Source organism: Dipteris shenzhenensis, chromosome 19 (genome assembly GCF_047967505.1).
Source record: "Dipteris shenzhenensis isolate YYH24624 ecotype China chromosome 19, Dip_SZ_1.0, whole genome shotgun sequence".
Classification (NCBI taxonomy): domain Eukaryota; kingdom Viridiplantae; phylum Streptophyta; class Polypodiopsida; order Gleicheniales; family Dipteridaceae; genus Dipteris; species Dipteris shenzhenensis.
The window spans coordinates 38,615,606-38,687,694 of record NC_141614.1 but is presented as its reverse complement, the minus strand read 5'-3'; the positions used below and the strand labels follow the sequence as shown (position 1 = coordinate 38,687,694).

The 72,089-nt window shown below is 41.0% G+C and overlaps 1 protein-coding gene across 1 annotated transcript; it reads left to right on the top strand.

The window, feature by feature from the left end:
- Positions 1-21,801: 21,801 nt before the first annotated feature.
- LOC147890447 (uncharacterized) lies at positions 21,802-56,623 on the top strand. The gene is made up of 4 exons (XM_087390291.1): positions 21,802-21,899; positions 21,981-22,041; positions 22,135-22,277; positions 56,569-56,623. The coding sequence occupies exons 1-4, from the start codon at positions 21,802-21,804 to the stop codon at positions 56,621-56,623; spliced, it is 357 nt and encodes a 118-aa protein (XP_087246417.1).
- Positions 56,624-72,089: the final 15,466 nt, after the last annotated feature.

Sequence of the window (72,089 nt, the reverse complement as noted above, 5' to 3'; positions counted from 1 at the left end):
TTATGCCAGATATCAATATCTGCAACTACACCGGTCCCATGTGCAAACATTGCACTCAATTCAGGCATGTCCCATCCAACGTAAACATTCTACCCTTCTTCTTCCCTTTTGCTATGAAGTGACCTTTATTTTTCATATCCCCAACAAAGCATCCATGAGGATTAAATCTGACGTGCAAACCCTGCTCAACCATTTGACCAACAGAAACCAAGTTCTTGGTGATATTCGGGACATGAAATACATTAGACAGGTATTTCTTTTTTCCATCTTGCATAGACAAAGGAATTTTACCAATCTACACAATAGGATGTGCAATATCATCACCAGTCTTCACAAATCCTGGTCTTTCCATTTTCCTTGCATCCTGCATCCATTCTGCATGACCTGTCATGTGGTTTGATGCACCTGAGTCAAGATACCACACATCATTTCTTTCTTCTACACTTGTCACATTTTTAGTCATGTGCTGCACCATAAATAAATGCTCATTTTTGTCATCACCCTGTCTTCTAGAGGATGCATAATTGCCTTGCTGCAATTTTCAAGTCATGATGTCATTTTGCTTTTTATAGCATTCTTTAACCATATGACCCATTTTACCACAGTAGTAGCATTCAACATTGTTGTTTGTATTTTTGCCTCTCTGCCATCCACCACAACCTCTTTGGCTCCCCTTGCCTCTAAAGTTACCATGTCCTCCTCAATAGGACTGGTTTTCTTGAGTTTGCTGCATATTCTGATTTCTACCACGGCCTCCAAATTAGCCTGCTCTACCTCTGCCTCTACCTCTTCCAGCATTTGAGTAGAAGACAGCTTCTTTTGAAGTTCCTCCTAAAGAAGATGCACCACCATTTCTCTGCTCTCTAGAAATTAGAACAGCAATCAACTCCGCAAAATCAAGAAAATTCTCACGGACGGCAATGGATGTCCGGAATTGTGCATAATCCTTTCCTAGACCATTCAAGGTCATAGAAACTAAATCATCATCTTCCACTGGCGACCCACTAAAAGCAAGTGCATCTGCAATCTTCTTCACCTTCATGTGGTAGTCATTGATGCTCATATTTTCTCTCTGCACATTATGCAACTCTTGCTTGAGCTGCATTTTCCTGGCTTGCGTATTTGTGCTATACATTTTTGTCAAAGTATCCCATGCCTCCTTCGACGTGCTTGCATCCTGAATATGCACAATCATAGAATATGAAATACTAATAGACAGCTAGTACATAACTTTTCTAGCTCTCTCATGCCAGCCTTTAAATGCCTACAACTCCTGTTGATTGGGAACATTAGGAATAATTGGTTCTTGTTTAGCTCCAGTAATGAACTCCCAATGGCCTTTTTCCTTAAGGAAATTCGTCATTCTAAACTTTCATGCTTGGAAGTTGTTCTTGTCAAGCTTGTCAATGACAATCTATGAAAGACCATCAGAGGCCATTATAGAACACTGCAAAATATTATCACTGCAAAAAAACACAACTTCTGTCTCACAAGGGCAAATCTGCAAAACTGACGAGAGTGGTATTTGACACCACAATCACTTCCTAGTGACGATTATGCATCAATAGGCAATAAGAATGATTCTATCACTCCCAATATGTCTATGCACAAGCATACGATGTAATTTCTACGATAACTTTTCATCGACCTGCAGAACAGTGGTCGCACAACAAAAACATGGCACTTTTTTGAGTGCCTGTGAAAAACTTTTGCCACCAAAACGGGCCCCAAAATGGCCTCGAATCAAAAAAATGTAGCATATACTGCCCTCTTGCCACACCGCGAAGGGCATCCCAATCTGAGACAGTGCACTCTTGCACTTTCCCGCCATGCTACCTGCAGAGATTTCCTCCGAAACTCCAAAAAAAAAGGAAAGCAACACTAATCCTCTTACTAGGACACTGCAAACTTGGTTTGCTTTCTTGAGCTCCTTATCATGAATCGAGCTCTGATACCATGTGAAGAGAGTGGGAGAGAAGGAAGGAGTCTCACTTGTAGCTTTCTCACATAGACAATGGGGGAATATACACAAAGGTGGAGGCTGAAAATAGTTTTCCTCTTCTTAGTTGTGAAAGCCAAAAGAACTCTAAGTACAAAATAAACTCAGCTAACTAAGGTGGAATACTAACTGAGCCACTAACTAGAGTACATAAAGATAGTTGTCATCCAACTATTATTCATGGGCAGTGTACCAACTGCATCTGCAGCTAACAAGTAAGTGACATAAATGCACAACGGTCACCCTATCATATCACGAGTGGAGCTCGATATCTCAACACTTTCAATGTGAGATGGAAAAAGAAGGGAGATTTTCTCTAAGATACATTTTCCCTACCCAATGCAATTTGCAACTCATGATCCCTTTGGAAAGCTTGATGCACAAACATATGCATGTCTACATCCAAATGAAGCACTTTCAAAAATACAAAGTATATATGCTTGCAAGCCAAGTATGCCTTCTTCTTGTCCACCCCATCTTGAAAGTCTGTGCATGTGCATGTAGGTGTTTCGTTGATGGCAACCACATAAGTTGGAGTTTCAACAAAAGGGGAGGCCGACGAACTCTGCACCACAAATATCTCATGGTCCATGGACTTGACAACACATTGCTCAACAACACTTGCATGTAGCGCATATGCTCGCTCAATTCTTTGCCTTGTAGCCCTTGAAATATTTGCACTGGTAATATGGACAACTTCCTTCTGGGGTCATCATTGGGTTATGCTTGTGTTGTTCTTACATTTCTTTGTCAACATCATGTTGGTTACTTTGTTGTTCTTCTTCACCACATCTGTTGCGCCCATCTGTCCCTTGTCCTAATGTACTTGATGTCATCTTTAGCTTGAACCACACATTCATTAGCATGTCCACCTCCATCTATGTTAATGGAGTCCCCAACTATACTGGCCATGTTTGAGGCACAGTTTTGGGAACTAGAGTGATTTTGCTATTCACATTCCAAGTGTGTGTGTGTAGGTAGTATTGGAAAACCACATTATTTGTGATGTTGGCCTACCATATGGATGTTTTCGAATACATGCTACATCCTCTTTGTTTTAATGATGCTCTTTTGGAGTGCAAAAAGTACAGTGCATTATGGTCATATGGTCGACATTTTTATGTGGAACGCATCAATTCAAAGAGAGTCACGTATGATTGTGGAGTCATGGCTAACTTCACACAAGATAGCCGAGCAAGTGCTTCTCTCCTCGCAATTGGATTATTGTGGGACCATACGCGAGATCTATGAAATTGATTTTAGACAATTCAGTATTTTCATTGTTGATGTAAAATGGTTTAGAACTATTTACAATGGTCCCCATGCGACAGTCAGGAAAGACAGTAGTGGTTTCTTTGCAATAGACTCCACCCTCGGGGGGGTCACTATGTATAAACCCTCTATATCACGTGCGTTCAAGGCCTATATTTAAAGTCCCTTATCTGTAAAAAATTTTATTAATAAAATGTACCCCTTTTCTATACAAATCTGTGAATTTTTTCCAAAACTATTTTAAATAGTCCCTTATGTATATTTATTTCTGTAAATTTTAGAAATAAAAAAAATCCTTCTGTTGAACTCACGTGATAGGGTTACATATGATGACTGACCCCCCCGAGACTCCACCAAACTTTGGACCGATGAAAGTGATACTTTTGTTCTTCCTGACCATTGTGAGCAGGTGCATACTAATGATTTAATTAATCAAAGCTTTTGTTTTTAAAGATCCATTGGTACATGAACTTAAGCATATTTTCATATAACTAATGGCATTTGGCACCGATCTTCAATATATGTAGTTTTTCATCTAGATTGATGGTGGTACGTGATCCAAGTTGCACGACGAAGTAAGAAAATTTTTGAAGATAGAGATGTGGATATGGAGATGCCACTACCAATGCCAGATCCAATTGATCCATATGGGATCTACCGAAGAAGATGAATATCACAATATGAGCCATGAGGAAGGTGCGCATATTGACATCGTATGGGAGGAAGATGGAGATCATGACATAGATGAAGAACATGATGATCATCAACAATCACTTGACTTTATTGAAGAGGATGATCAAGTCTTAGGTGAACGTAGGATGCTAGAGTATGATGATGAATACGAGATCAACTCAGTTTAGAGTTGGAGATAGGACTTGTTTCGCATGCTAGACTTGGCTCACAGGATGAAGCCGTTGATGTAAATGTTCTTCATTGATTTTTTTCATCTCAAACTTGTACATGAATACATGAGCTTCAAACTTGATGTACATGCTCTTGTACTTTTATTCTTTCAAAGGATCAAACATGTATGGAAAGTAAAAAATTTATCATTGGGAAAGACTATCTTTAAAGGTTGGTATGGGGAAAAACACTCTCTATAAAATGTCGCTATAGAAAAAGTGTCTCAATGTGACTATATAACGACCTTCTACAAGTTTGGCAAGTGTCACTATATAGTGACTCTATGTAAACATTGCTATATAGCGATGTTTATATAGAGTTACTATATAACAACACTTTTTTAAACCGCTTTGCTTACCAACAATTAGCACCCCACACACGCTAAATATCTCCGTTTAATCATTGAAATAAGGCCCATGTGTAGTAGTGTGGAGTCATGGATAACTTCACACAAGATAGCCAAGCAAGTGCTTCAGATACCAATCTTCTTTCCTCGCAATTGGATTATTGTGGGACCATACTCGAAATCTATGAAACTTATTTCAGACGATTTTAAATTTTTGTTCTTGATATAAAATGGTTTAGAATATTTACAATGGTCCCCATGCGACAATGAGGAAAGACAGTAGTGGTTTCTTTACAATAGACTCCACCAAACTTTGGACCGCCGATGAAAGTGATACTTTTGTTCTTCCCAAGCATTGTGAGTAGGTGCATACTAATGATTTAATTAATCAAAACTTTCATTTTTAGAGATCAATTAGTACATATACTTAAGCGTAATTTCATATAATTGATGGCATTTGGCACCCATCTTCAATATAGGTGGTTTCTCATCCAAATTGTTCTAATCAAAGATGGTGGTACGTGATCCAAGTTGCACGATGAAGTAAGAAAATTTTTGAAGATAGAGATGTGGATATGGAGATGCCACTACTAATGCTGGATCCAATTCATCCAGATGAATCTAGCGAACAAGATGAATATCACAATATGAGCCAAGAGGAAGATGCACATAATGACATCATATGGGAGGAAGATGGAGATCATGATATTGAGGAAGAAGATGATGTCGATCATCAAGAATCACCTGACGTTATAAGATGATCAAGTCTTAGGTGAATGTACGATGCCAAAGTACAATGATGATATAGGAGATCAACTCAATATAGAGTTGAAGATAGACTTGTTTGGCATGCTAGACTTGGCTCAAGATGAAGCCATTGATGTAAATGCTCTTCATTGAATTTTTTCATCTCAAACTTGCACATGAATATATAATGAGCTTCAAACTTGATGTACATGCTCTTGTGCTTTTATTCTTTTAAAGGATCAAACATGTATGAAAAGAATTTTTTTTTCATTGGGAAAAAATATCTTTAAAGATCGGTATGGGGAAAAACAGTTTCTGTAAAGTGTCGCTATAGTAAAGTATCTCAAAGTCGCTATAAAATGGCCTTTTATAAGTTTGGCAAACGGCGCTATATAGTGACACTTTTTAAAACCCGCTTTGCTTATCGATGATTAGCACCCTGCATGCACTAAACATCAGTGCTTAACCATCACAATAAGGCCTGTGTGTAGTAGTGCTTGAAGCCCGATCCAAGGTGGATCAAGCATTGGGGTAGTGCCTATTCGTCGGCAATGAGATCCTGTTCTACAACTCCTTGCTCAACCCTAGGAACATTATCAAGCATATACATGCATGGGCATGACTTGATGCATCCATAGGTTACCTAGTCACAACTCATCTTTAAGCTTGTGGATGAGCATTTCTAGTTTCTGGCATTTCTGATTGTGCATTCGTAATCACAACACAGGCCCTATTTCTACTCAAACCATTGCCATCTCGTCTCCCCCTTCTCTCCATGCCTTATCTTAAGACTCCTCACTAACAATCGCATTCATTGGCACTCATGATTGTGGTCCACAAGTTTCCTAAAATGGAAGGAGTAGGAGTATAGACCACCCTCACGAACACACAACAAACACTCACATCCACTAGCCCTCATGTTTGTGGTCTACAATTTCCCTAAGACACAGGGAATCGGAGGAGCAAACATCACCCACAAGTATAATGAATGCTGACTCACCCTCCCCCACTTAGCCTTAGTACTATTCAGATCCAAATCATGGTTCATTTTCTTTCCCACCTTACCAAAGGATATGAACCACACTCGAATCGAATGAGGAGCCTCTATTACCATTTCCACTAATATATAGCACAGGGTTGCATGGGAAACTGTGAATCTACAACCCAAAATACTGTCAGTGCTTAAGATAGTACTAGTGGTAATATAGCTAATATCATCGATAATATAGTATTACCACCAATTTTATATCGATGGTAATAAAAACTACTGGTAGAATTAATATTATCACTAGTAATGTGCTTATTACCACTGGTTATATGAGTACTATCAGTAGTAGTTTTATCTAGTTTCTTGATGATTTTTTTTGGTAAACAATGTGATCATGTTTCTCTCATGTTGTTTTCATGCTATTTTAAAGATAATTAACAAACGCTAATAACCCATTAATTCAAACGTGAATGTAATCCTAGGTCTGCTTTCTACCAAGTCTTTAAAGTCTTTGAAAGTGTTGAATGCATCAGACTTTTGTTTTAGAAAGTAGATCCAAGTCTTCCATGAGTAATTATTGATGAAGGTAATGAAATACAAAGCCTTGCCAAGAGATGGTATAGAAGTCGGACCCCATAGATATGAATGGATGATCTGATGGTGAGGGTTGTGAGACCTATTTGTCTAGCCTACATTGGCTAAATCCCTTTGTTTCTTTTCACATTCTAGCTCCCAATGGCCTAGGATGCCAAACTAGTTCTAGTTTCCCTCTCATTTATGAGTACTTCCCTGATATCCTCTTCTAGAGTTGCCTCTACCTCTGGGATTCCATGTCCCCCTCACAGAAGGAGGACCATGATTTTGTCTTGAAAGGATGAAGATAGAGAATGTCCACCATTGTATTGCTAATCTTTGCCTTGATTGCTAGAGTGTCCAAAATTTTTGCCTCTTCCTCTGTATCACCCTCTTATGCTTCCTCTTGCTGTGAAAGCGAGATGTCATGATCCTTCAGCTCTATCTTGAGACCACCTCTCAATTGCTTTTGCATGAGCATATCTAACATGAGTTGAAATGATGAAGGTGCATCTCAAGTGACTAAAGCAGTCACAAATTTCCCATAATTTGGTCCAAGTCCATTGATTGCAAGCTAGACTAGTCTCTCTTCTTTGACCTCTTATCCAAGTGATTTGAGCTGATCACCAACTCCCTTTAATCTGAGTAAGAAATCAGGACATGATTCATTTGGAAGCATTGGGTTGTTGTTTAGCTAATTCTCAATAAGAGAATACGTGACATGTTTTTGGCATAATACCTTCTTTCTAAACTCTTCCAAGCACGTACAACTCTGCCCACACAAAGAACATGGATCATCATATCCTTCACATTGAATTTGATGATATTCAAGGAGAGTTCAAGGAAAGTTTAGCCTTGATATCCCACTCTTTTTGCTGCTTGGTGAGCTCTAGCTATTGATCTATAGTAATAAGAGTAGTTGTCAAGGTAGGACTTTTCATCTTTCGTGACAATGTCCCACAAGCCCTTCAATTGAGAAATATTCAACATTTTGAATTTCCAATTGTCATAGTTGTTATCATCGAGCTTGCTACTCTAATTAAGAAATATAACACCACCATTTGATTTCACCATGGTGCACCAAGAATCAAAACTTGTATAAAAATAGCAACCAAGTGCGAGTGATAGCCAGAGGCTGTACAAGGCTTAAAAAAGTATGATAGGTTCCATTGGAATTGACGCACGTTGGAAACTAATTGGGAATTTTTGGGTATGGCTTCAGTTGCCTCATTTTGGAGTTCTCTCGTCTAAGAGTAGTTAGTCCTATAACTAGTCTACATGTTGATCGAGATGAAAAGCAACAAAATATATTGTATCTTGATTTGTTTTAAATGTTGGGTTTGGAGAGGATACGATCAGATCAAAAGGGATGCCGTTGAAGAGGTTTCGACAAATTCTACAAAGTGGACCAAATGTGAAATCTGAGGTGATAAGTCTGTAGAACATGGGCTGCAAGAAATTTTGCTTTGGGGAGCCCCTTCAAATTCCACCCAAATGAAAAGATACGGTTTCCGGAAGAATGCCTAAATTTCGACCACAAGACAGCCCCAAAATGATGATGTGGTAGTGGGTGCTCACATAAATGCAATGTGCTTGTGTGCTTGAGTAGAGGTGAATGTGCCTATTTGGCACTTTGCTATGTGGCATGCTGACATGGACTACTACGGTGTCACTACCACATAGGTAGATAGTGAGCTAGCAATGATGACATGGCACTGCTAGTTGGCCGACAAGTGTGAGGTGGCAATGATGATGTGGGCAAATGATATGGTAGTTATTGTGAGGTGTCAGACAAGTGACATGGTTGTGCCATGTGTCAAGTGATGTGGCACTATGGATAAGACAATCTGTCACATGGCACCCTAGTCTCACAAACCAAAACACTCTTGCTGAACCCAACCTTATCTACAAGTAACTACATGGCATGTGTCATCTTGTTAGAGCACCTAGGGTTCGTTTCACTTAACTTGGGTGTGGTTAGTTTCACTTAACCCGAGGTGGGCTTATCCTCCATGTAGCAAAGAGAGATGGTGAGTTTAGGTCTTAGACGTAGAGTAGGCATGAGTCTTAAGTGGCTCATAGTGCCACATCATCATCAATATCATCAGGCTTTGATCACGTATTGTGCATGGATGTTGAACCTCAATGGATATGGTAGTTTAATAACGAATTTGAGGACTAACATGTACATCATATTTACAAGCTCCCTCACCCATCATGGGCCATGAGCAACAAGTCAAGGCCTACTTGTCCCTAGTCTACCAGATTGATATGTCCACTCCACCAAAGGGGGCCTCTTATTTAAGATCTAGCTTGACATTGTGTATCATCATGTTCTAGGACATCCTATGGAGCATTGTATTAAACCATTCTAAAAGTGCTTCCTAAGAACTAGAGGACTATAGAGGGGTAACTAGGGCCCCCAATTGATTAAAGAAGGTTGCAAGTCTCAAGAGACCAAGGTGTTGCGAATTCTACTCTAGAGAGAAACTTTGGGGGAGGCTACCTAGAACTTCATAATTTGCCCTATTAAAGTTCCTTCAGCCTTGTGCCACATGAGAATATTTTTGGTTTTCTAAACTAACCATGCCGACTTATATTAAAGAGGGAGAAGAAAGATTTACAAAAATGGGCCAAAAAAAGAGGGCCGCGAGCCCCAGGCCTATGCTTAAGAGCAGAGCCCAACCTCCCAGAACCTGGGATTAACCCAGCCTAACAACAATCTCAACTTGGCGCTGTGTAGGACTACCATAATGGACCTCGCCACGATTTACAGGTCCATTGACTGGTTGGTTTTTGAGCATATACAAGTTGTAAGTTCTTTATCTAAAATGCCTATATTCTAGTATGAATCCTCAAAGAAAAGGGCGCGAGGCTGCAGCGCAGCCACCTCGTTGTTATTGTGCGTTCCCATAATAATGTAAATGGTCTCAAGTCGTTCAACCATCATTGCTTAAAGCTTTTTTCCAAAGATTGCTCCAAGACCCCACTATCCATCCAGCAAGCAAGTCTGTCGATCATTAGTCGCTCTCCTTCTAAACCAAACCACTTCTCTCCTCGTGTAATCACACCAAATATCACGTCATGTAGTGGGAATTTCTTCCCCGTCGACAACAATCTTTTACCCCAGAATTCTCTCTTTTGTCTACCTCAGTCCATCATCTTTTGCTAGTTGCAAGCACGTGCTTGGTTGTCAGCGGCCGGTTCTCAGAATGTACCCTAGACATAGATCGTTCTTCGTATTTTAATGCAACCAATGACTCTAGGCCCTTGGCATGCCGCGAGACGTACTTCCACTGACAAACGTTAGTGGCGTTGAGATTCATGAGAAAGCAATCCGTTCTTTAACCCGAAACTCTCACGCACCCACGCGGGTCGTTCACCTCGGGACTCATACAAAAACTGACCTTTCAAGAATTTCGTGGTGCTCTAGACAGGGCATATGGAGAATTTGGTGGCGCTACCAGCAGAATATACGCATGATAGTTCGAGTCCACTTGACAAAAAATATGATGTCCGCTTTGCCTCGGAAGAAAGACCTCACGTCAAATCTCTCAGTTGTTCTTTCTGTAGGAATGAATCCGCTGATTCAGAGGATTCTTCAAAATGTAAAAGGTCTTCATGGCGTGCAACCTTTGGAATTCTTTATGGCCATCAATCTGTTGTAATAAAACAAAAAAAGGGCCGATGGTATTCCTATGAGCTTTTATTAATAGAAAAGGGTAAATTGTCTTCTATGATAGTTTTAAATACCAAAACCAATTTAATCCTTGCTAGAGTGGAGTATGAATGCATTACCAAAGAGGAAGAAGAGGAGAGGTTTGAACAAAGTGACATGAAGGGGAGGAAATGACGTTTGAGAGAGAAGGGAAAGAGAGACCCATCCAATAGGGAAGGGGAGGGAAGGTGGAGTAAATGGGGTATTTGAATTTCAAACCCATGTCATATATTTAATTAAACTTTAAAACCCCTAAACATACCCTAAATCACTAATTAATCACTACCTATCCTAGGATCACTACCACCCCACTATCCAAAGTTGACTACACCTCATGTTGATATTAAACGCTCCTTTAACATAGTCAATTAATCGATTTATCATCATGATTACCCGATCGTAAATTAACCTAAGGTAATTCAAAGGCAATAACATCGTTAACACGTTACTTTATCAATTAGACTTGAACCAGTCAGTGCTCAATGAATTAACATGCAACACTCAAAAAATAAAATCAATACGGAGAATTTTGTGCTACACATTTCCCTCCATTAACACAGAAATCGATTAGCAATCGAGATAGTAAATTCAAAATGGCTGCGCATACTTTATTTGCATTGTGTAGTAATATTTACAACCATTGTAGATCCAAACGAAAAACTTAGGTGATAAGGATTTCGATCGAGCTGCTTATTACATCCAAACAAAAATATCAATGATATGGATTCCCATCCTTGATTTCTTAATCAATGTCAAAAAGTCTAGAATACGAGGATGAGTATTGCTAGAACCTTCACTTCCAACTAGAGTGGGGGCTCACTCCTTGCTAGGTCTTTGTTTTTTAATAGATCCGAGAGGTAACAAGTTAAGGGTATCCCCACAAGGGAGTGTGACACCCCCCACGTGAAAATACAAAGGTTTTGCTTCGGTGTTTAATACCTCGATCAAGGTATTGTGTCCAATGAAATTGGCACACGTGGACAACCAAAGCGAGCCTATACCTTGATCGAGGTCTTGCCAACACAGCTCCACGTACCATGATCATGGTGTCGTGGCACCACCACAATACCTCGATCGAGGTATCATGACAAGTCCACATACCTCAATCATGGTATGCATGATTGATGACATGGAGGCGTGGCAAATACCACGATCGAGGTATGTGGCATCCAACATGGTATTTAGCATAGTGTGCTGGCAGTTGACGTATCACGATCGTGGTATCATGGCATGTCCAAATACCTCGATCGAGGTATGTGGAAGTACTGACATGGTGGCATGGCAAATACCACGATCGTGGCTTTTGGTGTCCTACATGGCCAGTGGCCTGACTTGACATGTGGAGAAACATTAAGGATTATATGTGGCACAAATACCACGATCGTGGTATTGCAGGTGGATAGCCACATATGCATGGCAATGTATGTTCATGTAAAATATAACGATTGTGGTATTGTGAAACCCTAAAATTTTCCATATAAGGAGAAGGACCTCGATCGAGTCTCTAATTGTTGAAACCTTGATTGAGCTCCTCCTCGATCAAAATCGATGAAATTGCTGGAGCGACGGAGATCGACGGGCGGAGATGGATGGAGTGGGAGATTCCAGGTAAGTTTTTTTTTTTTAAAGTCTAGCATTTTTTTTTGGAAAATTAATTCAAATTTTAGTTTAGAGGGAAATGTAATTTAATCATAAAATATTTAAAAATTTAAGTTGCATTTCAAATATTTTTAATATTATTTTTTTAATTACTGAAGTTTTTATTTAAATGTCAAAACGTATATATTTTGTTTTTTAAAATCATCTATTGAAAAAAAACAGATTAAAGTAGTTTTTGTTATTTTTCAAATTAGTGAAGTTTTTATTTAAATATAAAAAAGTTTAAATTTTGTTCTTAAAAAACTGAATGTCAAAACATATATATTTTGTTTTTTAAAATCATCTATTTTTTTTTAAAAAAACAAGAGATTAAAGTAGTTTTTATATTATTTTTCAAATTAGGGAAGTTTTTATGTAAATGTCAAAACATATATTTTTTGTTTTTAAAAATCATCTATTAAAAAAAAAAGAGAAAACAAGAGTTTAATGTAGTTTTTATATTATTTTTCAAATTAGTGAAGTTTTAGACTCTAATACTTAAAAAATGTAGTCTACAACCTGCATCATGCATCACCTACATACTTAAAAGACATAGTCTACACCTTGCATCACACATCACCTACATTGTATCTATGTCAATGAAATCAAAATTGTGGATACAATGTCTATGTTTGCAAAAAATAGCTCAAGTTTTGTTGGGGTTTTCTCTAAGCACACTTTGTGTAGGGTTGTAAGAGAACCAAGCAATAGGTGACTGAAATTCATATAAAAGCTAGTACCTTAAAGGGCTATTACCAAGCCATGGAACTTTAAATATATTGATGGGAAATTCACTGTGTAATAATTATTGAGTTGCCAACAAATGCATCACTTGTGTTCTTTTTGTGTCAACAAAATAAAAATTGTAGATGAAGTGTTCAACTTCAGAGAACATAGCTCTACTAAACTTGTCCTTCTAGTGTATTTGCCAAAATGGTTGTTCTCTTAGCATATATTATCACCATGTACATGACCACTAACTATACAATAGAAAGTGTAGCATCTTTAACACAAAGTTTGAAATTTCTTTGAAAATGAAATAAGACCAATGATGTACATCTAAATCCCTTTGTCAATAACACCGTTCAATAACTATCATGTGTGCATCTTCCATTGAACTTGGGGGGGTCACTATGCATAACGGATTGCTGACGGACCAACGAGTGATCTAGGGATTTGTTTTGCGACTGTGATACAATACAAGACCCGTTTTGAACCTATACTTAGACTTTGTTTTATGAAGCTATTTGTTGTGAGCATTCATTGGTTTGTTTGGGGTAGAGTCATTTGGACAGTATGTTGCTATTATCCCTATCTTTGGTTTGAAGGGGGTGTTAGGAGGCAAAACCTTGATAAGGTTCAAATACTTTGGAGAGAATGTCGAATGTTGTAGATGGAGTACTTGGTAATTTATGCTCCCCACGTTATTCAAATACTTCTCGATCATTCTCGGCTATGGTTTCGCCAGCGAAAGTATGATCTTGTCTTCTTCACACAGTGCTAGTTATAGTTGAAGGGAGCCTCACTCATAACACGAAATGTTTATTCTTAACTTGCATTTTGTTATCAGAATAATGTATTGAGGAACTCCATTTTTTTCAATCATTTAAAAGAAGTTTCCTTTGGCAAAACTATGAATGGCATTTTTATTTAATCATTTGAAAGATGGTTACACTCTGTCATTTTTCATTTAATCATTTCAAAGATGGTTTCACTATGTCATTTATTTGTTTTTCTTCTTGTGTAGGTGAGCTTATTGAAAGTTGTGCAACAAATGCCTCCAGTAAGTTTGGTTTCTTTTTCTTTTTCTAGTTGCATTTCACCTTTGCATTTTTGCAAATCTTGTAATTGAGTTCTTCGAACGTGTAGAGAAAGAAACGTGATGTGTCTAGTCCTATCACAAGAAAAGGTGGTAAAAGGAAGAAGCAAGAGTCAGAGGTCAAGAATGAACTGAAGGAGCTTGAGCAAGTTGACATTGAAAATGATATTGAGGATCCTGGGGACAACAAGGATGAAACTATAGATGATCCATCCAACAAAGTAGGAGTTAAAGATGATGTGGAGGATATCATTCCAGAGTGTGTTGAGAGACCTTCAGGTGCAGATATTTTGGAGCTTCTTACTGTTAGCCCTCTCTACTCTAAAGACTAACTCGAAACGCACTACTGCGACAGATTTACATGCGTAATCGAACTTCAGAACTGCGTATGAAAATTCATAGAGTAGAACAGTGATCGACAGAATCATTCATGATAAAACAATAAGATAGATGCAATAGAATATCTGTATTACACTTCTCCGAGCAGTACAACACCGTACTCTCTGATACATAACAATGTTCCTCTTCTGATCACACTGATCCTTGCTCCGATCCTCATCAATGAGCCCCCTGAATGATCGCTCTCTTCTCTTTTATCTAACCGGCACACATAACTCCTTCACGGTTGCCGTGACGGTTGCCGTGCCTCGTCAGTTCTCCGCCTGGTCCTAGAACTTCCGTCTTTTCATATCTCACTATAAACTAGATACAACGTATTAATGATAATAATCTAAGGACTCCCCCCCTAGTTCCTCTTTGCTGTTGCTGCTTTTGCCCTTAACACTTGGCACTCCCGGTGAATCGGATTCCGGATCCGCATCCGAACCCACCGGTTCTCCGCTACGGTTCATCCTCGATGTCGCCACCGTCATCGTCCGCCACCGCCGCTGCTGCCGCTGGAACTGCTGGAGCCGCTGGCGCCGGTACTTGTACTGCCGGAGCCGCTTTAGCCCAAATGCCATCACCAGGAAAACAAATGCTCCCCACTCCGTGATGAAGGCTGTTTTCTCTCGATCTTCTGGTGCCATCTGCACCTGGTTATACCCACTGAAGCCATCCAGAAAAGAATACATCTCGTGACCTGCCACTGTATCCAGCATAGTATCATTAAACGGCAAGGGAAACGGATCCGTGATTGTCGCCGCGTTAAGCTTTCTGTAGTCAACACAGACCCGCAACTTCAAATTCTTTTTCGGAACAATCACTATTGGCGAAAGCCACGTTGCACGGTCAACCGGATAGATAAACCCGACCTTTAGCAACCTGTCCAGCTCCTCCTTCACCCTCTGGGCATAGTTCGGGTTCATTCTATACCGTTGTTGCCGAACCGGTATCGCATCCTTCTGCAGATTGATCCTGTGCTGATAGAATTTGGGATCGATGCCGAGCAAATCTCTGTAGTCCTAGGCGAACACGTCTTTGAAGGATTTCAGCAATGTCTCCAATTTTCCCCGAAATCCTTTATCGAGCTTCGCACTGACACGGACGTTCTTTGGCTCCTCCTCCGTCCCGAGGTTAAGATCCAGCAGCTCGTCTTCTTTGACCCTCCGCGAGCGACGGAGTTCCTGCTCGAAAACTCTTTCCGCCTCCGCCACTCCCGCTTCATCCGGCATGTCTCCTGTGCCTTCCGGTAGACTCCCTTCGACTGGTTCTTTCGTGGAACTGGATGACTCCTGCGTAGCCGAGGGAATCTGATGCTGATATTGCTTTAAAACGGCAACCACATCGACCTCGAACAAGCTTACCAGCTCCGTATTCCTACTGAAGTAGTCATCCTCCTCTTCGACCCCCATTCCGTCCATCATATGGATACCTTCCGCCATCGTCGGTCGGAATGGTGTCCTCAGCCCTTGTTTGGTATGTACCGAGAGCTTCAGCTTCTTTTTTCCTTTCCGAATGGTGATGCGGTCTGATTGCCAGTCTTGTTTCACACGGGCCTGCCGCAACCACGGTCTTCCGAGCAATAACGGGTATGACCCGCTAATATCCTCCATCCGGAGAATCACCGCAGCGATTTCGAACTTCACGCCGCAAACCTCCATTTTCAATCCACGGAGCAATCCTAACGGCTGCACTCTCCGTTGGTCTGCCATCCGAACGGCGAAGGGTGCTGATTCCCATTTTGTGATACCCAATGGCACCAGCATTTGTTCGGACAGGATGTTGACCCCAGACCCTCCGTCCAACAACACCCCTCCCACACGGCTGTTCTCCAGTGTTACGGAAATTACCGGGACCGCTTCGTCAAAAACAGGAGGCTGTACTTCTGCTTCAGGCTTTGCAGATCCGTCTGACGACACTTCCATTGTTACCGCTTCCATCTCCGACTCCATCGCCCTGACTGGTTCCGTCAATTGTTTGATGAGAGAACTCCGGAAATTGGGTACCAATGCTAACAATTGCTCCATTGTCATGTGTATTTGCTGTTTCCGCAAATCCTGCCATAAATCATATGGTTCAACACCCTCCTCGCCGGTCATCAGGCTGTCCTTCTGACTGGTAGGTAGACAAGTCGCTTCTGGCTGCTCTCCTTGCAGGCGCCTTGCCACCTTCGCACCATTCTCCGTCACCGAGACTGCCTTGTCCGCGCTCGGCCTAGGTAACACCGTTGGGGTTTTCTGGACCCATTCACCGACCGTCGACCGCACCTTTTGTTGTGCCTGCCAGTCGAACGCCGTAGGTCTCCCCTTCTCTTGCGGGGCCTTGTATTCCCGCACCTTTTCCTGGGATCGTGTGACCACGAGCACATCTCCGCTCGCACTTCCTCCCACTTTGCCTTCAACAGGGACACCCGCCGGTACTTCCGGTACTTCTTCGGACGTCGGACTAGGCTCCTTGCTATCCTGTTGCTGACTGGCATCATCGCATTCGATAATCAGAACCGCATTCACTGCTGGTGTGGACTTGCCTTCTCCGGATCCCCGGATTGCTTCCTTTTCCGCCTTGTGGCGCTTGAATAATTCGCAATCTACCTTTCGATGTCCGGGTTGATTGCAATAAAAACATAGGAACGTCCGTTCCCCTGTTGGTTCATCTGCACCTGTTCCAGCCGTTCTCGGCCGCCAAGGTCTTCTCGCCGGTGCGGCTGGTACCGCGGCTGGTGCTGCGGCTGGTGCCGCAACTACCGCCGCCACCGCTGGTGTCGGGGCTATTCGTGCGTTATAGCGGCAGATCTCCGTGGTATGCGTCGCTGTTTGGCAAATCGCACACCACCGCTCATTCAAACCGCATTCCTCTGCTAAGTGTCCTGCATTCCGGCACCGATTACACCAAGTATCCTTGCGAACTTTTGAAGAGGACCCTATTCCACTATCCCGGCTTTTGGCTCCGGCAGCAGATCCTTCCGGAAATGACTTCCCTGCCGTTTTTCCAGCCTTCCGCCTCATGGAACGTTTGTCCTCCTCCTCATCCGACTGATCCGACTCCTCCTCATTATCGGTATCGGAGTCTCCCTCAGCCTCCTCATACTTCACTTTTCCTTTCCTTCCCTTGGAAGTAAACAGAACTTGTTCCGCCCTCACCGCTGCTTGGACGACTTCTTCCAATGAAAGAGCTTCCAGATCCAACGATGCCAGGGACCTTTTCAATCCTTTATTCAGCCCCTCCATGAAGTAAGCATTTTGGATGGGGACTGCCGGGGTAGTTGCTGCATCGAGGCGGCGGATCAACGACCGAAACCTGGCCGCATACGCCTCCACTTCTTGGTTCTTCTGTTCCAGTTTCCCCAGTTTGGCCAGGACATGAACACGGGTCTTGTCCTCCCGAAACCGGAGCAAAAAAGCATCCCGCAGTAGATCAAACGTGGCGAAATGGGTAGCTCCATATTGCGCGATCCATACTGCCGCCTGCTTCTGCAGTGTCGGGATGAAAGTCGCCATCTTCATAAGATCTGTCGCCTGCACTGGTGGAGCCGTATTCACCATCCATGCCATCTCAAATGACAGTATATGTGCATTCGCATCCTCCTTATCCCTACCCGAAAACTTGGGGTACTTCACCGTCATCCTGGGTACCAGTGGTGGAATAGCCGCGCTACTTACCGCCGGAACTCCACCCCCGCCTCCGCCTCCACCGCCTCCACCTCCCCTACCGGGAGCTGGTGACGGACCTGGGGCTCCGCTTCCTGCAGGCACACCACCCCTCCGTCTCCTGGGACTCGGTGGTGGGGAATTCCGCAACGGTGACGCTTCGTCTTCCGGAGGAGTACTTGTTAAATCGAACGGGCTACTGCGTCCGGAGGATTTGCTTCCTCCTGAACACCGGAAACGACTGGACCTTCCTCTCCTGGGATCAGCGGAGGTGTGTCAGAGCGGCTACTACTCTCACTATCCGTGAAGAAGCCGAAGAGAAGATCACGTTGAGCCACATATCTATCATGCCGTTCCTCGCGGGTTGTACGTGCCGATACTGGAGTTGCAGGCTCCCGAGGCCGTGCCGGAGAGCGCGATGTTCCCCCTGGCTCACTCCCAGCGTCATTCATGCGCTAGTCCACGCACCGAGGAATCACAGTATTACAGATGGGGAGCATCCAACCTCTCCGGGGTATCCACCGCGACGAACATGGAAATCTTCCGTGGTCGCCAAAGTGTTAGCCCTCTCTACTCTGAAGACTAACTCGAAACGCACTACTGCGACAGATTTACATGCGTAATCGAACTTCAGAACTGCGTATGAAAATTCATAGAGTAGAACAGTGATCGACAGAATCATTCATGATAAAACAATAAGATAGATGCAATAGAATATCTGTATTACACTTCTCCGAGCAGTACAACACCGTACTCTCTGATACATAACAATGTTCCTCTTCTGATCACACTGATCCTTGCTCCGATCCTCATCAATGAGCCCCCTGAATGATCGCTCTCTTCTCTTTTATCTAACCGGCACACATAACTCCTTCACGGTTGCCGTGACGGTTGCCGTGCCTCGTCAGTTCTCCGCCTGGTCCTAAAACTTCCGTCTTTTCATATCTCACTATAAACTAGATACAACGTATTAATGATAATAATCTAAGGACTCCCCCCCTAGTTCCTCTTTGCTGTTGCTGCTTTTGCCCTTAACACTTACAGTAACTAAAGAAATTCCACCTCCTCGAATTCCCTTGTGTCGTTGTCTCATAAACCCAGTTGTGCGTCAAATTAGGAATGATTTGACCATTTTGAAAAGAGCATTTGAAACAGAGGGATACATTCCGACCAAAGGATCTTTTATTCTATCTATCAAAATGCCTGATGGGTCTTCCAAGGATGTTGATATGTCACAAGAGAACGTTGGGACAAGAATTGGAGCTTAGTTAATGATGAGTTTGAATCAGAGATAATTGGCACACCATGGAGCTTTCTATCAAACAAAATGTTCTTCGTGTGGGAAGGAAATCATCGTACGGCATCTTGGATGGAAAGCATAGAAGAGCTTTACACAAATATCAAGTCTAGACACATTAGAGTGCAAGCTCAAATTATTGAACCGGAAGCAAAGGATGAGCTTAAGCTTGTTGCTGCTCTACAAAGATTTAATTTGTAAGCTTTGTTGTTTAAGTTTACTATATTGCGCAAGAGGGTTGGATTATTTGAATAATCCTTGAGATGGTAAGTGCTTGTAAATGAAACCAATTTTGATCCATTTAAGTCAATGGTTGCAGGCTTAATGAAGATGCAATTGTTGTTACTAATCTCAAGGATTATTTGTACCACACAAGCACACTCGTATCCTGTGATGCTCAATATTTTACTCAGGATTTTAGTGAGGAGGAGAAAAAAGCTATTGAGTTGGCAAGACAGAAAGAGGTTGGAAGTGGACGAAGGGTGTGGTATCCCCTCACCCAAACTATTCTTGGGAGGATGGTATTTGCTGTAAGTATTAGTTCTTTAGTTTATATATTTTGCTTTGTGTTCCAATAACATTATGATGAGATTATCTGTTTATGTTGAAAGGGGAAATGGAAATCAGATTTTGAGGCTCAATGCAAGAAATTGCATTCTTCCATGCCAAAGGATGAGAGAGAGTCCAAGATTCATGAGATTAATAAGACTGTGGGAGCAACATATCGAAGAAAAATTACACGGGTAAGTTTTCAATTTACCAAATTTTGTATTTATAGATCACAAATTTGAATTTGTAGTCCACAAAATTCTACGTTTTATATCTCAGATATTTGAATTTATAGTTTGCAAATTTGAATTTATAGTTTTCAAATTCTAATTTTACAACTCATAAACCACAATATATGATTTGAAAATTATAAATCTATAGTTACAACTTGCAAATTTTTAGTTTGTACTTTGAAAACCTTAATATATGGTTTGTTGTGTGTATCAAAGTCTCTTCTAAAACTTTACTATTTGGCAGATGCTTTCAATAGTCAATCCTTCCCATGGCAAGGAGTGGTTTAATATCCTTTGGAATTTACCATTTGAGGATACATCAATGAAGATCACTTTGGAGAAGCTTTACCAAGTATCAATTGCAACCTGTTCCAAGGCAAAGCAACTATCTATTCTTTCTCTTCTTGGTGCAGATGACAATCTAAAGGAGAGTTATGGGATGCCTATGACTGACCATGGTTTCATACCTTGGCTTGCAAAAGAAGTATGGATGGACCATGTGTTGGCAGATGCTGGGCGATTGCTTGACCAAGTGATGAAATCATCAAGCATTGAGGGTGCAGCTACACTTCCAGACAGTCCTTCTATTCTGGAATACTTTGATGGCATTATAGTGAGACACAGGCCTTTTTTGTTTGAGCCTTTAGCTTCATTGATGACAGTTGCTGTTGTTCCATCCAAGCAAGTTGATCTTACAAATGCCAGCAGACGATTGGTTTACAGGTGCGTTTTGGCTTTCGTTTTCAATGGAAAGATATCTTTGTAATACCTTGCATTCTCTTATATTATCCTAAAAATCATTTAGGTATCTCCATTATCTGGCTGCAAATAAGAGTCTTAAGGTGGTACCATCCATTTGCAAGGCTTGGACTATGCTTGCACCTGCTACTTATTGCATGTACACCTCTCATATTTTTAGAGAGAATAAGCATAAGGATTGTCATATATTGCTTACGGAGTGGGAAAGGAAGCACTGCCCTTGGTGGATCGAGATGAAGGCTGGAACATGTATCGAGGAATAGAAGGAAACTTATGATCGCCATTTAAAAGGTGAGTGCAAGTCAAACTCGAGTTCGTCGGGCAACATGGATGAGGCACAAAAGAAGAGGCTTGAAGAGGAGCAAAAAGCAATAGTAGAAAAGCAAAAGGCAAGTCATGTGACTCCAAATAACAAACGTGGTGGAAGACCTAAACCAACGGGCACTTCTAACACAGGTCTATTTTCTTATAACTCTTTCTTTCATGTTTCAAAGTGATTAGAAGCTTCCTACAAATTTAATTTAGGGTTCTTTGTTATTGTAGACGATGATCCACGAAAGGAGGAGTCTCTTCTTAGTAAGAAAGTGTGTAATACGGATATGGTTTATGTTCCTTTGTCCACTTTCTCATCATTTGCAACTCATATCTCACAAGAAAACTACAAAGTTTGGGAGTATGATTATGTATCACTTGGAAAAGAAGTTAAGCAATACAAGTACGATGGGGCTTTTCAAATCATAAGAAATTTTTACCATGAACTTGGTGGCATGAAGAAGTCACGCAATGGAAAAAATGCTGCATGGAGTGTGGATTTTTGCTTGATTGACCTTCCTACAGGATCTATAGTGAGTGGAATCAAGGGTGGAATCCCTGGATGGAACATTCTAAATGAGGAGCATATCTCATGCTCACTTGCTATTGCTTCATCTGTGATGGATGATTATGGATGGACATTGGTGATGTGTTCACCTGTATCCACTTCATTCGTTGAGCGTTTGGCAAGACAAATGAGACTAGAGGTTTCTTCTAGGTGAGCAATATATCACAGTTGATAATGTCTGTTTATGTGAATTGCATTCAGCTATTGGTATCTTATAGTTAGTACATGTAGATGGATCGTGGAGACGGGAGATTGCATTGATGTTGCGGATAATGTTGGCTTTGGTGTCAAGGTATGTCATTTGGCTATTTACATGATTGTCATGTTCTTGTTTGTTCGTATTTTAGTATTCTCCATTAACTTTTTCAATCTATGTTTCATGTAGATTACTGCCTTTCAAATCCTATTGTTCTCTAGGATTGGCAAGAAGGCACATCACTATCTTGATAGGGCAAATAAAGTTTCCCAATCCCTTAAGGTGTGCATGGACAATTATTTCATCACTCATTACTTGCCTTCAAGTGTACGGTGCATAAAAGAGGGAAAGGGTGGACAGTGGCGTGGTGGGTTGGAGAAGAGTAGCTCCATGATGTTGATGTTCATGGAGTTGTTGTGTCCGATTGGAGGCTCTGTGCTTGAGCTTGGTGCAGGTACAACACCTGGGATGAAAGCAGCAATTCACTCAGGACGTCCATGCATGGCAGTGGACAATGACAAAGAGATTTGCACAGGATACTTAGAAGGCATGCTTAGAGACAACTTCACAGAGGCAGGGCCTTCAAGTGTGAATCAAGCAGTCCTCATGATAGATGATGAGGAGACAGACTATGACTTTGATGCACCTCTTGATTAGTGAGTAATTTATTTGATCTATGTGTATAATTTAAGCATGGTTAGATACTGACTAATTGAGCTTAGTGTTCTACCTTGCTATGCAGAAGATGTGGCTACCCAAATGGCAGGAGATAGCACATTCGATTATGAGTTGGTGGAGAGGCATCATGGACGTCTAGACTACATAGATGACTTGGCTGATGAGGTCTAGAGAGCATGTCCTGGCTTTTTATGGATTGATGCAAAACTTAATTTCTCATGTTTTCATTATCATCTCATGTAGACCTGGTTTCTTATGGATGGATAGCCATTACCTTCTTATGCAAACCTTAACTTCTTATGGATTGATAGATTATGGCTTCTGAATCATGTGATTTTAATGTTCTTTGACCTAATAATATGAACATGTCATAGTTGTTTTGGAAATGTATTTTTAGGTTTGAATTTTTAGGTGAATTCATAGATTACATCTTTGATTGTTAAAATATATATCCGTCCCTCTATTGAGTTTCGAAAGACTAAAAACAAAGAATTGTTGGCAATCTCACAAGCTTGAGGGGAGGTATTAATAAGCATATCTACTTAAAAGTGAACAATGCCACTAGTCCTAATTTTGTTGGCATGTTGAGGCTTATAGAAAATACAATGAATGTGCAAATATAATACACACAACTGCATCATGAGAGCATTCAAACCAAGGGTATATGTATTTGGCTCTTTGTACCTTGGTACATGCATGCAGTTAATATGAGCGCTGTCGATTGAGGTTTTTAAAAAAAGATATTCCATAAAAAAACATTCATTCAAGTATAACTCCATTGAGTGTTGCTCGGATAATCCGCTCAAGGGTTTCCGCTCATAATATGTACGCACCCAGAAGGCTCATGGAAGAGGCTTGAGGAGACTAGAGCTACAGCAACATGAGGCCTAATGGTGGAAGAGATGATGAACAAGGGAGAGGAGGGCTCCTTTTATAGAGATTTTGTCACCCTCCTTCACCCATTTACAATTGCTGCCTATAGATTCTTTTCCCCATCAATCACATAAGCCCGTATGTCACCATCCATGTACTTTTTGGCTACTCTTGCCATGTGTCCCATCAAAAGATGCTCAAGACTCTTAAAATATTGAGAAAGTTAAGAGTCTCCCCACATGGAGCCCATAGGGATCCTCGCTTTTCCATATGTCCACATCCTCCTTATTCCACATGGGAATTCTAGAAGGATTCCTCTTGACTCCACACTCCTCCACGTGCCTTCCACATGCTTGGCATGTGGCCTCTCTTATATTATTGGGAACACATGGACATGAGCCCACCTCTTTATATGACTCACTCTTTCTATTTTCTATAAAAACCCATAATATCCCATACACAAATAACTCTCACCCCATACCAAAGTTATTTATAATTCATACCTATGGTATTTACAATGATCCATTCCACTCATCCTCTCAGTCCCATACAATATCTTAGAAAACAGAAATAAGTGAGAGCCACTAGGCTATCACTTGATACTCAAACTCTTATCAAACATAGAAGAAAACAATACCAATGCCAAATAAAAAATATCAAATTTTGGCATCACATCTTTCCCCCCCAGTAGATTCTCTCTAGTGACAGAGAGGGTCTACTAGCCCTCAAGGTGGTCGAGCATAGAAGAATTTAAGGTGATACTCATTGGTGCATCTGGGTATCACCATGCCATCAACATCCTCAAGCTGATAGGTTCCATTGGTGACATTCATATACATCCTTATGGAGGCGTGGCCAAAAGTAACCAATCTCTACTTTTGTTATGGAGTTACCCTCGAGGAAACATGCATTCTTTCACATATTGTTAAACATCTTGTAGTTCTAGCCATCCAATGTCTACCAAAGAAACCACCCCCCAGTCTTCTACTACAATGGCTTGAGTAGCTAACTCATCTGCCCTTTGATTTTCTTTTCTATTTATATGAACAAACTTGCAAAAATCAAACTGACTACATAGTGCCATAGCCTTTTGATTACGCTCCTTCAAATGAGGACTTCTTGTCTTGTAATGCCCTCGCATTTGCTTTATACTAAGATAAGAATCTCCTCTTACTTCCAATTATTTAACTTGACTTTGAAGACAACCTTCAAACCAAGAATCAAAGCATTATACTCAGCTGCATTGTTAGTTGTGATACGTGGAAGCTCTTGTCCTCTTGCCCACACCTCTTGACCTTTAGAATTCATCAAGACTATCCCCTGGGCTCCTTATTGGCATGAAGGGCTAAAAGCCCCATCAAAATACAAGACAAAAGTTGTTGGTGGTGTCTCCCTTTCATCATTAATATCCCCCTTATATTTCTTTTCTTCTCTTAGATCCTGCTGTCCTGTGAGCAAATCTGCCATAATGGACCTAGTGGTATTTTCAGTGATAAAAGAGAAAGAGAACTCTTGAAGCTCTGACAACCATTTTGCAAATCTCCCCCCATGATTAGGCAGCTTGCAAACTAGATATGCTAATACAGACTGAGAGGTAAGGAAGAAAAATGGTCGAGGTAATAAATAGGAGCGAAACTTTCTGACTAAAAACACCAAAGAGAGGGCTTGCTGCTCCATTTCTTCATACCTTGTTTCCACCTCTGTAAGCTGTCGACTGGCATAATAGATGGGCTGCATTCTACCTACCTCCACTTTTTGTAGCAATACAGCACCAACTGAATGTAAAGATACACTTGGATTTACATAAAAGTCTTGAGACCAATCAGGGGGCTTCAATATTGAGCCCTTACTCATGGCCTCCTTAAGTTGCTAAAAAGACTCTTGTTGCTTGACACCCCATTGGAAAGAAACTTATTTTCTTGTCAACAAGTTTATGGGATGCACTATGTCTCTGAAATCATCACAAAAGTGTTGATAATACTTGCTCTTTCCTAGAATTCTGCAAACACTAGTGACAGTCTCAGGATTTGGCAATGCCCTGATTACTTGGACCTTGTTAGGATCCATTTGCAGGCCTTCTTGGAACTCCTCAAAGTGTGCTCCACAATCTTCGATTGCAAGGGAAGAAGCATCTTGACCTTTGGGTGGATGGAAACTTGTATCCTTTAGACCTTGCCAACCAAAAGAGTCCTCCTTTTCATACAATGCATGATGTTGTTCGGTTTGTTGGCAAGGGACATGCTAGATTGCTTGATTGTTGCAATCGATTGAACCACTCTTAGACATTGGCTATACAAGCAAGCGAGGTGCAGAGAGCCCAAGTACAGGAACTTGCACATTTGGGAAATATCACTATTGTGGCAATGCATAATAGTATACAGGATCTCTAATTGCAAAACAAAGAACTCAGTGACAAAGCACATGCATTGGACTTGGAGCGACATGAATTGGAAGAATCAATCCACAAGCTCATTGAAAGCAAACAAGATTTGGAAAGGTCTATCTATGGGAAAGTTCAACATGCTATGGAGAAGGAACGAGAGAAGTCGATAGAATGAGTACAAAAGTTGAAGGGAACACCTTTGGGATTGAAGGAGAGGAAAAGACAATTGCAACCTATGGATGCATTGTCAACCAATAGTGGTGCCCAAAAGAGGAGAATATGGGTTGCAAGGTTAGTTCCCAAAATTTTCAATGAAATTTCTTACTCCAAAATATTTGTGTGTTACATTGTTTCCACTAAGACTCATTTGTACTCTACTTTAGGAATTTCATGGAAGATGTGATGGGAACAATGGAAATGGATGATAGTGATCCTTCATATGTTCTAAGAAGTTTAATAAAGCCAAGTGATGTCATGGAAGTGTTGAGGAACCCTAGACAAAAAGGGCTACATGAATAAGTTGCTAGAGAGGTAATGAAGGATATCAAGGGCCTCGTGCAAGCAAAGAAGGTGCTTGGAGCTTGTGATGCTGCTGGTGTAAGTCGTGAAGCTTACAACTCTATTTTTAAAATTTTCAAGTCTGCTATGGAGGAAAAATATAAGAGATCTACAATGCCATTGCCAACACCATGGTCTGTAAGGCTTGCATGTCAAGAAACAAACCAATGTGCTAGAGAAAATAAAGATTGGAGGATACCTTTGTGTAAGTGGCATAATGACTTGGAAGAGTAAAAAGAAATCTGGCATCCAAACATTTGAGATGAATGCTTTCAATAATGTTTACGGGGATGTAAAGAATTTGCAGAGAGCCATGGTCAAATTCTATGGCATGAGAGAAGAAGGTAAGAGAAATTCCCTCTTCACATTCAACTTTATTTCTTCTCATTTCTATATCCTTACTGTATTTCTCTTTCATTGTACATATGGCAAGCTAGTATTTATTATAAAAATGGATGAAGCTCAGTTGGTAAAAGAGCACAAGCTAGAGAGGGTAAGCATTTGTATTATGAATGACGCCTTGCATTTTGCTCAAGGGGATGAGGAAGTTGAGCAGGTTCTTAGTCCAATTTGAGAAGGACATATGGTGGCTTGCAGCCTTTGAGACACCAAAGGAGTGCCATGAGACATTGAAGTGGGTTTTGGAGAGAACCGGCATCCTGTTGATTATTCAAAGACACGAGGCAAGGCAAACATTAATAGTGGATGGGCATGGAACATTTCAAGTTGGCATCTAGCTTGGTGATTTAAGGCCACAACAAGTATCTGCACAATGCATTGCAAAAGTTGAAGAACTACTCTCACTAATGGGACTTTATGGAGGCAATGTGAAGCTTAACAATTAGGAAAGACACAAAATCTTCCTGCTAAAGTGTCAATGGGTGGAGGAAAGGCAGGGAGGTTGTTGTCCAACCACAATGCTGATAAAGAAAAAAGCACCCTAGGTTAGGAGTACTGGAAATCTTTGTGTGAATGCACTACAAATCAAGCTTCACATCTGCAAATTGCTACTTTGAGAGCAAAACTATGGACAAAGCTTGATGCATTTATGAAGTTGCTTAGACAAGGTCAAATAGATGAGCTTTATTATGAGAGATTCAGGACAGCATTGGGAGAATTCATATCATTGATGGTAGAAGCATGGGGGGAGCCACATATTACACATTACATGGTAATCCTCCTTAGGTTGAAATTTTGTGCTTTAAACTTTAGTCAATTTATGTTTCTAATACAATGTTTTTCTTTACAGCATATTCTTTATGCACATGCACCATGGTTTGTGGAGCAATGGGCCCTCTGTCCATTTGGAATACTCAAGGAATGGAGAAATCACACTACAGAGCAAAGGAAGCATACTTCAAGAATACAAGTCATGGGGATGGTATCGCGTGAAGCAATGCACTACACGAAATGTTCAATTGGTTTTATAGATGTCTAGAGGCCAGGACTCTCAAGCGTGATAAGGTAGAGGTCTCAAGTCTTGCAAAAGCAGTTCAACATGTCAAGAAGACAAGGAGATGTGCTACTTGGAAGTCCTCAATAGGGAGCCAAGGGATTGCGCTTTGGTTGCAACATAGAGTCGGACAGGAGAGGCATTGGGTCCTAAGAGAGCCCCAAATGTAAAATGTTTGATGAATAAAGTTCACTATTTTGAGTCAATTATAGATTCCAAAATTCACAAATTTATTTGGAAATTGCAGAATTGCATGTGCAACATGGCAGGGCGGAGGGGTGAGTAGGTTGGGAGGGAGGGTGGTGAAGATTAAGTATTACCGAACTGGTGACAAAAGATTGGGGGGGAGGGGGTGCACTCAAAAAACCCTAATTTAAAATGAAAACCCTAAAGTGCTTTAAAAAAGACTATATAAAGCACTTCAAAACCCTAAAATCCCTCATTTCTATGGCACAACTTAAACAAACTGCTAGACCCACTGGACGCCGTTTAGATGCTACCCGTTCTCCTCCTCACAACTCCATGCCCTCCGAACACACTGCAAGCCCCAATGACCAAGAGGACAATGATCATTATGGATCTGAAGGCGGTTCTCATCATTAGGAGTCCAAGAAATGTGAGTCCCCACCATCTGACTCTCATGGGGGATCCCAGGGATCTCAGCACCATGAGGAATCCCAGCATGATGAAGGATCCAAGCATAATTAGGGGTCCTCTCAGCCCTTCCATACAACAAACCATGGAAGTAGACAGGTCTTCCGAGAGGGGCAAAATAGTCTAGTCATAAGGGGAGCAAGAAAGGCAAAGAGAGGAGATGGAGAGATTATAGGGGCCACAACAAGAGGAAGTATTTGGCAGGCTCACAGATATAATGAACCTTAGCCCCAATCCTCCAACCAAGTAGACCGCACGGAAGAGCACCATCAACCCTCTGTGGCTCGATATTATCACATATGAGGAGCCTCTAGTATGAGCTGAGCAAGAGCCGTAGCCTACTACTGTCTCACAGCCTCATGAAAAGGAAAAGAGACCAAGGACAAGGAAGACCCCTGGGCATGACAAGCCACCTCAAAGGACCCTCCAAACAGAAGAAGAGGAGTCTAAAGAGGCAGTTGCAGGGGAGGAGAGGTGAAAGAAGTTCAAAGTGGACAAGCGGCCATGGGGCCATGTCCAGAGGCCAGTGCAGGGTTTACAATATTCAATATTGCAGGAGGGATAAAAGTGGCACTATGCATGAGCTTCTCTGCACACTTTCCTACCTTTTCACCTTTTAAGATAAAGTGAAAGGACTCAGACATGCCATCCTCCATGACCAATAGGTGTTCCCACATGTCCCTGAGAGTCCACTGTGACATGATAGTCACATTCTTGACATCTCCTGAATGAGAACCAATACATAAACTTACCCTTGTATTATCATCATCATTAGAGTCAAGGGGGAACCAATTGCCACCTTTTTTCTTCCAGTACCTATATTGGAAAGCAAAATATAACATTTGGCAGGAGATGTGGTACTTGACAACCACATTGTCCTTACATACATGTCATTGAAATAGATCACCCTTTTGTTCACCTGACCTGCTTCCCCAATTCACCCCAAGCAATTCCTCAAAGGCATTCTCATGTAGGCACTTGCATGACCACATGGTTTTTGTTCTGTGCATCTGGATATTTTGAAAATAAGAAGCAAAAATGTGCAGAGGTGTAAACCAAAACAACCTTACCAATTTAGAGCCATATGCAAACTTCATGGCCATGCTCACATCCTTAATTAGGGGAGAATTGGGGTCTCAAAAGGGCCTCATATGGAATGGATTAAGAAATGGATTAGTCCTAATGAAAGGGCCAAGGTAGGTCCCAAAAAGTCCTAACCTCCCCTCACCTAGGTGGGTTAAGCCCACAAGTGACCCCACCTCTTACACCTCTTATACAACTCTTACTCCTAGGTGGGAACCAAAAAATTCAAAATTCAAAACTTCAAATTTTGAATTCCCTCCGTCCTTCTCTCTCCTCCCTCCCTCCCTCCCCCTTCTCCCTCCCCCTCCCTCACTCCCCCTCCTCACTCCCTCCTCCCCCTCCCTCTTCCTCTCGCTCCCTCCCTCCCTCCTCCCCCTCCCCTCTCCTCCCCTTTCCCTCCTCACTCCCTCCTCCCCCTTCCTCCTCCTCCCCCTCCCGACCTCCCTCCTCCACGCTTGCTCCTTCTGCCCTCCCCCTCCCTCCCTCCCCCATGCCTGATCCTCCTACCCTCGCCCTCCCTCCTCCTCCACTATTGCTCCTCCTCCTCCCTCCCTCTTGCTCCTCCATCCTCCCTCCTTCCTCTCCACACCTACTCCTCCTCACCCTCAACACCTGCTGGTCTGCCCCCCTTTCCTCCTCTTCAACTACTGGTCCTCCCTCTCCCATCCCTCCTCCTCGCACTCCCTCTTCCTGCGTGCTACTCCTTCAAGCCCGCATCTCCACCACTACTACACATGGCTCCTATTGGGACGTTTAAGTAACGACGTTTAGCGTGCGCGGGGTGCTAATTATCGGTATTGGAAGCATGCCTCGTCGTCAAGGGTCACTATATAACGACTTTAGTCAAATGTCGTTATATAGCAACCATTGCTAAAGTGGCTATATAGCGACTTTTATGTAAATTGTAAGTGTCGTTATATAGCGACACTGAGATACTTTTTTATAGTGACATTTTACAGAGAGTTTTTTTTCTCATATCAACCTTAAACTTAGTTTTCTCCAATGGAAATTTTTTTTAAATTTTCATACATGTTTGATCTTTTGAGAGAATAAAAGTATGAGAGCATGTACATCAAGCCTTTGAAGCTCATATATTCATGTCCAAGTTTGAGATGAAAAAAATCAATGAAGAGCATTTACATCAATGGTTTCATCTTGAGCCAAGTCTAACGTGCCAAACAAGTTTATCTCTAACTCTATACTGAGTTGATCTCCTATATCATCATCGTACGTTTACCTAAAAGTACTTGATCATCTTCTTCAATAAAGTGTGGTGATTCTTGATGATAGTTGTCTTCTTCCTCAATATCATGATCTCCATCTTCCTCCCGTGCGATGTCATTATGCGCATCTTCCTCTTGGCTCATATTGTGATCTTCATCTTCTTCGCTAGATTCATCTGGATCAATTGGATCCGGCATTGGTAGTGGCATCTCCATATCCACAGCTCTATCTTCAAAACTTTGCTTATTTCGTGGTGCAACTTGGATCACATACCACCATCTTGGATCAAAACGATCCGGATGAAAAACCACCTATATTGAAGATGGGTGCCAAATGTCATCAATTATATATATGAAATTATGCTTAAGTACATGTATCAATGGATCTTTAAAAATGAAAGCTTTGATTAATTAAATCATTAGTATTCACCTTCTCACAGTGCTCGAGAAGAACAAAAGTATCACTTTCATTGGTCCAATGTTTGGTGGAGTCTATTGCAAAGAAACTGCTACTATCTTTTCTCACTGTCGCATGGGGACCGTTGTAAATACTTCTCAACCATTTAACATCAAGAATGAAAATACTAAATCGTCTTAAATCAACTTCATAGATTTCGCATATGGTTCCACAATAATCCAACTGTGAGGAGAGAAGATTGGTATCCGAAGCAGTTTCTCGGCTATCTTGTGTGAAGTTAGCCATGACTCCACAATCATACATGACTCTCTTTGAATCGATGCGTTCCACGTGAAAATGTTGTCCATATGATGGTAATGCACTATACTTTTTGTACTATAAAAGAGCATCATTAAAACAATGAAGATGCTCTATTTTATAGCGTATATTTCCACAAATAATTACTTAATTACATCAAGAGGTAAGAAACTTACATGCATCATACATCCAGATGATAACTCTCGCTCATGCTCATTTATTGTCTCTCCATCACATTCAACTTTACGTAGAGCCAGTTGTAGCCAATCAAGTGACATGTGAGTGGGGAGAAGAGCCTAAGCATGCAAATATTTCTGAGGATGATTGGAATGAGTTGGATGCATTAGCAAAGTCTACTATTAGACTTCATCTTGCAGAGTCAGTTTATTTCACAATAGTAAATGAGCAGACTACGGAAGATTTGTGGAAGAAACTATGTGCCACTTATGAGAAGGAAATTGCCTCTAATAAAGTTTACCTCATGAAGAGGTTATTTGAGCTATAGATGAAGGAAGGGGTCTCCATTGCTTCGCACTTAAATGAATTCAATATTATTTTCAGCTAGCTTCAGGCTCAAAAGATGAATTTTGATGCGGAGACTAAGGCAATATTTCTCTTATGTTCATTGCCATCCTCATGGGATACCTTCCGTACAGCTGTCAGTAACTCTGCACCTAGTGGAGTATTGAAATTTGATGATGTTGTGGGTAGCTTGTTGGCCGAGGAGATTAGATGCTATGGATGGCAACAAGAAGGATGCAGCCTTAAATGTCCAAAGGGGCAAATCACAGTTCAAGGGGAACTCCCAAGAAAGAGGGAAGTCTCGTAGCAAATCCAGGGCATGGAACATTGAGTGTTACCACTGTGGCAAGAAGGGCCATATGAAAAAGGATTGCTACAAGCTAAAAAGAGAGCAAAAGGATAAGAAAAAGAATGCAAATTGGGGTGCAAATCAAAAGGAAGAGAGTCCAAGGGAGGACAAAGGAAAAGTGAAGATCGAGGAGATCAATGCAGTCACACATGATAGTGACAATGACGTCCTCTTCATGTCTAGTTTATCTCCAGAGTTGCTTACCACTTTAGATGATGCATATTCCCAGGATTGGATTTTGGATTCTAGTGCTTCATTCCATGTTACTCCCCATAGGGAATGGTTCTCCACTTATGAAAGTGGAAAGACAGGTTGTGTGCATCTTGGAAATGACTATGCATGTGACATAGTGGGAGTAGGTGACATAAAGTTTTCTTTTGCAAATGGGTCTGCATTTATTTTGAAACATGTGAGACATGTGCCTAAGTTGACCAAGAGTCTTATTTCAGTGGGTCAGCTAGATGATGCTGGTTTTCACACCACTTTTGGCTTTCAGAGTTGAAAAATTCAAAAGGGCTCTATGCTTTTGGCCAAGGGTGCCAAGTGTGGGACTTTGTATCCCTTACATGTATCAAGGGTATTTGACCATGTTGTTGCAATAACCGAGCAGCCAAGCACTTCTTTGTGGCATTGCAGGTTGGGGCACATGAGCCAAAATGGAATAAAACTCTTATGCCATTTGGGTTATGTACCGCATTTGAGTTTCTATGATTTTGAATTTTGTGAGCACTGTCTCTATGGGAAGCAGACTAAATCAGCCCATAAAAGAAGAGGAAAGAAAGAGTTTGAAAAGCTTGATTTGGTGCATTCAGATGTATGTGGTCCCATGCCTACACGATCATTAGGCGGGGCTGAATATTATGTGACATTCATTGATGATGCAACTAGGAAAGTGTGGGCTTATGCTATAGCTCGGAAGAGTGATGTGTTCCAGGTATTTCAGAAATGGCTGGCCTTGGTTGAGAATCAGTCAAGTAGAATGCTTAAATGCCTACGGATTGACAATGGTGAAGAGTATCTCTCTCATGACTTTCAGCATTTCTGTGATACATGTGGGATTAAGAGGGAGCTCACATCCCCTCGTACTCCAGAGCAAAATCCAGTTGCAGAAAAGATGAACCCTACCATTCAAGAAAGGTTGCAATGCATGCTTTCCCATGCAAGTCTTCTAGTGGTTTTTGGGCTGAGGCAATGAAGACTGCAGTGCATGTGATCAATAGATCACCTAGTAAGAGTTTAGATGGTGGTATTCCTAAAGAGGCATGGAGTGGCAAGAAGCCCTCTTACTCTCATTTGCATATATTTTGGTGTGAGGCATATGCACATGTGCCAAAAGAGCTTTGAAAGAAGCTAGATCCTAAGTCTAGGAAATGCATCTTTCTGGGTTATGGCGAAAGTGGAGAGATGGGCTATCGTCTCTGGGATCCAAAAGCAAAGAAGATCATACACAGCCATGATGTAGTCTTCAATGAGAAGAAGATGCATAAGGCACCCATGAGGGATGTGGAAATGAGGAGAATCACTTTCCAGGATGTGAATCCACCTGCATATGTTGATAGATAGCAAGCTTTCCATGCACCAAATGTGCAAGAAATGGTACCACCAAGTACTCCCATAGGTATACAGTCAAGGGTAGATGATGGATCATCTATTGGTGGAAATGATGAGCCAAATGTGGCTGATATGCAAGTGGGACAGCAAGCTGAAATGCCCTTGAGAAGATCATCTAGAGTGTCTAGGCCGCCTGATAGGTTTGTTGTAGGGGTAGACTATGTGATGCTTACTGATTGCGGGGAGCCTTCTTGCTACAAAGAGGCTATGATGCACGAGGATCAATGCAAGTGGGAGTATGCTATGCAATCAGAGATGAGTTCACTTATGAAGAATAAGACTTGGGACTTGGTTTCTTTGCCACATGGAAAGAAAACATTGCCATGTAAGTCGGTCTACAAAATGAAGGTCACAGGTGATGATGTGCCTAGGTACAAGGCCCGTTTAGTCGCTAAAGGGTTCAAGCAAGAGAAGGGTGTGGACTTTGATGAGATATTCTCTCCAGTTGTGAAGATGACCACACTTAGATGCATGCTTGGACTAGTGGCATTAGAGGATATGGAGCTTATGCAGATGGATGTCAAGACAATTTTCTTGCATGGGGATTTGCATGAGGAAATTTACATGGTGTAGCCGGAAGGCTTTGAAGAAAACGGCAAAGAGCATTTAGTTTGCAAGCTGAAGAAGAGTCTCTATGGTCTTAAGCAAGCGCCTAGAGAATGGTATCAGAAGTTTGATGCTTTCATTCGGTCCCAGGGTTTTAGAAGGAGTGAAATTGATCACTAAAAGGGCTAAGGATGATAGCTTGATAATAATGGCACTATATGTGGATGATATGCTATTGGCTAGCAAGAATACTTATGAGCTAGATCCATTAAAGGGAAAGTTGCATGAGGCCTTGAACCTGGCAAAGCAATTTTATCAATGCATCTACCTTTGTCCATACTTTAGCTCTCAAAGTTGCTACTTGAGGATGAGAAGCCTTATTGGTCGTGCATTCACACAATGCTGTTCAGTATTCCCAACCTAAACTATTTTGAGACAATGTATATTTGTCTTTGTTGAGATTGTGGTTCGATAGGAATCTCCTTGCCTTCCCTCCACCCATGGACACTTTTGCAGGAAGATTTTGTGTTGCCCCAGACATTTTCTTATCCTTCTTAAGTTTGACATGTCCTCCATGGAATCCCATCTCTGACAACTTCTCAGCTTTTGCAATGCACCGTGTGGATACTTCTTGCAGAATGAAATTCCAAGCATAAACAAGATGCAAATACAACAACTTATCAAATATGCGTAGTTCTGCATGTAAAGTACATATGTGTACTCTTTCAAGTGGGATGGGCAAGATGGGATCCCACTTTGAATCCTTCTTGTCGCAATTCGGAGCTTGCATTTGGCTACAAGATAGAATGCCATTCTCCCATTATAAGCTAGCCTTTTGCTTGCATTGCGAACACATGCAATAAAGGCATGTGTTCATTGCATTTGCCCCTGTATCACAACCATGCAAGCACTTGAGGGTTTTCAAATCACTAGCAAGATGCCATTCAACTTGAAAGGTTCCATGGCCATCGACTGTCAATGTTTGCCCTTCCTCTTTTCTTCGGATGGTCGATGGGATTCGTGTTCTATCTAGAACCCACTTCAATGTCTCATGGCACACTTTTGGAGTCTCAAATGTTGCAAGCCACCATATATCTTTCTCTGATTGCACTGAGAAATCTTGCTCTACTTCTTCATCCCCTTGAACAAAGGCTAAGGCTTTATTCATAATGCAGATGCTGACTCTCTCTAACTTGTGTTCTTTCACCAATTGAGCTTCATCCATTTTGATGAAAAATATGAGCTTTCCATTGCAATCTGTACAACAAAAGAGAAAAATCATTAGGATAAATATGTTATAGGAAATGCAGTAAGTAAAGTGCAATGCTATAATGGATTTCCTCTTACCATCTTCTCTCATGCCATAGAATTTGACCATTGCTTGTTGTAGTTTCTCAACATCTAAGTAGACATTGTTGAAAGCATTCATCTCAAAGGTTTGCAAGCCAGAGTTCTTTTTACTCTTCCAAGTCATTGTGCCCCTTACGCAATGGTATCCTCCAAGCATTTCTCTTGCACATTGGTTTGTTTCTCATTGTGCACGTCTCACAGACCAAGGTGTGGGTAGGGGCACTGTAGACTTCTTATACTTTACCAAAATAGTAGACTTGAAAATTTTGAAAATAGATGTGTAAGATTCATGACTTACACTAGTAGTAGATCACAAGCTGCAAGCATCTCCTTTGCATCCACAATATCCTTGAATTCCTTCATCACCTCCTCAGCAACTTGCACATGTAGGCACTTGTGTCTTGGGTCCCTTAGTATCCCAATGACATCGCTTGACTTCAATAAACTACCTAGAGCATATGAATAGTTAATATCATCCCCGTCCGTTCTTCCCATCACATCTTCCATGAAGTTCCCAAAGAAGAACACAATAAAAACTTAGTCACAAACAGTGTAGCACAAAAGAGTGTAATCTCATTGGAACATTTGATAACCAACCTTGTAGCCCGAACTCTCCTCTTTCTAGCACCACCAGTGGGTGCCAATGCATCCATGTTATGTAAGTACCTTCTTTTCCTCTCCTTCAATCCCAAAGGTGTTTCTTTCATCTTTTGCACTCGTTCTTCTACCTTCTCTCATTCCTTCTCTACGGCTCATCGTACTTGATTGTATATAGATCTTTCTAAGCCTTTTTTGGACTTAATTACAGAGTGACTCTTCTAATTTATGTCGCTCCAAGTCCAATGCATTTCACTCCAAGTCCAATGCTTTGGCTTTATCATAAAGATCCTGGCTCTCCCTTTGAAGATCCTGCATAGACTTATGCATTGCAACAATGGTGCTATTTCCTAAATGTGCTAGCATCTCTACTTGGGCTCTGCGCATCTCGCTTGCTTGCATAGCCATTGACTGAGCATTGTTCAACCGATAACCAAGCAACCCCGCATGTCCATTTCCAACAAACCTAACTAGCTCATGCATTGTATGGAAAGGAGGGCTCTTTTGGTTGGCAGGATCTAAAGGATACAAGGATCCTTCTACTCAAAGGTCAAGATGCTTCTTTCCTTGCGAACGAAGACTGTGGATTTTGGAAGCTGAGAGTGCTCTCAACGGAAGCAAGAACGGAAGAGGGAGAGAGAGAAATAGAGAGCCACACAAGTTTTGGTGGGTGCAGAACCACCCTAATCTTCTTTTTCATTCATTTATATATGTGTTTGAGTATTGTACATAACCGAGGTAAAGGCACAGTGACCTTTAACCCCCACAACCTCCCATTTAAAGGACAATGTGACTTTAAGGGGGAACAACCAGTGAGCATGCTATCCAATGCCCATCAATACACGACAATACTCAAACCGCTGACTAGGTAGACTCTTCGTCAGCATATCTGCAGGGTTATCATCTGTATGACAATCTCTATGCGCTTTTCCTCAAGTACCTCCCTGATGAAATGGTACCTGACCTCAATGTGTCTGGTCTTTGCATGAAAGACCGGATTCCGTGCTAGCTGAATAGCACTCATGGAATCACTATGCAATGTTGGTACACCTGTATGAATCCCCAAATCTCCCACTAGCTGATCAAGCCATATAGCCTCCTTGCAACCTTCTGTGGCTGCAACCTCTGTGGTAGACAAAGCAACGCACTTCTGTGCACGAGACATCCACGACACTGCACCACCTGCAAAGGTGAACACATAACCAGAAGTAGATCTCCTACTATCCACATGCCCTGCATAGTCTGAATCTATGTACCCAAGTACACGCATGTCTCCTTTACCAAAGTAGATGCACATCTCCTTGGTACCCTTCCTGTACCTCATGATGCACTTAAGTGCCTCCCAATGCCTCTTTCCTGGATTAGCCATATACCGGCTAACAACTCCCACTGCAAATGCAATGTTTGGTCTAGTAGCTATCATAGCATACATAAGACTCCCAACCGTTGATGCATAAGGAGCCTTGGCCATCATGGCCCTTTCCTCATCTGATTTGGGACTATCTGTATGACTTAGTTTCACATATGGAGGCAATGTACTCACTGCCTTCCCCCCCTCCATATTGAAACGCTGCAATACTTTTGTAACATACTCTTTTTGTGAAAGCCAAAGGAGTTTCCTACTCCGATCATGCGTGATGCGCATACCAAGAATATGACTTGCAAGTCCCAAATCCTTCATATCAAGATGTATTATGAAAGGTTCAGGATGGCTATGAAAGAGTTTATGCAATTAATGGTGAAAGCATGGGGGGAGTCGCACATTACACATTACATGGTAATCTTGGCACCATCGTAATATTTAGCACTTGCTTTATAAATAGTTTTTGTTGCTAATTTGATTCTCATCCTATTTGTAGCATATTCTCTATGCACACAGACCATGGTTTGTACAAAATTGGGGTCCTTTGTCAATTTGGAATACACAAGGCATGGAGAAGTCACACTATAGATACAAGGCAACCTACTTCATGAATTGAAGGCATGGAGGTGGTGTCACTCGCAGCAATGCATTGCATGAGATGTTCGACTGGTTTTTTAGATGTTTACTAGGAAGGACTTTGAAGTCTAAAAAGGAAAAGGCATTGGAACTTGCAAACGCAGTTCAAATTTTATCAAAGAATAGAAGGCATAGTGCTTGGAAAGCATCCATAGGGAGTCAAGGAGTCGCACGCATTGGTTGCAAGCTAGAGTGAGAGAAGGGAGCAGATGGGTCCAACCACCAACAGAAGCTATGGTGTAATTGTATACAAATATGCAATAAATATATTGCTTATTTTGACCACAATTTATGTACTGACTCTTTAATATCTTGCTTATTTTGACCACAATTTTTGTACTCACATGACATTGGGGAAAGTGGGGACATGGTGAAGGAAGGGGGAGACAAGGAGGGGTGTGGGGCGGGGCAAGGGGAGGGGTAGAGTGGTAGCAAGGGTGGGGGGAGGGGGGGATGGGGGGGGCGATGGGTGTGGGTGGGGCAAGTAGGGGAGGGCAAGGGGGGGGAGGGCAACGAGGGTGGGGGGGGTTGGAGGGGTTAGGGCGGGGGCAGGGGGCACGATGAAACCCTAAATGTAATTAAAAGGGATGTCAAAACATGATGGGCCCTTATAAAAATTTAAAAAAAAATCCTAACTCATTATTCAATGGCAAGAGTGAAGAACACTACTAGACCCACTGGACGCTGCCTCCACCCTTCCTCCTCTAGCTCCACCACCTCCATGGCATCCGCACACATGAACCTATCTTTGTCTAGTGGCGCTTCCCCCAACTCTCGTGAGCCCTCCCCCAACTCCCCCAAGTCCCATGAGCCCACTCCCTAGTCTCCTGAGCCTTCTTCTCCTCCCAAGTCCTGTGAGCCCACTCCGCAGCCCTAAGAGCATGAGCCTTCCCCTCAACCTCAGCCTCAGCATGACCCTCAGCCTTCCCCTTAGCCTCAGCCTCAGCCTCAGCCTCAGCCTTCCCCTCAACCTTCCCCTTAGCCTTCCCCGCTTCCTGAGGGTCAACAAACTACCAGGAAGAGCACCATCTTCCCTCTCTCAGAGATATAGCCCATGGCAGAGATGACCCCTATGCCCATGAGGAGGGTAAAGCAGACTCCAAGGAAGCCCCATCCCAAAGAAGGCCAAAGCTCCAGACGTCAGCGAGAGGAGGACTCAGAGGAGGACCAATGCAAATAGGAGCAGCGTAAGAAGTTCAAGGCAGACAGGAGGCTGTGGGAAGGTGTTTGGGTACCTGTAAGGCCCCCACCAAGAGTTAGGAAGCTGTACTGAGAAAAAGCAGGAGCACGAGCCCTAAGGGAGATTAGGCATATGCAGAAGACCACCGACAACTTGATCCCACGTGCTCACTTCCAACATGTGGTATGGCAGATCGCACAGGGATACAAGGATGACATGCACTTCAGCACAGGAGCTATGGGGGCACTCTAGGAGGCTATAGAGCAAGTGACCATGGCATCTGTTCGAGGACGCCAACTTGTGTGCCATCTATGCAAAGCACGTCATAGTCATGGACAAGGACATGGCTCTAGCAAAGCGGCTACAGAGTGACCCAAGTTTGAAGGCCTAGATTCTCTTGTAGCCCACTCTTAGGACTTAGACCACCCCCTGCCCTTGAAGGCACTATCTTGTATCTAAGGCCCAAGGGTTGATTTTTTTAAATAAAATATATCAACATTCTCTAGACTATCACATTGTTGTATATTTTCCATTTCAATGCTTGCAATAAATGATCATTTTAAGGTAAGTTTTGAATTCTGTCAAATCCTAAAGGAATTTCACCGTCACGCAGAAGGGAAAAGTGTCTGGCACATCGCCAGGACCCCCAAAAGCCCAAAACCGCTTTTTGGGTTCCTGGCAATGTGCCAGACACTTTTTCCTTCTGCACGATGGTGAAATTCCTTCAGGATATGACAGAAATGAACTCTTGATACCCAGAATTGGTGAAAATGATACTAAATTGGCTAGAAATTTATTAAATTAACACAATTAAAATGATGGAGAAAATATATCATTGACTTCAACAAAATACAATGGAATTCATGACAAGCAATGATAACTTAAAACAAATAAGGGCATGTAGTCATATATCCATTGAAATATCCATTTAAATATATGTTTATATATACAAAAGGCCTCATAGGCTATCTTTCTTCTTGGCTAGTTCGAGTACATCAAGAATAGGGGTCTTTGAATCCCCTAGTGGATTCCTAGATATAAATCTAGCTACAACAACACTAACATCCTCCTCTCCTACTGCCAAAGACATAGCCGTTGCCGTCAATGCCCTGCCATGAATGTTTGATCCAAAGGCATTGATAGTAGCCAGGCAGTGTACCAAAATGACTAATTTGTCGGCATTCTGAGTAATGTTGGAGTATCCGATAGTGCGTGATAATGCCTTGCACTTCAGTAGCTCCGAAGGACCTCAAGGAGAAAATTTGCCGTGAAAGACCACGATATGCTCTGCGACTTTGCCAAGGTAATGGGCCAAAGAATGATCTCGTTGAAATGTACTGCAAACATTACCCCATCAAGATGAAAATTCATCAAGCTTGAACGCATCCTGCAACAATTCAACAAACATTAGAAGACTGACAAAACAAATTATACTGAAAGAACATCAAAATAAAAAATATTTTTTGAACTTACCACTACAATGTCATTGGCTTCTATCCCTTCCTCATTTGCAATGTTGATGGATGAGGTGCTATGTGATGTTCCATTTGGGAGGTGGACACTTTCTCCTAACCTCTGTTGGAGGTGGAAGCTTTTGCATGTAAAGGATGAGATCTGAGAAGTCATCCTTGGCTCGCATATATGTGCCTAGGACATCTAAAGTCCTATCAAACACTAAAAATAGCTCTTCCTCACATCTGCAAATGCAGTTCATGAGTTTCTATGGCTCTCTAAATGTGAAAGTGAGAATGTGATGTAAAAAGGGATCTTACCCCTTAATATATATCAAAACCCTAAAAATTAAAATTAATCATAAAATCCCCAAATTTTTTGAAAAACATTCACCACCATGAACTGAAAGGAGAAAACATTAAAAGAAATAACATTTTAATTTAATTGTCCATCATCTTTTGAAGCAATAACTAGGATTTGACAAATAAAAAATTAAATGATGCACTAGTCAAACACATTGTTAGCAATCTTCAAAGTTGCAGGAGGAATGAAATTGGCACTATGCATGCACTTCTTCACATGGCAGCTGATCTTACCACCATTTAAGGTAAAGTAGAAGGACTCTGACATGTCGTCCTCCATGACCAATATGTGTTCTTGCACATCCCTTAGAGTCCATTGCGATGTGACATTCACATTCTTGACATCTCCCTCTTCAACATCAATAGAAAAACTTACCCCTGTATTGTCTTCATCATTAGAGTCTAGGGAAAGCCACCGGCCATTTGTTTTCTTCTAGCGCTTGTACTGAAAAGCTAAATACAATGTTGATTTGGCATGACAAATGGTATCTAATAACCACATTGTCTTTACATGTGTGACATTGAAACACATCACCCTTTTGGTCACCTGACCTGGTTCCCCAATTCATCCCAACTAAATCTTCAAGAGCATTTTCATCTACACGCTTGTAGGACCACATAGTTTTTGTTCTATGCATATGCATATTCTGAAATAAAGAAGCAAAAATGTGCAGAGGCATAAACCAAGAAAACCTTGCCCATTTGGATCCAAATGTAAAATTCATGGCCATGCCCACATCCTTTACAATCTTGTCCTTGTATGATTGCAATGTCCTCGAGTCCACATTGCTGCAATCCATGTCTTGAAGTTGTTGTGGTGCAATGGTTTGCAAACAACCATAGCTTGATGATGTCGTTGGAGTGATGTATGTTGCATTATACCAATACACATTCTTCATTCGCAAGGAGGCCAACTTCCCCTGGCATGCATTTGCTTACCTAAATCCTCACGAATTGCAGTGAACTTGCCTATGAATGATTCAACTGGTTCCCACTCCTCAAGGTCCACTCATTTAAGCTATAGGTGCAAGGGATCCACTCATCCAATGCATTTCTGGTGTTGTGGAAGACACGAGGTCATAGCATTGCGTGGTCTTGTAGCCTTTCTCCTCACCATGCTTAAGAGGTTGCAACAACAAGAATAGGACTCCTATAGAAGGCAATGCAGCTCCAACAGAGGCACAAAAGAGGGAGAAGGAGAGGGATAGAGTAGCAGCAACAGAGGCATAGGAGAGGGAGGAGAGGGACAGAGCAGTAGCAAAAGAGGCACAGGAGAGGGAGAACGAGAGGGATAGAGCAATAGCAATAGAGGCACAGGAGAGGGAGAAGAAGAGGGACAGAGCAGCTCCAACAGAGGCACAAGAGAGGGAGAGGGGAGAGAGAGAGAGAGAGGAGCTACAACAAGCAGGCTAGAGCAGGAGGGAGCAAAGAAAGAGGGGGAAGAGGGAAAATGCGTGGGATTTGGTTCAAATCTGAGTGATTTGGCAAGCTGGACCAGAACAGTGGGGGGCAGAGGTCCTAGAAAGAGGGAGGGGAGAAGAAAAATTCACCACAAGGGCCCTACCATCCCATTGAAGGCAGTTTTGGGCTCATGTGGGGGAGGTGCACTTGGTAGGAGGGTCAAACATGGGTTAAGAGGGGGGGATGGTTTGGGTGGTCCCTAGTGTAAGGGGAGCAACCAATAGGGTCTCTCTGCAGGCCTGCGCACCCTCCACCTCAACATACGATTGCCCCACACCTTCTAGTACTCTCATTGGTAACCTCAAATCACTCTCTAATCCCTTGAAATTAGGAAACACTAATTGGAGGCCCTTTTGAGACCCCAATTCTCCCCTAATGTGCAATCCTTTCCTTGTATGATTGCACTGTTCTTATGTCCACCATGCTGCAATCCATGTCTTCAAGTTGTGGTGTTGCAATGCATTGAAGATGGCCATGGCCTGATGCCATCCTTGGAGTAATGCACTTGGCATTATACCAATAGATATTTCTCTATTTCAAAGCAGAGGACTTCTCTCCAGCATGCATTTGCCTTCCTAAATCCTCATGAATGGCAGTAAACTTACCTAAGAAGCATTTGACTGGTTCCCATTCCTCAAAGTCTGAAGGAAATACATGTGCTATGCATAAGTGCTATTTCAAAATACAATTTCAAACTAACTCATTACACTGGTTCTATTTCAAAATACAATTTCAAACTGACTCATTACACTTCAAAATCTTACACAAAATGCAGATTTACAATGTGATGGTATTGTCGATTGATTGCTTGATGGAGGAAGGTGCATGTCCTTCACCATGTAGATGTGTTGCACCTTTGCAAGCCATCCTTTCTTCCCAAGCTTGAACTTCATGATGCGGCCCTTCCATTCATGCAAAAGATCACCTCTTTTGCTCTTGGGAAGCTTATGTGGACCCTTGGCAGATCCTCTCATGACTATCCAATCATTCAAGCTGTAGGTGCAAGGCACCCATTCACCCACTACATTTTTGCTCTTGTGGGACACAGAGTACATGTATGGTCTCCTCACCATGCTTGTACAGAGGTCACAATAGCAATAGTGGACTAGAAAGTGCAGCTTGGAGGGAGAGAGTAGCTCCGATAGAGGGAGAGAGAGGGAGAAGGTATAGAGGGTGCAACTGAAGGTTGAGAGAAGCTCCAAGAGATGCTATAGCTAGGAATGGAGGGAGAAAGAGCAGAGGGGGATGAGCAGCTACTCTAGGAGGTGTTGTAGCTAGGAATGGAGTGAGAAAGAGCAGAGGGGGATGAGCAGCCACTATTGGAGGTACTATAGCTAGGAATGGAGGGAGAAAGAGCAGAGGGGGATGAGCAGCTGCTGCTGAAGGAGTTTTTGTAGCTAGGAATTGAGAGAGAATGAGTAGCTACTATAGGAGGTGCCAGAGAGAGAGAAACATAGTGGACCAGAGCAAGAGGGGGTACTAGAGAAGATGCCAAATGAGTTCCCACATTTGAAAAATGGAGGGAGAATGGAGCTGGACCAGAGAAGAGGAGGGGGCAGGCCTGTAACAAGATGAGAGGGGGGGAAATTTGCCCAGAAGGGCCCACCACCTCTTGAATGACTTGTAGGTTTGTTTGGGGGAGGTGCATATGGGAGAAGGGTTAAGCATGGGTTGAGGGGGGGGGGGAATGGTTTGAGTGGTGGTCCCCAGTGTAAGAGGAGTAGCCAATAGGGGCTATTTGCAAGTCTGCCCACCCTCCACCTCAACATGGCATTGCCCCACAAAAAGGAGCACTCCCATTGGTATACCTCAAATACCTCACTAATCCCTTGAAATTAGGAAACACTAATTGGGGGCCCTTTGGAGACCCCAATTCTCCCCTAATGGCTTTGTATTGTTGTGATAAAAAGCAATATATTGTTATTTTCTAAATGTGATTCTCCTAACCAGCCTGCTGGTTGGAACATCATCCATCTGTAGGCTGGTTCAGCTCAATTGCCAATTATGTGATTCTCCTGAACCAGCATGCTTGAACAGACATTAGTTGTTGCCCAGCCCGATGGCATGGTTGAGCAGAAACTAACAGCAATACATTTCACAATATATTGTTATTTTACTAAACCAGCCTGGTGGTTGGAACATCATGCAACCGTGGCTACTTCAGCTCAATCACCAGTTATGTGAATGTCCTGAACCAGCGTGGTTGAACATACATTAGTTATTGACTAGCATAGTGGTTAAAATTATTATGTTTCTTAGTACTTAAATTTGTTAAATTTAATTTCTTGCTGTTCGGGTCATATACCATTGTTAAATTGTGGAATTCAGAAATGAAAAGCAATAAAATTGTTATCTTCTAATGGTGAAATTTAGAAATGGAAAGCAATATACTTATTATTGTCTAATATGTGAAGTCGAGACCATCAAGCTAAACCATCCTGGTGGTTGAAACTGTGACAGTGTCCTAAACCATCTTGGTGGTTGAAATTATGACTGTCCTAAGTGTGTCCTAAACGAGCCCGGTGGTTGACTATCCTAAATGTGTCCTAGACCAACCTAGTGATTGAAAATGTGACTGTCCTAAACCAGCGGTGTGGTTGAAAATTATTTTGCTTCATTATATACTTTAATTAGACTACGTTTTGTATTCTTTTAGTAGTAGCAAAAAGGGGGCTCATTGTTCTGTTGTTCCCACATGTTGGGTTAGTAGACGGAGTTGTATCTCAAGTTTGAGGATCAGAATCCAAACATTTCAATTGGGCAGAGGAGCTTTGAGCATTGTAAGCACTGGTATGTCAGGAAACTCAAAGATGGGAATGTTTGTTGTTGCAAACCCCACATAAACTTTGACTTGACTTGGCAAGCTATGAATGACCTGAAATCTGGTTGTGTTGAAGCATTGCTCCATGGGGATTGCCTCCCCAATGAATGCGTAGTCTATAGGTCACCTAGATCCTCATCATGTGTTGCAAGGGAGGGCAGGTTTTGTAGACTAAGGTCTCTGTGGGATCCAATTGTTTGTCAAAAGGGAGACCGTGAGTGGCACCACATGATTGAATGCATTTGTGGCACATGCAAGCATTGCAATTTGAAGCTGAAGAAGAAGACATTAATGTATGTCCAAATGAAATGAGGGAAGAGAACCATGTTACTCTAAAATGGAGGAGATTTGAAAATGTCAATGTTGAAGGATCTGATAAAAAGAGATGGCTAATGTCATGAAAGAGCACCCAGCCAAGGGAGCTTGTAGGTCATGTGGTTCAATCCATCCCAAAATAAAATTTCATGGCAAGCTGGCAGGATAAGCAATTCAGGACATGCCTTGCCAATTTTCCCTGTGACAATATTGTATTTGTCATGGATTTTACAAAAAATTATTATTTTCAAGAACAAGATGAGATACAAAGTGCTCACTGATACAACAAGCAAATAATAATTTTTGTGCATGTCATGTATAGTCATTTTTTGAATTCTTCCACGCCTGATGCCAATCTGCTTGTTGACTCAAAGGATTCCAAGTCAGTTCAATGCACTTACCATTTCTACATTTCATATGATAGGAACATGACACCCTATTTGTGCAGCATGCTTTTCTTCTTCATTGGGAATGGCTAAAAAAGGAGAATCCCCATGCAAAAAATATAAAACAACATTGGGTGTGGTTAGATGGTGCTGCCTCTCAATTTAAATCAACACGTGGATTCTACTTCATCTCAAGGTTCAAATCCCCAACCATGGTCTAGACATGATGCAGAATTTCTTTGGGTCTAGCCATGGCAAGGGTGAACATGATAGATGTGGTGCTATTATTAAGCAAGCTCTTTTTAAACACCAATTAGTATGCCCTCAAGAAAAACTCCATGATGCCCATGCTGCTGTAACATGCCTTACACCCAACCTCTCCACACACGAATTCAACATACAATAAACAAAGCCCTTAAGAATACTGTAGTATGCAAAATGTTCCATGAAGTGAAAGTGGATGAAGTGCAAAGGAGAAGCCGGCATGATTATGAGATAATTAGAGGAGTTCGTGGTTGCATAGCATATGGGGCTTTTCAAACAACCAACTGATTAAAACAAGAAAACTTTCTTGTTTCTGCAGTGCGTGTATCATAGGGGATCATGATGATTGTGAGAACATTGCAACTATGAAGACATGGGAGTGAGTTCAAGTTGTCCCTCTATGTTTAGATGGATTGACAAACAATGGAGAGACAAACGACTCACCACAATTTGGGGAGAGTTTCGATGACCTCACTGACTATTTGGAAGAGGCAGATAACTTTGCAGTTGTCATAGATTCTAGGGAGAACAAGGAAGATGACCCATACTTTTTGTTGCAGTGCACAAAACCTAAGTACAAGGTTGAGGAAACATTTAATGATAATTGGGGAACAACCTATGAGAAATGGGATGTAGTAGTTGGAGCTTTATGGTACAGAAAAACATCCAAGGGAGGCCGCAATTACGAACTGCTACATAAGAGTCCACAAACATGTGTCTACTCTCATCTAGTAATAGCCATTAAGTTCCAGATGCAAAACCTGTGCCACAATGAAATAAGGGCAGGAGTGTCTCGAAATTGGATTTAAACATGCATGAGCACATCTTGGGGTGTCTTGGAGTGGTGGACGAGGACAAATGAGAAAGTACTAAGAAAATGTATGTAATCTCATTGCAAGAAAACAATATGTCCACTTGTCCTACAAAATGGAATTTGTATTGAGACTATGCTTCTTTTTAGTATATCCCAAACAACCACTGTGCTGGTTTTATTGAATTATTTTTGTAAATCCCAAATGGTAAAACCCATGCTTGTTTTTAGTATATCCCAACAACCACCGTGTTGGTTTCCCATAGCAAATCCACACAACCTACAAATCCATTCATCTTGTTATAACAGAAGCAAACCACCCCATTGTTTGTTCATATCCTAGTGCAACCAATGCTGGCGATAACTTATCCTGCACTACTACCATGGTATCCCTACACTACTGTCGTGCTATCCTAAAATTTGTTGCATATTGCCAGTGCCCTTTACACTGGTTATAGTTAACCGTCAAATTTCAACCACCGAGCTACTTGAAAAATTTAAGTACGAACATGGAACCAGGTCAATACAAAATCAGGTATTACGAGCACCATGAGAATATCCACAAGTTCAAGAAATGTCTGCAAGATTTTTATTATTTCAAAACAGGACGACATTTTGTTTTTCAAGGAAATTCCAGACTCCCAACTATCTTATCAACCTCTCTATTGGAAGCATCTCCAAGCTCTAGACACCAGTCTACTGCACACTGGTAGACCTCTTCACTCACTCAGAATACACATTGCTTGCTTGACTCTGCCGACTTATATGCCCAAAGGAACTCATGATTTACTTTTGTGGTAATTAGTGCCTAATGGTGGTGGCTATCTCATCAGCCACATCTATTGTGGCTACGATTCCACTGTGCCACTGCTCAGCCCCACCACCACACTTTAGCATGCATGATTACTACGAGTGCAGTAAAAATTACCAATCTCTAGGATCACATGTTCAGCAGAGAACTAGAGTGCATGGTAATAAGTGATTAGACGATTCCACCAGGCTGGCAATTAATTACCAGCCACCAGAGTGGCACCACATGGCATCTTCTTCATGATTACCAACTCGTCTAGGGGATTCCACCGTGGTATCCTACAATTTATATGGAGGGACCCTTGGGCTCCACCAGCCACTGTGGTGGCTTGAACTTTATAATATATATAAGATCCATGGCATTTAGCATTTTACTACATTGCTCTCATCTACCCATGCTTTGCTACTTTGCTCTACATGCTCTGCTACTTTGCTCCACACCCCTCTAGCTCTTTTTTGCCTCTACTCTACTTTGCTCCATGCTTCCTCCTCCAACTCTTGTCACTACATCTGCTCCCTTGCTCATCTCCTCTGGCTCACCCACTCATCTTTAGCATGCCTACTACCACCTCCCCTCTAGGGAAACAATTAGGGGCGAATTTTAACAAAAGGGCTAATTTAGAGGCTTTCCCAAGTTTGTTAGGCTAATATTTAGAGCTTTAAATTTGATAAATTAGCCTTAAAATAAAGGGGGGCTAATTTTTAGAGCCTCAAATTTGATAGATTCACCCTACAAGTGGTAACAGGGATAATATTTATAAATCTATATGGGGAAAGATTCCCCCATTAGCCTACACTATCATAATATTGTTCCCTCCTTATTTTTTACCCTAATCCCCTCGATGCTCTATGATCCTAATAATATATGCCTTCTCCATATAAGGTGATTGCATTGCACTCACCTGAAGTAGAAATGCTAGCACTAGTGGAGACCCTTCCTTCCCACAGGTGATTCCCCACACATCTGAATGTCATCACATTAGATGACATGCTCACAGAGGCCCTCTTTATGGTTGTGCTGTATGAGTTTCCCCTAGATGTCGATGAAGGCCTCAACATTTTCATAGCAGAGTACTCTCGACTTACTGGGGGTACGTAATCTGAGTCCTGGCAATGTTTATGGTCTTCGGCCTCTCCATCATATCCTCCTTTGGCTCCCTAAAATTTTTTAATGCAACAAGCTAGACTGGCAGAAAACTGAGTTGTACAAATTCCCTCTTGCTCAAAGGAGACTCTCAGCAATGGCTAGATGTAATCTTTTGGGCTCTCAATGATCTTTTGGTTCATTGGATGTAATGTTTTAGTCTCTAAGGCATTTATGTAATCTCTTTTTGTTCAATTTGAGGATCTAAGTATGCACTATTGTTAACTTTTATATATGTATTTGAATGGTTATGGCCAGTACCTGTAACCTTTTGGATAAGATCCTATGTTCAATTTTTGATTGATATAAGTTGATAATTTTTATAAAACCTATTATTGGACGTAGATGTACATTGCAATCTCTTTTGCTCGATTTTCACTCGATAAATTGTACTTTTTCCTCATTTATATTTACTGCAACAAGGACTAAAATACCAGGAAAGGACTACAATTTCCTTGGTTTATGACCAAAATACTACTAAAATAAATGCAACGACCCCACCATTGTGGTTGCATGGAGATACATCTCTCATACATCTACAAAAATACAATTAAACTTTCAAAAATGTAATTGATGATATGGCCCTAGAGGGGTCCCCTCTAGGGGCAAGGGCCATATCGATGTGCATTATACAATATTCAGGATGCCACTAGAGAAATGGCATGTCGATATGGTCTTGCCCCTAAAGGGGACCCCTCAAGGGCCATATCATCAATTGCATTTTGCTTGGTTGCACAACAGAATACATGTTCGTTTATACACAAATATATAACTCCAAGAACCAGCGCGGTGGCTTTCATAGATCTCCTTCTCTTTGCCAACGTGCTGGTCATCATAGACCTCCTCCTGTAATACGTAAAAATACGTAATGGAGCTATAACTCCAAGAACCAGTACGGTGGTGTCTCCAAGACAACCTTGAATTTTGGGCAATGATAGGTCGTCAAGCCAGAGACTGCACTGATGTGATGCTCATAATGATAGATTGTGTCTCATTATTATGCCCAAAACTAGCGCGATGGTCTCTCCAAGCCAACCTATGATTTGCATGGGCTGCAGGCAAAGAAGCAATAAAAGGCTGCACGATGACAGGAGGTCAAGCCAGAGACTACGCTATGGCAGTGTTCAGAATGATAGATTGTGTTTAATCATTATGCCAAGAACCAACGTGGTGGTCTCTCCAAGCCAACCTTCAATTTTAATGATCTGCATGGGTGCGTGCCTAGTGATAGGTGGCAAATCTGCCAAAAGGCTGCACGATGATAAGTGATCAGGCGGCATAGGCCAGAGATTTGCACTACACAAAGTAGTGTAGAGATGCCATGTGTCAAGCTATGTGGTGTTCTGAAAAAATAGATTGCATCTCATTATTACACCAATGCGCCTTCATGACGTCAAGAAAATTTCTAGTGAGAACGTGGGTCTGTGCAAAATTCAAATATTCCCCCAGGAGTGCATCGCGTCGTGGCCCCAAAATTAGTTTTATGATTGGCAACACCCAAGCAAACGTTGACCCTATATATAATTCATGGAAGGGTTGGGGTTGGAAAAAAAGAGTGACTATAATTTGAAAGAAACAAATTAAAAAAGGTAGCCACGGTTTGTCGGAAGGCAGAGGAAAAAGGGAATGGATGGGAGGGGGAGGAGGCTAGAGGAAGAGAAGGAAAGGAAAGCTATGGGAGAGGAGGGGGCGAAGGGAAGCCTAGAAGGGAGGGGAAAGAGAAGGAAAGGAAAGCTAGGAGAGGGGAGGGGAGGGAGGGAAGGGAAGGGAGGGAAGGGGATTAAAGGAAAGCTAGGAGAGGGGAGGGGAGGGAGGGAAGGGAAGGGAGGGAAGGGGATTAAAGGTAAGGGAGGGGAGACATGCAAAGGCAGGGAAGGGAGGAGGTAAGGGGAGTAGGAAGTTTCAATTCTAGGGAAGGAAGATGGAGAGGAAAAGGAGTAGAAATTTTGACTTTTTAAGGGTTTTGTGGCTTATATATTGACTCTCACACCTCCCATAACCCAAAGGTGGCTCTCCTCTTTCCCCTCCACCTCCCTCTCCCCCTCCCCCCCCTTTCCGTTTCCCCTTCCTCTCACCTCTCCCCTCCCCTCTCCCTCTCTCTTCTCCCTCCCCACTCCTCTCCCCTTCTCCTTTGCTTCACCTTTCTCTTACCCTCTCTCCTCTTCTCCTCCAAAACCAATAATCACGTGGACTCAAAAGAAAAAGAATTTATTATTTTTACTCTTTTTTGATGCACAGTGGCATCGATGGCCATGTGAGGAGGCACTATTAGGGAAGGGGAGGGGTATTACAAAAGGGGAGTGAGAGGGTAAGAGGGGAGGGTGGAGTGTGCATCTTCGACAGCCACGCCCCCTCCCTCCCCCTCTCTCTATATCTCCCTCACTATCTCCCCTTTTCACTCTCTCCTCACCTCCTGTCTCATGCGACTTGTGGCCACATGAGAGGGGAGGGGAGGGGGGGGAGAAGATAGAGAGGGAGGGGCAAGGAGAAGGGAGAGAGAGGCGGGGTGTTCGGGCATGGTCATGGCCACGCCCACCCTCTCTCTACCTCTTCCCTCTTTCTTCCCCTCTCCCTTCCCCTCTCTCTCCCCCTACCCCTTCCTCTTTCTTCCCCTCTCCTCTCCCCATCCATTGCTTCCCTTCTCTCTTCCCTCCCATCCCCTCCTAACTTTCCACTCTCTTCCCTTGTCCCCTCCCCCTCCCCTCCTCCCCTTCTCCCTTCCCTCCCCTCCCCTCCCCTCCTCTAGTCCTTCCCCCTTCGTCCCCTTCCCCTAGCCTCCCCCCCCCAATTCGGTCCCCTTCCCTTCCCCCTCCCTTTCCTTCTCTTCCCTTCCCCCTTCCTTCTTCTCTCTCCTCTTGTTCCTTCCCCTTCATTCCCTTCCCTTCGGCTCCCTTTCCCCACCCCGTCCCTTCTCCCTTCCTTTCCCTCTCTCTCTCTCTCTCCCCCGCCCCCTCCCTTTTCACTCTTTCTCCCTCCCCTCCCCTCCATCAACAATCGCAACAGGAATCTCATGTCAACACAAACGAACTAAAAGGCCCACAACCATGTGTGCTCTAGGCCCACAAGTGCAGTGTGCCCATTCCGCCATATGTGTCAATGCCACCATAAACTTCTCATTTTTGAAAGATTTTTTAGCAAAGTCCAAATAAGGAAAAATAATCCAAAATTAATGAAATGGGTGTTGGGAGGAGGGGAGAGGAAGAGGTGCTTGAATTTAGGCCTTTGATCCCATCCTTGAAAATGCTCCAAGTTATGCACCATTAATCACAAAGCCTTGATCTCCACCCTCCATAGATCTACCAAAGGTCCAATAGTTTACAACTAGTGGCATCGTCTCCCTCTTTAATAACTCTCCTAGTTGTGAATGTTTGTGAACTTCCAGCCCACCAATGGTCCCCCCTTGAGCCACCCACTAATTTTTGCATACTAGGCTTTTTATCTATCTATAATTCACTCCATCCAAAGGCCAAGGTTGATTGATTTCAAAATAAATTTACCCATATCAGTTGAGTCAATGCTAGGTGACCCTTCACCCATGGGTTACCATGGTAGTTCACTTGGCCTTAACTTAATCCACTTCTTAAGATATTCCTTATGACGCCCTCTTGAGACCTAGTTTCTCCCTTAATGCCTTTTGATGTTCAAGCATGGTGCCTTGTGTACAAATGTTTTCTCAATCTTAAAGCTAGCGAGTCAGAGTGTATAATCACTAAGAGTGAAAGTCTTACCAACCATTCTGCATAGGTATGGCCACCTCCAATGTCTAAACTTGACTTAATGCACCCATCTTACCAATGACAGTCTTCAATATATTGCAAAACTTGTGGGAAAGCAACTTACATTCTATAAATCTCTCAAATGCCGAGACGTTTACAAATGCTAGTTAAATCGTCTATGCACATGAATGTGTGGCTTTATTAGAGCTAGATTTAAGCATTTATTTTCAAATCAAGGATTTGCGAGCTGTGGCAATTGGCCAAATAACACCTCGCAATATTTGAAGCTCATTTGTTATAGGAAAGTTATAGGCATTGCCTTGCTTGCTTTATAATTGTAGTGCCTCAAAGAGGTTCATCTAATTCTCTTGTACAAGGTTTCTTAGTTGAATATGCCTAAGTTAAATGCTAGTATGGGAGGGTGCACTACTTCTCAACTTGCTTCCAAGTAAATTGAATAGAATATATCATCCACTCTAATTTAAGTACTTAACCTCAAGGTCACTTTCACAAAAGTGCTATCTGATAAATGCAAATAGCTATGTGCCCAATGAATGACACACTCCTTGGTCTTACAATTTTTGGAGAGGAAGTGATCCACCTCTATTTCCATACAAATGTGTGGTTATGTGCTAAATTTAAAGTGCTATGTACAAAATGCCTTCCAATTATCCTAACACAACATCTACTTTGATGTTCAATATTCAATTGCAAACTCAGTTTCACAAAGGCCATGTGCTAAATGCAAAGTAGTGTGTGTCCAAGGAAGGGGACTCTTTTTAGTTTTCTAATTTTTGGAGAGGAAATATACCAACTCTTCACCCCTCCACACAAACATGTAGTTATTGTTACATGCAAAGTGCTATGTGTAAAATGTATAAAATGCTTTCTAAAACTAACAGAACATCTACTGATCTAAATTTCAATATTGATTTAAAGCTCACTTTTTCCTTAAAATTTGAATAGAAATACATCCTATGATCAAAGACACAGTGTTGTTGTGTCTTATTTCTCCATACAAGTCCTTGGCCGGACTAGTTTGAGAACACTGCAAGTTCAATTAGCTATACCTTGTGCTAAGCAATGTCTTTACAAATACTAACTTTACCAACAAGATGTAAAGGAAAAACAACCAAGTGTATAAGAGATGAAGATGGAAGATTGGATGGAGAACTATGAGTTCTGCTTGCATTATATACTAATGCAATTACCCAAGTCACACATGGAGCAATGTCTATTCAAATACTAGCTTTACCAACAAGATACAAAGGAAAAACAACCAATCATATAACAGACAAAAATGGAAGATTGGATTGAGAACTATGAGTTGTGTTTGCATTATATACTCATATAATTACACAAGTGGGTGCATGGAGGAGATGTTACAAGAACTTGAGCCATTTCATGGCTTATTGTGAATCACTATTCATACCTACACAGTCGAAACTAATGTCTAATCACTACTAAACTTGCTTATTTTGGGTTGGGCAGTTCTATATTAGTAGCTATCAAAGGTCTCAAGGCTATACTTTAGCGCAACCTATGTTTTTCAAATTTCTTTATGATTTTTGGCCTGCCTTCTGGGGTAGCCTTAGCAATGGTTCGATTTTGGCAAAGCTAAAAATCTTGATTTTTTTGGATTTCCTATTGGTTGCTAGCAACTTTGGCAGGCTAGTATTTATGACTTTCTGATATTGTGGTACAAAAGTCGTTGTTCATGGATGGGCATCTTCCACTTGCAATCAATGCATGGAGAGTCCAATGCAAATTTGTCTTGGCATTTTCTTCTGTCAATGAAGATTTTATGATTGTTTCTTTTTTTGTGACGTTCAAATATAGGTAGAACATTAGATGCCTGCCACTTGTACTTAATCGATTCTGACACGATCATTGAAACCAATGTTTATAGTAGATGATGAACAAATGTCGTGTTCCAATGATGATGAAGGGCAGACTTGGCAGAACTATAACAAGTTGCAATGATATTCTTTACCCATGCCCTTCGTTGTCTCTTCTTCTTGGTCTCTGAGCTTTGGGTATGGCTTCCCCTTCGTCGTCTTTTTCCTCGAGCTTTGAGCTTCCCTTCTGCCTCCTTATCCCTCCCTCCTCCCTCGATCTTTAAGCTTCGCCTCACCTTTCTCTGCTCGTCCCCCCCTCCTGCAATCTCCATTCGCCTCATTGCGCCTCCCTCTGCCTCGGGATGCTGTAGGCCCCCACCACTCTCTCGAGATGGCTTCACCATAGCCAGCTTCATTTCCACAGTCTCCTCCTTTCTCCTCCTCCTCCTCCACCCACTTCCATGGCACCTCCCCTGCTAGCTTCCTTTCCACAGTCTCTCCCTTCCTCCTCCTCCTCCTCCACCCACTTCCATGGCACATCCCTTGCTTCTTCCCCATCTTGCTTGCTCGATCGTGCAAGGGTCTCTGATCCTGTTGAGTACTCTCGCTTTGACTGACGGGGATTTCAATTAGAGTATTCCTTCATACTTCATTGAAACACTCCAGAGCAGGTTGAGGGCACTGCTCACCATTGTGGACAGATATTAGGAGTTGTTATGGAGAGTAAGTCCAATTTTAAAACTAACAACTATGCTCTCCTCCAGTTAAAAAAAGGCAAGTCCCTAGATAAGCTTCGGCGGGCATGTCACTACTTGCAAGCGCAATGTTTCTAGAGGCATTTGAAAGGGAGGACAAAGTCCATATAGTGGATGTGAGCTTGTAGACGCTTTGCATTCAATGGCCTACTCTTCTGGGGGGTTTTGCCAAAAGGCAGGAAGGGCCCCCACATCTAAGGCTAATAGTAGTGATCCTCAGGAATGAAGCAATGTTCTGTAAGATGGCTGAAGAAAGCGGAGCCAAGTCGCAAATGAGTTATAGCTTTTGTTCAGGAACCCCTGGTGAATCCACGCATTCGTTCTACTGCATGTGGATGTTTTTACTTCATCATTCCAGTATTTAGTGGAATTCTTGGAAACGAAGGTGCTGGCAGACACGATTTCTATAGAAAATGTCTCATCTATGGATGCTAGCTTACGTAAAAGTAAAATTATTAGGAAATAGGATTTTTGCACCGAAGTTTGTTTCGTAACTGGATTGTCGATATTTTGCTTGGGTTCAGAGGAGAAGTTTTGCAAAAAGTGTTCTCTCGTGTACTAAATCTTGCAATGTGTTTTAGAGGTTGCTGCCTTATTGGACAATGACTATGCCTATCATCTCTTTAATCAATGCTTTCTTAGTTCTTGCAGTTTGAGGGCAATAGTCAATGAGATGTATACTATAACTCGTCTTGAAACATCATGTTGAAACAGGGATGTTATAGAGCGGAAAGCTTTTGAAGGTGTTAGAGATCACAAGGAACTTTGAGACGTTCTCTGTATAGGAAAAAAAGAGGATTCTCTATATCATTTACTAGTTTGAAATGAACATAACTAGTAAGAGTGCAAACTAGAGAAAATGGAACACTTCCTAGTTACCTTATCTAGGGAATCAATCAAAAAATTCCCTATGTGCAAGTCAATGCAGGGAATCATTAGAGAATTTCACCATATAGGAAAATTTTCCTAGATAGTGAAATTCATTAGTAATTCCCTACATAGTCTAACTAGGAAATGTTCCATTTTCCCTAGTTTGCACACTTCCTAGTTATAGTCTATAAATGATATAGAGAATCCTCTTTTTCTTTGTAAGACAAACTAGGAAATGCCCCATTTTTCATAGTTTGCAAACTTCCTGGTTATGAACTAGTAAACAATATTGAGAATCTTCTATTTCCCTATATAGGGAGAATGCAAAATAAGTGATTTTGTCTCAGTTATATCATTTAAGAAATGAAGCACTCATGTTTCACATTTTTATATGTAGCAATTTGAGCTTTTAAAGTACCTAGAGCAATAAGAAATTGTTACTATAATTACCTTAACTCACATTATCTACACTAAGATTCAACAAAACCATCAAAAAGATTATGGAGTTCTCTTTAATATTTTTACAAATAATAAGGTAAAAAGTCCATTTGTTATTATAATATTCAAAAGAAAAAGCAAAAAACTTCTACTATAAGAAATATAAGACAACCAAAGAGAGCTAAAAGAGTTCTACATAACAATTTGAAGACTTATTTGAGTCAAGCTAAATGTCATATCAAAATCTCTATATCTTCTAAACTAAGCACATTAGATTTTTCCATGAATCTAACTTTTTGACTTTCAATAAGCCAATGCACAATGTCCCTTATCATAATGTTACTGGCTGGTTTCTTGATGTCTGTAGAGTACTGTTTGAAGCTACTCTCCATCTTTTTAAGCTTCACATATGTACTTTTTAAGGAAAAGTACATATCATGAATTGTGTGGACTCCCATGTATTTCAAAAGTATCGTCTCCATATTTTCCTCTGAAATGTCATCCACCTGAGGGCATCATAACAAAACAAGTGACAATATATTAACAAAATCAAAGCAAATGATTTAAATAATCAAGCGTAATGTAAAAGGCTATTACATACTCTTTTATACTCGCTTGAAAACGTAGTCACCTCCATGTCTGTACCTTGAATATCTTTTAAGTTCTAATTCAAATAAAAATTTGAGATTAAAATCAAGGTATAAAGACTTCAAATCATAGAAAATAAATTCTAAATATAAGAATACCTTGCATCTCTTTCCTTGGGATTTATCACTTCTTTGCACGGTCTTCTATTCTAAGTGATCTCTCATTTTTTCACTCACCTATGAATGATAAACAACAAGTAGTGAATTATGTAAAGAATACAAGCATACAAAGTACTTGCTTTACTAAAGAAGGGTATTGCATAAACGAACACTTTTACCTTTCTCTTTCGTTCACTTTTTCTACATATTTCATTCGTAGAATCAATCACATTCGATATTGGATCCTAAAAATATGACAAAATTAGATTAAAACTTGCCTAAAAAGAAGATGCTGATCACAATTGAATCAAAGAAAATAGCTTCAATCATAATCATATCTAAAAGATAAAGGCAACTCATATCAGAAGATAGATGAATTGTGAATAATGGAATGGTTAATAATACTTTTTCATAATAGAAGAAAACTCATGATTGAAACTTACACACCTGATCAGAGTGATAATACTCAAACCCTTCGAATCTCTTCGCCATGAACTTATCTATCTACACAAAAGAACATATGATTTTATTAAATAAAACATTTTATATTCTTTATAAAAGTAAAAACATATCTTTTATTGGAAATGCTTCAACAACCTCAGATGTTGGACATCCTTGTCCATAAAATTCTCCTCTAATAGAAACTGAATTTCCAATAGACTGCCAATGAATTGAATAATCCAAGTAAGATGTCACATAAATTACACGAAAAAGTATAATTTTTTACTAAAAGTGGAGAACCATTCAAGGTATTAATATAAACATAACTTCTATGAAATTGGATTACGTGGAGACTCTCGTCAATACAAGCAGTAGTTGCTTGAGGCTCCATATATCTCTAAAAAGTTTCAAATAGACATACAAAATGTTATTAAACTCTTATATATCACTTTAAAATCCAAAGGAATGAGAACTTAGTTCAATTGGTATACGATATTATTATTTTTTCTTGGAAAAACATATTTTTCAAATGCATCAACAACCTGAGATATTGAATATCCTTGCTCATGAAATTCCCCTCTAATAGAAATAGAATCTCCAATAGACTGCTAAAGAGTTAAATAATCCAAGTAAGAAGTGGCACAAATTATGCAAATAAATACAAAATTTTTACTTCATGCTAGAGAACCATTAAATGTATTGAACATACCTTCTCTGAAATTGGATTACATGGAGACTCGTCAATACAAGGAGTAGTTGCTTGAGGCTCCATAAATCTCTAAAAAATTTCAAATAGACATACAAAATTTTATTAAACTCTTATATATCACTTTAAAATCCAAAGGAATGAGAACTTAGTTCAATTGGTATACGATATTCTTATTTTTTCTTGGAAAAACATATCTTTCAAATGCGTCAACAATGTGAGATGTTGAATATCCTTGTTCATGAAATTCCCCTCTAATAGAAATAGAATCTCCAATAGACTGCTAAAGAGTTACATAATCCAAGTAAGAAGTGGCACAAATTATGCAAATAAATACAAAATTTTTACTTCATGCTAGAGAAACATTAAATGTATTGAACACACCTTCTTTGAAATTGAATTATGCGGAGACTTGTCAATACAAGGACTAGTTTCTTCATGCTCCAAATTTCTCTGAACTTTGCTCATTTCGTCCTTTGAAACACAATAGAATACATTGACTAGATCATATCTATATTACAAATATACAGTTTTATAAAATATCACATAATTGAAAAGCCAACTCACATTATTTACAAGGGTCCTCTTCTTCGAGTATTTCCTGCTAGACTACTTTGAGGAGATCCACCACCTGTATATATCTTCCTCTCTCCAGCTATATTCAACTCCACTAAACTTTAGAGGCACTATCTCATGATGACGCTCATGGATGATGCCTTTAATATGCTGTTGCTCTTCCTTTTTATGCCGTAGATCTATAACAGTCTCTATTCCCTCGAACCACCTTTGTACACGATAGTAGTTTTCTAACAATAGAGAATGCTGGTCTCTGAAGCACTTTTCTAGGAGCTCTTTCCCATATAGCTTGTTCTTATCCCTACTATTCATTTTGGGTGGTTTAAACACCTCATCATATGTAGGTGTAAAACTTGCCCCTGAGATTGGAGGAGTAGAAACTTGAGATTTATCTTGCAAAGAGAGACGCTCCTTGTTCTCTTTGAGGGACACATCCTTTGATGCATCTCCCATAGGCATTTTCCCTATATAAAAAACATACATGCCATATATTCAGCGACCTAGATTCTCCAAGTGCATAACATACTTGCTTACAAATCAGCCCCTTCTTTCTCTAAATGCAATGAATACAGCCCATAAATTCATAAAACAGTTCTCTTTACCTAAAAATTCAGCCTTCTCCCTTAAATCCAAATGCGTAAATTCAGCCTTCTCCCTTAAATCCAAGTGCATAAAGTCAGCCCCGTCCCTTACATCCAAAAGCATAACATACATGCTTACAAATGCATAACATACACGCTTACAATCAGCCACCTTTTTTCTCCAAATGCATAACATACATGCTTACAAAATCAGCATAACATACATGCATAACATACATGTTCAACCCCTTCTTTCTCAAAATGCATAACATAAATCCAACAAAAAATGACATACCTTTAATTGAACTAACCATGGAATCCATGAGTCCAAGGAAACTTACATCTTCACTCATCATTTTCTTTAGTAGCGCCACCATGTCCATGTTGCTCGCCATCTTGATCCTGCACAACATAAGCATAAAAAAGTATAGTTATTGTTAGTATCAAATAAAAACACACAAAATAGAAATAGATATAAAAGGAAATCAAATACAAATACATACCAAATCTATTTTCGAATTCCTTGAATGATGTTAACTTCATGTATCCTAGCTACATGCCTAAGATTGCCACATGATAGGAACTGGCTTTGCCCTGAACTACCATGTTCTTTGTCTTGATAACATTCCATGTCTCTTTGATAGACACACAAAACCACCAATCCTTCCATCCGTTGTCTTCCATCGAGACCTTCCATCTCTTTTCCTCAGGGTGAACCAGCTTTAGCCATGCTACTTTAACTTGATTTAGCGTGTGGTCCACATCTCTGACAATGGCATACTTGAGATCATTTGGTGAGCATATTGTATCAAGATCAGACTTCAATAAAACAATATAATTCTCCTCTAGCCAAGGAGGAATACATCCAATGCAACCAGGTTGGATTAAACGTGTTCTCAATCCTAAATCTTTTGTCTCATATGCAATGATACCACCTCCATGCTGTAGAGGAATAAACTTATGCAATAAAGAACTAATTGGCCTTATACAATTCCAGGTGTATGGCAAATATGCATTTTGTAGGACACTCATGCCAGTGGTGCCATCAACATTTAATCTTTCATATCCTCTTTCAACAACAATGCATTGCCTATAGTAGTGTGCTCCAAAGAATAGTTGCATGTCACCATTATGCTGAAAGGAAAAAAACGATGCTATACACGCTTTCCAGTGTCCCACACTAGAGACTAATGTTGCATCCTCTTCAGACTTTACGATAACCTTATCTTCAATCTTATAAACCTCACCCTTGAACATAATTTTCTTGTATTATGTTACTCTCTCAATCCCGAATTGAAGATTTTGCTCTACATACCTTCTTTCCTCACTTGTTGCGTATCTAACTTTTGGCTTCTTTCTTGCTATTACAATACCCTTTTGGCCAATGACTCTTTGGCAAGGATAGTCTTTCGCATGCAATGTGGCTAAACTCCATAAATGTTTCGCTTTTTCAATGGATGATACATGTATCAATCCTAATGAATCCCATTGAGGACAGTCATAACATCCATGTTTATCCACTGAATATCCATCTGGGACTGAAAGGACTCCATGAAACTCTTTCAACATCCTTTGATGAGGAAACAACCTATCAGCATCTTCTTGAATATGTAGAAAGACCCATGTGAAAAATTTCTTTCGATGATAGTTTGCATATGAAATCTCATTGTCCTTATTGTTTGTTTTGATGCTAGCATATGTTGAGACCATACGCTCATATATGTAGCACCAAAACCCATCGTGGCTGCCATGTCACAAAATATCATCAAGAAATTCTCCGAAACCTGCAACATGCTCTAATGGAGCTGAGTTTCTTCCAATCCACTCTTCTGATCTTACTCTCCAAGAAGCAAGCAATACCCTCAGAGTGTTTATGTCTTCTTGAGACCAGCCATTACTTCTAGTATAGTTATAAAAGGCATGAGCAATATCTATGATCAAGAGACCCAAATCATAGAATTTCTTAGGAATACCTTGGACTTCACTCAGGACATAAGGAAGACACCATTGTACGAACTTTTGTGTTTCCTCTGCCTTGTAACTCTCAAAATACTTGCTAGGAAACCTTGGCCATCGACCATATCAGATGGAATAAGGTGTGGCCAATGTCATTCTATGAGTTGCTTCATCGATTTCTTTCTTCACTCTATTATCAATATCTCTCATTAAAGAGCTCATGTACTTTGAAAACATATTCAATGCTAGTATGTGCATACAATCGTACACAAGATCAAGAGATAAATCGAACCCATAAAGATCATATAATCTCCATAGACATGATCTACCTGAAAGACCAGCCTCTTTGAGAATGTCTTCACGTTGCGTTTGAGTGCTTGCTCGCTCTGCAAGAAGCAAGTCTCTCAACATATCTTTTGTGGACCTCTTGGCTGGAGCATATCTGAATTGGAATCTATTTTGGTCATAAAGGTATCGACTTGATCCTTCACATTCTAAAGTAGCTATAGGTTTGTCTCTACGACAAAAAGCTTGGCCACCATCTTTAAAAGCTCCAATCTTACATTGAGTTGGATGATCACCAGTCACCATCATAAGCATAGCACGTGCTTTGAAGGTTTGGGAAAAAGAGCTATCACGCCCAAAAATTAAAGGCATTGGATAATTGAAATCTATATCAATTCCATCTATGAACAAACTTTCTAATTCATCTATCAAAGGTTTCATAAAAACATGAAACAGTTTGCTTGAGCTTCCTATAATTTTTTTGCAACTAAATGGAATGAACAAGACTGGTATTGCTCCAATTATGGACTTCTTTCCGCAATTGAGAACCTTTATCTCCACGACACCACAATTCTTCTACGTTGTTCTTGATGTTTGGAACCCATCCCAGTGCAATAAGAGAGCAAAATTGCATGGATCTCCCTGTGTATATAAACAAAGACACATTTAGAGTACAACATTACGTGTAATCCTCGAACATAAATTAATTAGAGACCACACATAGTATAAATTAGGAAGATTTACCTTACAAAGTCTTTGGGGACATTGTATCAGAGCTCGACAAGCCTTGCAAACAAATTTGTAAATTTTCTCACGTTCTTTCCAACCCTCCAAAAGTGCTTCCGATTTAAGTGAAGATGGCCATGCTGTATAAGCTTGTTTGCAATACCCCTTCTCACATACCAATGGCAACTCAAACTCCGATTCTGGATCCCAAAACTCTTTAACACTTTTACATTTACTGCCATCCCAAAACTCATCAATTCTAATATTTTCATTAGAATTATTCGATACCAGCCATTTGTCTTTATTTCGCCACATTTCCAATAATTCGTGGCATAAAGATCTACTTTTAGTAAGTAGTTTCAATTGTTCACCAATCGAAATGTAGTCAAAACATAACATTTCCTTTCTAGGCACTGCACATTTCTCACACTTCTCACAACATGCTAAACAATCGCGCTTTAATTTTCTCTTTCTAGTGACATTTCTATTGCATTGGCATTCAACAGTGTTACCACTATAAGCGTCCTCTTTGCTTGGTAGATAGAGTATTGGAGCATGTATGGAATCCTCTTTCCCTTGACATATTCTATATCTCTTTGATTCAACCATTCCAAGCCTTGTTAACATAGTAGTTAATTGCTCCCAACATGTGGGAATAGTTATTCCATTTAGACTTCCATCCCATGTTTCTGGAAGTTGGACCAATAGTTTACTCAGACTCGATCTTTTTGCACCTTCATGTGTTGTAGACGTAGGACCACCCATATCTCCAAATAGAATTTTAAGCATACTATCTTGAAACTCCACTGAAGCTTGATGTCCATCCCAAAGAGCTTGCAACTCAATCAATCTTTGTATGATTTTATCAGCGAGAGATAAATGGCTATCCTCTCCTAAAGCATCCATGTTATCCTCTTCATCATCCAACCTATCCTGTTCATGCAAACCAAGATTTTTTGCAATAGTTTCAAATCGCTCATCAACTTGCATATGCCTTGCATAAGTTGACGGAGTGACCAAGCGGCCACCATGGCAATAAGTTTCACATCTACACCATACCTGCCTCCGTCGATTAGATGATTCAATGAGTTCTTCATTCACTACAGTATCATTGTCAATAGAGTTCTCCTCATTCACATTCCTCAAAATTGATGCGTGTAAGTTTCCAATGGAGTCTTGTTGCAAATGCACATAATACGTTCTCCGGCTCACATCTTGATAGCCAAGAGGTGAATGCCTACACCTATAATTGCATCTACATCTCTGTAGGCTATCATCTGTTGCCATCTGGAATAAGGCACATGAAATCATAAATAAAACACCCTAGAGAACAAACACTTACATAAGCTCAACAAAGTCCATCACAAGCATAGAGACATAGCATTTATAAGCATGTATAAACACATTTAAAATAAACACACATAGTAGGGTCCTAAGTATGGGCAACTAGTGCCAGTCGTATAGTCGGCCTCCCAACAGATATCATCAAAGCAGCCTCACCCATGGTAAAACCGTAGGTAAGCCGTTGTAGGCCATGTAAATGCACACCCTAGCAATGACTCCATGGATAAAGAAGGACTATACCCGTGAGATTTTGTCACTTCTGGTACTTAGCTCCCACACATAGGACCATAGATACGTATCTAGCATAGCATAAGTGCATAGCATATCATAACATTTATAAACATGTATAAACACACATAAAATAAAAACACATAGAAGCATAAATAAAAGCATAAAGATTTTAAACATGAGCTTTATATTATACATTTAAAAACAAAAGCATTGTAACAATCGTAGAATTAAACACGAGCTTTATATTTATATACATTTTAAAACTAAATCTGTTCCAATCTACTTTGAAATTACATGACTATTTTAAAATTACTTTAAAATTAAGGAAAAGTAAAGGCACACATGTAATTGCAAAGGTTTACTTTAGCATGATAGGCATAGAAGCATAGGCATGCCTTCACATAAGCATAATTTCCAGACAAGCATAGGCATATAGGCATTCACATTGGCATAGAAACATAGACATGCATAGGCAAATAGAAGCATAGGCAAATAGGCATTCACATAAAGCATGTAGAGAAATAAGCAAGCGTAGACTAGCACATATAGAAACATAGGCAATGGCATTCACATAAAGCATAAAGCAAATAGAAGCATAGGCATAGGCATAAAGCATATAGACATATAGAAGCATAGGCAAATAGGCATACAGCATAAAGTAGGCATTCACATAAGCATATAGACCTTGGGGGGGTCACTCATCATATGTAACCCTATCACGTGAGTTCAACAGAAGGATATTTTTAATTTCTAAAATTTACAGAAATAAATATACATAAGGGACTATTTAAAATGGTTTTGGAAAAAAATTACAGATTTGCATAGAAAAGGGGTATATTTTATTAATGAAAATTTTACAGATAAGGGATTTAAAAAATAGGCCTTGAATGCACGTGATATAGAGGGTTTATGCATAGTGACCCCCCCGAGATATAGACATATAGAAGCATAGACATAGGCATACATAAACTTAAAGAATAGGCATAACGCAAATATGCATAGGCAAATAGGCATAGGCATAGGCAAATAGGCAAAGGTTTACTTTAGCATGATAGGCATAGAAGCATAGGCATGCCTACACATAAGCATAATTTCCAGACAAGCATAGGCATATAAGCATTCACATTGGCATAGAAACATAGGCATAGAAGCATAGGCATGCCTTCACATAAGCATAATTTCGAGACAAGCATAGGCATATAAGCATTCACATTGGCATAGAAACATAGACATGCATAGGCAAATAGAAGCATAGGCAAATAGGCATTCACATAAAGCATGTAGAGACATAAGCAAGCGTAGACTAGCACATATAGAAACATAGGCAATGGCATTCACATAAAGCATAAAGCAAATAGAAGCATAGGCAAATATAAGGCATAGGCATAAAGCATATAGACATATAGAAGCATAGCCAAATAGGCATAAAGCATAAAGTAGGCATTCACATAAGCATATAGACATATAGAAGCATAGACATAGGCATACATAAACTTAAAGAATAGGCATAAAGCACATATGCATAGGCAAATAGGCATAGGCATTCACATAGGCATAGGCAAATATGCATAGGCAAATAGGCATTCACATAGGTACTAAATTAAGGAAAAGTAAAGGCACGCATGTAATTGCAAAGGTTTACTTTAGCATGATAGGCATAGAAGCATAGCCATGCCTGCACATAAGCATAATTTCCAGACAAGCATAGGCATATAAGCATTCACATTGGCATAGAAACATAGGCAAATAGAAGCATAGGCAAATAGAAGCAGAGGCAAATAGGCATTCACATAAAGCATGTAGAGGCGTAAGCAAGCATAGACTAGCACATATAGAAACATAGGCAATGGCATTCACATAAAGCATAAAGCAAATAGAAGCATAGGCAAATAGGCATAGGCATAAAGCATATAGACATATAGAAGCATAGGCAAATAGGCATAAAGCATAAAGTAGGCATTCACATAAGCATATAGACATATAGAAGCATAGACATAGGCATACATAAACTCAAAGAATGCATAGGCAAATAGGCATAGGCATTCACATAGGCATAGGCAAATATGCATAGGCAAATAGGCATAGGCATAGGCAAATAGGCAAATAGGCATAGGCATTCACATAGGCATAGGCAAATATGCATAGGCAAATAGGCATAGGCATAGGCAAATAGGCAAATAGGCATAGGCATTCACATAGGCATAGGCAAATAGGCAAATAGGCATAGGCATTCACATAGGTACTAAATTAAGGAAAAGTAAAGGCACGCATGTAATTGCAAAGGTTTACTTTAGCATGATAGGCATAGAAGCATAGGCATGCCTACACATAGAAACATAATGCAAAGATATAGAAGCCTATAGAATTATATAAATATAGAAGAATAAAAATGTACAAGCATATTATAGAAATATTGAAGCATACACATAGGCAAAACATGATTAGGCATATACAAATTTATGGCAGCATCTTTGATAGGATTTGTGGCATGGGAGGCATATATATTAAGAGATGCAATTACTTTAGGATAGAAATTAAAATGGGGGTTAATGCTAGAACATTCCTTAGTAAATGGATCGAATTAGTGTATACTAACCTGGAAATTGCTGCCCAAGGTGTGTCGCAATCGACCTCTTGGGAGTTGACCTGAGAATGTATACGAACGTACGCCCCAGCCGCGAGCTACTTCGAATGGTGTGCAGCAGCTAGTATACACATGTACAGATATATCACCCTTTTAAATTAAGCCTCCATGCCCAATCGAGTGTACTGTATAATCTTGAAAAACGACGCGGTATACTAGCTAGCCTTAGTGGACGAAAAACAACTAGCTCTGAGCAGGGACTTCTTACCTTCAAATTAATTAAGCCTCGATGCCCAATCGACTAGTGTACTATATAATCTCGAGCTCGAGTAGTCCACGTCGTACAGCAGCAATTAAATAATATATATGGCGCACAGTCGATGCAGCGAGGAGTCGACTAGACATCTACAGTAGCATATAATTATAATTATAGCTGGCTACGCATATGCTGCAGGACTAGGGCATGCACAGATCGAGATTCGAGCACCTGGACAAAGCAATCATGGAAAAACAGCCGCAAAATGGATATGCCTCGAGGAGATAGCAAAATATGAAGGTGCGTGGATGACGGTGCAGGCGCAGGCGCAGTACATACTGATATCGATTTCTGAAGTGATATCCGGTCCAGTCCACGAGACAGCGCCGCGCCTTTGTCGATTGATGGGCCAAAGGAGTACCGTACCTTGCAATCGCACGTGCGTCGATCGATTGATGGACTAGCAGCTATAGCTAGCGCTATGTAAGTAGTCGACCTAATTGCAAACGTCGTGATCGATGTTCATGACTCCGAAACTGTGCGCGTAGAGATATATATATTCACTTCAAAGTTCAGTGCTTGATTAATTTGATCAAGGACCTTAAGCTTGCACGCATAGTTGATGCGAGATGAGGCGGCTCAGGAATCGAAGGAAAAGGGAATGTAGAGGTAAGGCCGGATATGGTAAGCTCGAGTCGTGAGCAGGTAGGGGTTAGCTGCTATTACCACTGTGAGTGTAGAATGAGCCGTTTGGGATAGGTTTGGGGGGAATCTCTTTCCCCCTATTTTCTCGCTTCCCTCTTTCCTCTTCCCTCTCAAATTTGGGCCCTCTCCCTCTCAAAATTTTGGGCCTTGCACCTTCCATGCTCCATGCTTGCACCTTCCATGCTTCTTAACTTCTATTCTTGTCTAAGTCGAATGGCCTATGTTAAAGCCCATCAAATTTTGAGTATTCTTGAGCTTAGGAGTCCTTAAGAAACTATGAGTATTCTCTCTCGGCTTGGCTTCCTAGTCTAAACTCTATTAATTAATTAGTCATTCTTCCTACGATGGCTCAATTAACATAACCTTAAGCACTTAATTCACATTAATATTAACGTAATTAACCTTAATATTAACCTTTTTAACTTGATTAAGGTTAACACTTTCAATTCACCATAGCACCTCGGGGGGGTCACTCATCATATGTAACCCTATCACGTGAGTTCAACAGAAGGATTTTTTTTATTTCTAAAATTTACAGAAATAAATATACATAAGGGACTATTTAAAATAGTTTTGGAAAAAATTTACAGATTTGTATAGAAAAGGGGTACATTTTATTAGTGAAATTTTTTACAGATAAGGGATTTTAAATATAGGCCTTGAACGCACGTGATATAGAGGGTTTATACATAGTGACCCCCCCGAGCATAGCACTTACACCTCATAATCTTAGAGTTTACATTAACCCATTAAAATTTCCAGTATGACGTTGCAAATATATATATAAATGAGTTGCCTTTTATATTATTTGTATTGCAAAACCACCGGTTAACATCATATTCCAAACCATACGAAATCTACAACCTTCATACAAAATTTTAACCAAAAGTTTCAAGCTATGTGTATGCCGTTTTTGGATTTGGTGACTAACAACAGATAATCTGGCATGCGAGTGTTGCTACTTTGATTTTGTGCTCCTTGCCATAGTCCATATTAACTACCCTTGAAAGGGGCTCTACAAGGTGATGTTGATGGCATCCTTGTGGTGTTAAGTGTCAAGGTTTCTTTGTGGAAATGAGATTTGAGCTTCAACTTCCATTTGGTATTTGGTGGAGTTTTCCTTTCAAACTCGATCAACCAAAGCTTATCAACCTTGGTCGCTAAGAGCCTTTGCACCTTGCCCAAGTATCTTGTAAAAGTTCAAGGATTTGGATCTGCTCACTTGCTATGTAATGGAAGTCCCGCTACATTGTTTTGATCTAGCAGGTATACTGTTGGCATATTGTGGGATCATTTGATAAGTTCAGGTATGGGTTCAATGTTCATTTGATAAGTCCCTTGCATACACCAAACAAAAGGTTTGTATGATGGTATGCCTTCCACACACCAAAATAGACCCTTGCATAGTCCCTTCAAGTTGGATCATGTAAGTCTAATGGTATGACTTCCACACACCAAATAGTGGGATCATTTACTAAGATCATGTACCCCATCTTCCTTACATGCTTCCACCATAGTGGAATCATTCGATAAGTTCATGCAGGACTTACCTTCAGGTCATCGAACCATACACCCAGATGTAACTTGCATAGACCACCAAAATTTGGGATCATTTGATAAGTTCATGCAATACTTACCTTCATGTGATTTCCATACACCCAGATTTTCCTGTGCATAGACCTACCAGAATGTGGAATCATTTGATAAGTTCATGAATCCCAGCTTCCTTGCATACATCCTCATCATGTGGTCCGTCAAAGGAATCTTCATGTTATGGCACATCCCCAACTACGAGTAGACTATGGAAGCCCCGATAGGCTATAAGCCCTTTTTCAATTGGCCCAGTCTCCATAATTTCCTCCTTACTTCTAATAAAACTAAGTTTTATTATTATAAGATTTCCAATTAAGAGAAATTCTCCTTTACATCTTAGTTGTTAAACTTGACCTCTTTACAAAATGTTATGTGGAGTCTGATTTGATGTTTAAACCCTATAATAATATAGGATACAAAATTGTATATGGCCCTCTTAGGAGGGCGATCATAATATTTATGCATGGGAGAGGAGTGCGATCATAATATTTATGCATGGGAGAGGATCATTCATCTTTACTATGGAAGAGAGGATCATAAGTAACTATGCAAGAGGAGTGTCCTTAACATAGACACTAATACACTCTATGATATTTTGGACTAGCCAATGTTCATCTTAGCTCCATCTCATCCCACCTTCTTGACCATAGCTTGTCTAAAACCCATGAACCCATTCACAAGGCAAGGGGTCCCATTGACATCATTACCAGAGGTGGCGTCCCATTCCTTACATAGGTCAGAAAAGGCAGATCCATGCTCAACCCATAACTCCCTAATCTCTCGCAAAAATCTTTGGGATTCTAGAAGTCTCTTCTTACTAGTGTAGGGGATATCCAAGTATCTCCCTGCCACTAGCAGGCTACCAAATATCTAGACCCCTAGCACATGATTAGATAGACCCGAGTTAAGAATAGTTTCACCATGCATGGGGCCTCTTAATTAGCCACCACCCCTCTTCCTAAGTGTAGAATCAATATAGTCTAGTAGCCCTGTACTCTTCACCTTTCTGTGGTTGGACCACAATAATTCCTTCGGATTCACAGGATCTAGCTGGGCACAGTCCACTAAGCCTTTACTCATCACCAACTACTCCCATGCATCCTTTTTTTGAGTTGAGATAGACGAATTTGGGTGAGACCGATCTAGCTCATTGGGTGTGAAGTTCCAATCCCGCTCGACTATCCAGTGAATCAAGTACCATGCAATCCTCCAAGCGTTCCCAACAATTGATCCTATCTTGCATAGAAGTTGGTCCATACACTGAAGCAACCCTAAGCACAAAGCCATCCTACATGCAACAACTGCAACAATTGAGCCTTTGTTATCTCTGTAGACTCCTTGGGGCTGAGGCTACTCTGCAACAATGTTGTCGTGCCACCTTTACCCCGATGTGGACAATTAGCAAAGAATTCAAAACCAAGCCTACGATTAGAAGCAGATTGGATTGGTGCACCCTCTTGCATGAATTCGATGGTGAAGAGACCTTGTCCGCTCGCGCGAGGGCCATGCTAGTTGGCCTCTTGTCTACTTACAAATGAAGCAGGATTCGAGAATGGCACAAATTTGACTTGTTGAGAAAACAAAAGCCTACTTGGGTGTTTGAACTAAATAAAATACAAAAGTGGCTGCCCACGATCCCAAAGGATCTAGGCCCTCTTATGACCAAAAGGAGAGCATGTAGTCCAAGGAATAAGAAACACTTTCGCCAATGTTGTAGCAATCACATAGATGGACTCACCCAACCAAGGTGGGAGATTCACAAAATCCATCCACACTGGACAATTGTGGTATAGAAATTCATCCACAAAGAAGTCACACTCCAAAGAATAACAAGCATAGAACCACCAGCAAACATGAAGGACCTACCCAAAGTATCATTGCAAAGAGATCTTGGAACAAATCGCACAATAAAAAAGCCTTTACCAATTAATTTTGCCATATAGGCCAAGGATGGAATATCACATTCAAAAACCAAGAACTGTTGGAGCTCCTCCAAAGTTAGTAGTCTGTCTCTAAAGAAGAAGTATGCACTTCCTCTTGCCAACCACTCAAGCTTAGGCCTAATGTCTTCAACTTGAAACTCACAATGTGCAACATGCTTCTGACCTGCTTCGTACCACCCTTTGGTGGCAACTTCCATGGCGTGTCGAGCAACCTCTGCTTATAGGATCTCTTTGCTTCTTCCAAATCCAAAAGT

Excerpts from the sequence above, each read along its gene's own strand:
- LOC147890447 (XM_087390291.1), top strand. The coding sequence starts at position 21,802 with ATGGATGATTATGGATGGACATTGGTGATGTGTTCACCTGTATCCACT. Across the intron at positions 21,900-21,980 it reads AGACTAGAGGTTTCTTCTAG|ATGGATCGTGGAGACGGGAG; the intron begins GTGAGCAATATA and ends TAGTACATGTAG. Across the intron at positions 22,278-56,568 it reads TACTTGCCTTCAAGTGTACG|GGATGTTATAGAGCGGAAAG; the intron begins GTGCATAAAAGA and ends ATGTTGAAACAG.